The sequence below is a fragment of the Pleurodeles waltl genome, chromosome 9 (genome assembly GCF_031143425.1).
Source record: "Pleurodeles waltl isolate 20211129_DDA chromosome 9, aPleWal1.hap1.20221129, whole genome shotgun sequence".
Lineage (NCBI taxonomy): Eukaryota > Metazoa > Chordata > Amphibia > Caudata > Salamandridae > Pleurodeles > Pleurodeles waltl.
In genome coordinates, this window is record NC_090448.1 from 876937051 (window position 1) to 877009139 (window position 72089).

The following is a 72089-nucleotide window of genomic DNA, read 5'->3' on the forward strand; positions in this document are numbered from 1 at the left end:
CCTGCACCTCCCCTGGGAGGTGTCCAGAGCTCCTCCAGTGTGCTCCAGACCTCATGCCATCTTGGAAACAGAGGTGCTGCTGGCACACTGGACTGCTCTGAGTGGCCAGTGCCACCAGGTGACGTCAGAGACTCCTTCTGATAGGCTCCTTCAGGTGTTGCTAGCCTATCCTCTCTCCTAGGTAGCCAAACCCTCTTTTCTGGCTATTTAAGGTCTCTGTCTCTGGGGAAACTTTAGATAATGAATGCAAGAGCTCATCCGAGTTCCTCTGCATCTCTCCCTTCACCTTCTGCCAAGGAATCGACTGCTGACCGCGCTGGAAGCCTGCAAAACTGCAACAAAGTAGCTAAGACGACTACTGCAACTCTGTAACGTTGATCCTGCCGCCTTCTCGACGGTTTTCCTGGTGGTGCATGCTGTGGGGGTAGTCTGCCTCCTCTCTGCACTAGAAGCTCCGAAGAAATCTCCCGTGGGTCGACGGAATCTTCCCCCTGCAACCGCAGGCACCAAAGAACTGCATTACCGGTCCCTTGGGTCTCCTCTCAGCACGACGAGCGAGGTCCCTCAAATCCAGCAACTGTGTCCAAGTGACCCCCACAGTCCAGTGACTCTTCAGTCCAAGTTTGGTGGAGGTAAGTCCTTGCCTCCCCACGCCAGACTGCATTGCTGGGAACCGCGACTTTTGCAGCTACTCCGGCCTCTGTGCACTTCCGGCGGAAATCCTTTGTGCACAGCCAAGCCTGGGTCCACGGCACTCTAACCTGCATTGCACAACTTTCTAAGTTGGTCTCCGGCGACGTGGGACTCCTTTGTGCAACTTCGGGTGAGCACTGTTTCACGCATCCTCGTAGTGCCTGTTTCTGGCACTTCTCCGGGTGCTGCCTGCTGCTGAGAGGGCTCCTTGTCTTGCTCGACGTCCCCTCTGTCCCCTGATGCAATTGGCGACATCCTGGTCCCTCCTGGGCCACAGCAGCATCCAAAAACACTAACCGCACGATTTGCAGCTAGCAAGGCTTGTTGGCGGTCTTTCGGCGGGAAAACACTTCTGCACGACTCTCCACGGCGTGAGGGATCCGTCCTCCAAAGGGGAAGTCTCTAGCCCTTGTCGTTCCTGCAGAAACCTAAGCTTCTACTGCCAGTAGCAGCTTCTTTGCACCCACAGCTGGCATTTCCTGGGCATCTGCCCATCTCAGACTTGCTTGTGACTTTTGGACTTGGTCCCCTTGTTCCACAGGTACCTTCGACTGGAAATCCATCGTTGTTGCATTGCTGGTTTGTGTCTTTCCTGCAGAATTCCCCTATCACGACTTCTATGTCCTTTGGGGAACTTTAGTGCACTTTGCACTCACTTTTCAGGGTCTTGGGGTGGGCTATTTTTCTAACCCTCACTATTTTCTAATAGTCCCAGCGACCCTCTACAAGGTCACATAGGTTTGGGGTCCATTCGTGGTTCGCATTCCACTTTTGGAGTATATGGTTTGTGTTGCCCCTATCCCTGTGTCCCCATTGCATCCTATTGTAACTATACATTGTTTGCACTGTTTTCTAAGACTATACTGCATATTTTTGGTATTGTGTACATATATCTTGTGTATATTTCCTATCCTCTCACTGAGGGTACACTCTGAGATACTTTGGCATATTGTCATAAAAATAAAGTACCTTTATTTTTAGTATATCTGTGTATTGTGTTTTCTTATGATATTGTGCAAGTGACACTAGTGGTACTGTAGGAGCTTCACTCGTCTCCTAGTTCAGCCTAAGCTACTCTGCCTAGCTACCATTATCTATCAGCCTATGCTGCTAGACACCCTATACACTAATAAGGGATAACTGGGCCTGGTGCAAGGTGCAAGTACCCCTTGGTACTCACTACAAGCCAGTCCAGCCTCCTACACCTGTGAACTTAACAATTACTTACCTCCCCCAGGAACTGTTGATTTTTGCAGTCTCCACTTTTAAAATAGCTTATTGCCATTTTTGTCAAAACTTTACATGCTATTGAGTTTATTCAAAGTTCCTAGAATACCTGAGTGAAATACCTTTCATTTGTAAATCTTGAACCTGTGGCTCTTAAAATAAACTAAGAAAATATATTTTTCTATATAAAAACCTATTGGCCTGGAGTAAGTCTTTGAGTGTGTGGTCCTCATTTATTGCCTGTGTGTGTACAACAAATGCTTAACACTACCCTCTGATAAGCCTACTGCTCGACCACACTACCACAAAATAGAGCATTAGAATTATCTCTTTTTGCCACTATCTTACCTCTAAGGGGAACCCTTGGACTCTGTGCACACTATTTCTTACTTTGAAATAGTATATACAGAGCCAACTTCCTACAATTATGTTTTCCTTTACTCAGGGTATTCTGGATTAGGCAGTGGGTACCATCATTTCAAACAGGCAGCCATCAGAAAGCACGAAGCAGACTTCACTGTATTGTATTTGCTGTGTCACAATATCTTCCACATTCTTCGAGAACATTATGCAGAATTCATGTAAAAGGTAGATCATCTGTGAAAAAACATAAATGACCACTGCCCAAGAGTCGTGGGGTTCAATTTCTGCATGCAAGGTCTTGGGGGTTCAACCACCGCAAGCAGAACACCTGTTGCTTATCTATCCAAGTGTGTACAACCATATTCGACAAATTCGTTTAAGCAGCAGATTATTTTTTTAACTGTGCTACTAAACATTCTTCTGAACCTGACAGGTTGACATTTCATGTTGAAAAGCTTTCCTATATTTGAGCTTCAAGGTATAGTCTACAGCCATTACCCAAACCCTCATGTTCGTCTTCAGCAACCAACCTGCAAACAGAAAAAAACCTATCCCAGGATGTCAAAGATACCCGTGGCAATGTGGAGTGATGATGATCATCATCAAGCAGGGATGTCAAAAACAAATACTCACTCACAACTAAAATAGTTTTAACTAACAAGATTAGATTTTCAGACCAACCAGAAAGTATGTAAATGTGAATCTCCAGAAGTTTATTCTACAAAAATAAATGAGTCATCCAAGACCAGTCAGGCTTATTGGTGTAAAATCTACTAATTTGGAACTATCTTTTTATAACTGTCTTATCACACTATACAAAGGAAATTAAAGTGTCATCAGTTAAATGTACAGTTGGAACGCATGCTGGTTTAAGAGTAGGTAATAAGTATTGTCCAGAGCAAACTGTATTAAGTATTGCTCGTATTTATTATAAGCAGTGTCTATAATATGAAATTCAAAATTAAGGGTGTCAAATATGAAACAATGCTTTGTTCGGGGCAATGAGCTTTTTCAGTAGAACGATTGCTGAATGCTAGGCCCAAGCAAGTTCTTCGAAGAAATAAGTATACAAATGTTGTTTGAGTCCCAAGACCAAAAACATTTATTTTTCACTTCGAGCAAAACAGACAAACTCTCCACAAAACTGAACGAGCGGATTTAAAGATAGAGTCCCTCCGGTGTGCCTTCTTGCTTCTTATAAAGAACATTTTCTTTTGATTTTTTGAAGTCTTCATTTGTCACTTTCATTCGTCGTTCCCTTAAAGCCATCAATCCCGCTTCTGTGCAAATTGCCTAAAAAGATGAACAAAGATAGTCATTCGTATGCAGTCTCATCGTTTTATAGACGCAGCAGAAATTATTAAATTTTGCAAGTAAATTGGAACTAGCAATAAAGTGGGCTGGCAACACAAAGACCCTACCCTCAGAGTCTTTTAACCATATATACTTCAACGTACATCGTTCCATAATGTTTACAATTACCCATCACTTGCCCCTGGAAGCGCAAAATGTGACACTTGTGGAACGTAAAATTATATGTCTCGCGTTCTTTGTAGGTGCTAACAAATAAAAGCCAAGCAGCAGGAATTTACTGTGATAATTTACAAGCCACGGTTGAGAACTTTACATATTTCCACAATGGTCGACAGTGCCCGCAATTCACGACTGTGTCATATTATTCATTTTCAGCATCACAATACAGGAGCAAGACTTACCTTAATATCTGCGCCAGACAGATCATCTTTGGCCATTATAAGTTCATCTAATGTAACATCCAAGGCCAAAGTCATTCGGCTTGTGTGGATCTGGAATATTCGCTTCTTGGTTTTTTCATCTGGCAAGGGGAACTCAATCTTTCGGTCAATACGACCTAAAGTAAAAAACAAACAAACCAATGTTTACAATAGAAAGGATTTTTTAAATAACTAGTAATGAACAAACTCATGCAATTTCAACATGTAAGTAACAGAAATGAGGCACTAAAAAAGCCCAAGGCCTTCACTTCTAAGAAATATCTCTAAAATTGCATGATGCCAGGGCTCCGGTATATTTATAAGAATTAAGTATCTCCCACAGGCAAAGAAATGTGCTTATTCCAGCAAATACAAATCCTCCCCTTATACCTGATAATTCAAACATTACAGAAAACAACTTGACTTTAAGGCGCTCGTCCGTATACTTGCATACTTATGTAGAAATAAAGATGAGCTTGCGGCTTACTAAAGGAAACTATCACGGGTGTGAAGTGGTGTTCTGACAACACCGACTCATCGAAAAACAAACGAGAGGCTGGAAGTAAAAAAAAAAAAAACCCTCTCTTCAAATGAAGGAGTCTGCATACTCTGGATTCAATACAATCGCTGGGAAATTCTGAAAATATTTTGGTATCCTATAAATGTGGCAAACTCTACAGTTAAATGCAAAAATGATTTAAGAACACTATTAATAAATTGTGGGTATATGAGTTGCACACAGTCGCAGAACAGAGTTCCGTATCCAGTTTTAAGAAGTACATAAAGTACACAGGTTTCATTCAGAAACTCCACCAATTAGTGCATGAGCTGAAGAGAACACAGCTTACAAACTAAGTGGTGGTTACCACGATCTGTCTGTACAGCGTCTATGTTTAGAATGGGAATTGCGCCGAGTGAAAACGATTTCACAAAATGGGCCAATTATTTATCAGTTATTTTTGCTTATATATTTATTTTGGTAAATGTACAACATGTTGCTAGATTATGAGGGTTACAAATATATTCATTTGGAGGGGGACATTCTAATACACTCCTGCTGAAAACTAATGTTTTGTGGAACAATGTATGGTGCAACAGCGACATCTAGTGTGCTTTTCGAGTGTGGTCAAGAAGGAACAATACAGTTCGAGCCCAATCAATGACACCTTATATGCTATTTTGTAGAGTGACGATCTGGGAATGTCACACACATGGCTCTTCACAGGATTGTTACTTGCTGTGTGTAATGTCACGAAAATGATATAAAGACTGTTTCCGCAAGTCAACATTAAAACCTGGGTCAATTTGTTTACTGACTGGTGGATCAGAAGGATCTACTTACGCCTTTACAATATGTTTAGAAGAAATGTCGGAGGCATCCCTAGAATGCGTTTTAAAAGGAGGAAAAGAATACTGCACAAATTGTTTTATGCCTCGAGAAAGAATTGTGCAGGTCGACAAAGCGTGGGAGTCTTGCTATATTTATTGTGTACCATTAAAGATGAATAATGGACAGAAACCCATGAAGCTCACCTGTCTTAGTTACCAAGTAATTTTTAACATTTGCATTACAAAAACAAACAACGGGCGTGACTTCCGGGGGTTTCACTTCCCTATGTTTGTTGAAACTGTTTTTTTTTTTTTTTTGTTAGCTGATGAAAAGTTTCAATGTTGGTTTCCAGCCATTTTGAATTTGGAAACTTGGGATTAATCTGCCAATTCAGCTTTATGGAAAAAAAATGTAGGGGAATGTGGCCTGGAGGGCATGATGAGCATTAATAGATAACTATGGGAGAGAAGACAGGATGCAAAGTCATGTTTTGCCCAGGGAAACTTTATTTTTGCTTTAATGTGCTGTTTACGTTGGAACTGTGTTTTATGAAACGCTTTTAAAATGTTAAGTCTTTTGACTGAAATCTGCCATAATTTAGCATGTCTAGCTTAATCCTGGTACTTCGAATTTCAGAGCAACACTCTCAGGACAAAGAGACTGATTGATTCGGCTGGACAAAATATTTGGATCAGCCAAGTAGCCGGACTCCGATCGGGGTACTGGGGTAGGATGCGAAGCAGATGAAGGACTATACCCTTTAGCCATGCAACAATACTGCCCAAGGACCGGTCGAGAAAGAATACGCTGCATTGCTCTCTCTGCAGAAATATCAAACCGCTCCATGTCTTTTTTGGAGTAGTAGATATTGATCATCTTGCAAAATCCCTTGGGCGTACTGGTTAACAAGGGAAAAGAAGGAACAGTACTACCCATTCTTAAAGCCATTAAAATCAGAGGTCTGGATAATCACCAGAAGTCACTAGATCCTTTTCCCCCTATAGGTGCAAAGGCTATGTGTGGGTTTGGCTGCAGAGAAATTTTTACCACATCGAGGCACTTCTTGAAACCTAGTATGAAAATGTGTGTGAAGGGGAGGCAGATTTCTTCAATCGATTCGGGAAAGTATAAAAAAAAAAAAACTCCCATTCAAGGGACTGAAGAGAAATGCTAAAACCAAAATAGGGACAAGCGTCGGGAAAAGCCAATCCGTGTCCTGCCTGATAGGCTGTAAAAATTCAGAACATTGCGTGATACATGGTGATGTGCTTAAATAGGGTATGAATGATTTCTGATGTTTAGAAGCATCACCCGGGTCTGCGTACTGTGCAGTGTCAAATAATCCAGAAAAGTTTCTATAAAAACTCATTACTGATTTACATTCCTCTCAAAGTCCGTAACCAGACTGGTGCAAATCGGGTTTCACAGAATAAGTACGTAACCATTTTTACCAACAAGGACAAAAAAAAAAAAAAAAAAAAAAAAAAAAAAAAAGACTATAACCAGGGCCACCAGCATTATGCGATTGGCGTTTTATGCATAATTATGGATTTGCTGATTTTGTCACATAATCATTCATCTAATGCATAATCTGCAGATTTTGCACTTTTCAGTTGCGTATTGCTGTATATGGGTGTTACCCTGGTGCTAATACGGTTTAGCCTTTCCATAGACTGTGTAAATGTGTAATAATTACAGAATTAATGACATCAAACTATCACAAAATGTCAGCATTACGCCATTTACTTTGCCTTTTCTTGCGTATAAGACAGTCAACCCTGGTGCCTAATTCCAGTGGCCCAGACTATAACTAACAGCTTGATTTAGAACTTGGCAGAGGTGAATACTCGGTCACAAATGTCCGATATCCCATCTGCTGTATTACAATCCCATTATATCCTATAGGGTGCGTAATAAGGCAGATAGAAAATCAGTCACGTTTGGACGTAGTATTCCATCCACCAAGCCTGGCACTGAGTAACTTGCCATTATAGACGTACCATTACATATCGTAAGTGTCTCACCTGGCCTGATTAATGCAGGGTCTAGTGTTTCTATCCGGTTTGTAGCCATGATAACCTTCACGTCTCCTCGGGAATCAAAGCCATCCAGCTGGTTTAGCAGCTCCAACATGGTACGCTGGATCTCTCGCTCCCCACCTGAATTAGAATCGTACCTGAAGTAATCATAAGAAGAAGTGATTAATCGAATCATGCAGTAGGAGTGGACCTAGAGGGCAGGGCAGGCACTTATTTCTGGGTAAAACACTAAACAAGGATATTCATGCTCGGTGTCGTCATATCTTACACACTAGGCACAATTTTAAATTAACTGAAAGGGGGGGGGGGGGTGGGGGAAACGTGGGGAGTCTCATCAAAAAACATTTACGATGAGAGTGTAATATTATTGCGTTGAGGTGCTGGCTACAACAAAGAATTAAAACAAAAAGAAATCAGACCATAACGCAAGCTTAGCTACATGGAAGATCTTTCAAAGTGATTCCAAATCTAATCAGTTTTGTGCAGTGCTTTAAATGGGCCGGTACTGACAGGTACTGAGTACCGGCACTTTTTATTTTTACCGCTGTGAGTACCGGCACTTCTCTGCCTGCAATGAGAGTACCAGTACTCATAAAAGGCTCGTTGTTGCTGGTGCTTCTGAGCTCGAGGCTGTGAAAGTGGAGCCTGCCTGGACGACACTGTGACAGCCAAACTGCCTTTGTAGTCCCAAGCAGAGCCACTGCTGAACTATTCAGCATAGTCTCATTTGCATAATGTCCAGTTGCCCAGGATCACACACTATGTTGGAGGACGGAGCATGGTCCATTAAGGCTCTGCACTGTCAATCTCGTTCACACTGTCTCGTGAATTTGTGAACACACTGAAATGAATCCAGTAAGCCCAATAACAGGCGCTATTAAGAAAGCCACAAGCCACGGAGGTAAGGAGTTTAAAATGGCTTTCATCCCGCCAGAGTCTCTTGTGTGAGTGTCTGTGTGTTGGCTTGCTTGTGTGTGCCTAGTTTGTGTAAGAGAAAAGCGACGGAAAGAGGGAGAGAATCGGGACACTCAGGATATATTTTAAAGAAAATATGTGGAATGCTGTGTGTGTTCATGTCTGCTTGTTTTTTTTTTTAGGTATTGTGGCAAATGCAAGCATAAAGTACGCAATTAACAAGCTGAAAATAACACAAAACAAGGAATACCATCATGTTTGGCCTACATTTTGTGTGACGAATTAACCTATTCTACTAATACATTTCTCACATGGTTTGGTGTGTGCTGCAACTAGTATAGAAGTAATTATTAAAGCTGCTATTCCTGTCAGTTTCCAGGGGCACACTGATTATTAACTTGCTGGAGCCAATAATGCTGCTGTTGATGGCTTGGATGCATTCCTAGTTTAGGGATTCTTCCATTTTGATTTAGCGCCTATTCCCAGCAGGTCTTCATGCCACTCACTATTAACAAACGTAAAGGTAAAAGGGCTTCCCCATATCACCTTTAAAAGAAAGGCTGGCCCCCGAAAGGCACTCCTATCACACCTTATTTGCAGTATGCATTCACACCCAGTCTGGGCATCTTGCAGTGGTGCAAAAAGTGGAGGGGGCCTCCCTGCAAAGAACATGGAGGGCCCCCCTCCAGGCTAACCCATCCCATGTGCTGTGCTGTGCTGAGGGGCCTCCTGGAGCTCAGCCCCCCACGTGCACTGTCAGGTGTGCGGGGGGCCTTTGTTGCGCCAGTGGCCTCTTGAGATGTTTTGGTCCACCCTTGCTGGGCATTTTCAAACTCAGCAACTAGAGAAGAGAACTAGGGGTACTTTCAGTTAATTTATTTTATAAATCAACTCAGTATTATATCAGTTGCACTGCAACTTCATGCCAATCACTAGTACAATCACTACATCTGGCTAACAGTGAACATATTTTCTGTGTTGTGTTGAGGATACACCTGCCTCTACATCAGGTACAGTCAAATCTACTTCTTATGGAAACTGGTAAACACTTAATAAGATGCATGGTCAATTCCCTGTACATAATGTTGGTGCATTAGTAGCACTTATCTCAATACACAGTGCTGGCCCAGTCCAGCTAAATAAAAAGCAGTATGCAAGATCACTCAACATTGTGGCATTAGCACAAACATTGGCCTTATTATGACAAAGCACCCACACACAATATGACGGCGCTTGTCCAATATATAGCAATGGCATGAATTTGCATACTGTCTTGTCAATGCCCAATATACCACAGTACTGGGATCACAGAATACTGGCCTAGAACACTGTCCATGTCTAATATCACACACAGTGATGTTGAGAGTGCACCGTTCAAGATCTGTTAAATTTGTTCCAAGGATCCTTTGCCATGGTCATTCAACCTAACCTTTCCCTTTAAATGCAATGGACTGTATACATATTTCTGAGGGCCCTGCTGTTAATTAATATTTATGTAGTGTGCCACATGTGCAGAGGGAATCTGCACATATGGTGTGTTTAGGACCACTGTCATGGGCAATGCAAGAGCAATATGAATACTGGATAGATGTATCATCATGTCTCACCCTTAGCCCCGCCCAACAGCCACACCCATAACTCATTTTAATGAGTACCTGCATTTATTTTTTCCCATTTAAAGCACTGGTTTTGTGGGTATGGAAAGAGTGGCAGGTAAGCCGGAGAAGAATTATAATTACGCAATCTAAATGGGGGGGAGGAGGGGCTGAAGATAATGGTTCTTTTGCAGTCACTAATCTAGCAGAGGGAATCCTGGGTCAATGGAGATAGCAGGATGTTCCTTGGCACATAAAGCACTAAGGCATCGCAGGCCACCAGAGGCAGACACACATTTAACAGCCAGAGAGTTTTAAAATCAACTGAGTATCGATACCTACATGGGGTGAATAAATGAATGATAAATAAGGATACTGATTTTTTACACACATAGACATAAAATAGTCTTTTCCTTTTCTGTATTGATTTTTCAATGACAAAATAGACATTTTTTCTTCTGAAAGACACTCCAAGCTTTCAATCCTGACTGGAAAGCACACTGCGTGTACTATTTCCAAATGAAAATTACATTGTTGCAGATATGCATGTGCTAGAGCTACAATGCCATTTTTAATGCATTATTTTTATTGTACATGGCTACTCTGCACACTAATAACCTACAGACATTGAAAAGGAGTGCTTTTGTCAGTTAAGGAAAAAGGAAGATATACTAGCTAAAACTTCATTTTTTTCACTTAACAACAAAATACATAGAAATAAATACTATGGGAAAAACTAAGTGTGAATAAACAAGGAAATATAAACCTTGTTTTTCTGCCTCTTTGAAAAGATCTGCAAAGAACTCAGGAAGGATGGTCTCTTAAAAACAACACCGACTCCAGAGGGACACTGTTAAAGGATCACATACAGCATTGATACTCAAAGTGCGGCCCCCTTGACCTTTACATGCGGCCCCCTGGACTACAGGAGTACAGGGTTGCTGTTCACTCGATCGTAAATAGAGAGACAATTGTTTATTTCAAGGTTAGCTGGTGTTAAGGAAAGGAAGTAACCAGGGAGTCCTGAGCTTCACTTTAGAAGCAAGTTCACTTTTAAAGACATCTTGCAGCAAAAGTGTAAAAATAGAAGTCACTTCAAAATGCAAAAAGTGTATTAATTTAACATGCAGTCCATTTCACCTAAGTATAATTTATTGCATCAGTACAATGAGAAGTATTCATTTAATGTGATAGTTTTCAAACAAGAATTTAGAAACAAATTTTCACCTCTACCCTGACATATACGCCAACAGTGAATTAAACAAGCGAGTAAGATGTCATATGCACTTTTTGAGTTATCTGGGTTACTATTATAGATGAACAGCATTATAGTTTATTAAATCAAACACAGGAGCAGATTTGTACGATGCAGACCCTGAACCTAATATTAAGCAATTGCCTAGGATCACACAATTTGCAAAAGTGGGGAAGCCAAGTTTAATCTCAGGTTTTCTAGTTCCATATTGCTCAATACAGCCACTAGATGTATATCATTTGCTTTGCTTACCAATACTTAACCGCCAGTCCTCCCAACCCTCTCGCCCGTCACCATTTCGCTGGCATTGATGCGGCCCTCGGGCACATCACAGACCAAACTTTTTGGCCCCTGGGAAAATGTTTATGAGTACCCATGACATACAGCTTTCTATATAAAAGAACCTGGCGCTTACAGGCTGAAGAACTCTACTATGAACAATCCAGTTTGGAAGGGTGCCACTTTAACACTGCTGGTGGCCACTGGTGAGTACGCACTGTAGGAAATGTAATATTCAAATCACACACTGGATGGCGTTTCCACCACATGGCTAACATGCAAAATTCAGCCTGAAAAAGTGGGGGAAAAAAAAAAAAAAAAAAAAAAAAAAAAAAACATCACTCAGAGGGGAAGTTAAATAACAAACATGGTCACTCGTTCAGACACTCCTTTCTAGTGCTTTCCTTTGGGACCAATGGCAAAACAGTCAAACAAGAGGCCTGCATTTCAGAAAGTTAATTCACAGGAACACGACTGTTAATCTAACAAATCTGATAAGCAGAGATGTAGGTAGTTTCCTTGGCACGTCATCTGCAGCTCACAAACTATGAAATGTTTATGGTGGTGTGGTTCACATGCTCTTAGGTGCGCCCTCCTCAATTTTTGGCGTACCAGACTCAAATGAAGACAGCTTTTCAGAATTCTTACAGATTCCTCCCAGAAAGGTAAGAGGAAGAGTTGTTCCTTACTTCTCCCATTAGTCATGCTTTGAAACACATTCCGTGCTGTAAAAACGTTCTGTTTCACTATCCCTTTGACAAAGCATTTGGCGCCGATTACATTGGTTTAGATTGTGCTCATGAAGTCTCAGAAGTAGAATGGTAATTGCCTGCAAAAGAATTTTTGTGGCTGACAGTGCTCTGTGTTTCTGGTACTTCTCCTTTCGAAAGTATGGCACATTTTAGAGCGCAAATCAGGACGTCCAATCCCTGTTCATAGTGCTGCACTTAACTGATGTATTTTCACAATTACAAATGTTTACTTGGGGCCCAAGTGTGGTATTAAAATATATTTCGCTGCCAAGTCTCTAAATCAATAAATATCGCTGCAGTGTGACAGCAAAGTTAAATGTTTGATCTCTGCAATTGGTGAAAGGCATCCTTGTATTATTAAAACAACCAGCGGTACTGAATACAAAAAGAATACCAAACACAAAAACTAGAAAATGCGCCAGAAACTGGCATTTTAGAGGGAATTCAAAAATATATATTTAATTATTAGAACTGCTTTGATGCATTAATATTGGATTTTGAAAACCTGCTGTGCCTGCTAGAGTCCTTATTTGTTTCACACTGTAGATGGGAGGCCCCTTGTAACAAGAGGTGGGTAGAGGTTGGACTTGGCAAAAAAATCTAACGTTAAAGAGCAGCAGGTCACTTTCACAACTCACTACCTTGTGGGGGCATTAGTTTGTCAAAGTATAAATAACATTTTTACCATTAAATTGACTACGTCAATCCAACCATTCATTATATATTTACAATATGTTTAAATTTATTTTGAATGTTACTGTATTTTATATTTTTTTAACTCTTTAAACAATGCTCAATTGCAACTTAACGCATGTTATCATACATGACATTATTTCTCACATTACATAAATTAGTTCCAGTGCAACCCTGTAAGACAACATCATAGAAAATAATCTGCTTCCTTATACATCTTATACTTCCCATAGACCCTCATACCATTAAGGACCACTTGCTGGTATCCCTCAGGGCATCTATATCTACAGTTCACAGTAGACATTCCACCCGCCCTTACCCCTAGGACTTTTTTCCCCCTTACGCAGACAATCCCTACTAAGGTATATGACACGTTCAGCCCATTGGCACCAGTCAAAGTTGGTTTCCCAGTCAATCATCCATGGTGAATGGGAGGAACCCCACTGTTTAGCAATATTACCCTTCGCCAGTATCGCGGCTAGTGTTAAACAAATGTTCTGATACTTAGGCCACAGCCCATCACCAGTCACATTTAGCATCTAGAGGAACAACTAGGCCTGTGACCCGATTCATTATACCAACTACCTAGCCCCATATTCTTGGATTTTGGGGCATCCCCATAATATGTGGATGAAAGTCCCTTCCTGCTGTGTTATGTATTTTAATATCTGCTTATGTTTTAAAGTAGGTACTTTTATTTAATGATAGTTTTTTCTTTTTATTATACTTACCTTAACTCTTAGTTGTAGAATGTTTTACTTTTATTTTCATTTGATATCAAAGTCGTACCTAACTTATGTTTCTTTTACCCTAGAGGTTTTTATAAATATTAATTTACCTAATCTTTTCTTTTTCTGCTGGATTTATTTGCCTAAAGTGCACAATTATTCAACGTATTTGTATAGTTACTTATATAACATAGCTGACCTGTATTTGAAGTATTTATACATTTACTTACATAACATAGTTTAACAAGTAAAGGAATATGCTGGGAAATGGGAATACACAACATTCTGCAAGCTAGCTAACAGGTAATGCAGAATGCACCACTTTACCTCTTGGTACCAATTGCATCAATTTCATCAATAAAGACTATCGATGGTGCGTGCTCCTCTGCCACCCGGAATAACTCGCGCACCAACTTTGGCCCGTCGCCCAGGTACTTCTGAATGAGCTCCGACCCAACCACACGGAGGAAGGTAGCTGATGTCTGGTTTGCCACAGCTTTGGCCAATAACGTTTTACCTGTTTTTGGCACAAGGAAGAAATGGAAGGAAAAAGCCATGTCACAAACAGGTGCTAAAAAATCCGCTTTAAGCACACTCAAAATAAGTTCACACTCATCACACTTATTTTATTTCTCATCACAATGTACACTAGAAGCTATTTTCATACTGTGCTTCAGACTTTGGAAATTAATGCACGTACAGACTCATAACTGTATCCCGAAGACACAATTAACCCCTAGTGAGAAAGCATGGTATTGAAAATATATTCCGTTTCTCAAAGAAGGTAAAAAATATTCAAGTACAGTCCTACTTAATTTCAAAATCACTTACCCACAATATCTCTGCTTGAATTTTGTCACTGCTTACACCACATTCAGACAGTATGGTGGTTAGCATTTCTTTACATTCATCTTAACGGTAATAGGTCAATCATGAGCCCCATAACCACAAGTCCCTTCACACGTCCTCGCCTACCAATTTAATTACCGCAGCCACTGGAACTAGACTGCAGTCTCCTTGAAGTAGACAAAACTGATCATCCTGTCTCACACATATCACTGAAACTGCCTCCATGCCTACAGAATCACCAAAGTCATGCTTCTGGTCTCTGAACATCCCCGGCGCACAGCTGCTCACTGCATTACGAGCCAATTGCAGCTAAACATATCAATCACATCAGTCATCATCAAAAGCTACCAACACTGAAAAGTTCAGCAAACCCCAAATAATTTGCACACCCTTTAAACAAGGTTTGTGTAAACAATTACATCTTTAATCCAAAACCACACCGTTTGTCTTCCGGCATCAGACACTGTTATGACTTCAGATCTCCAATCAACCCTCCATTTAACACCCATCTATAAGAAGCACTTACTAATGATAAATGGGTGCATTTTATCAGAATAAAATTCTTAGCTTACCCGTGGAAAACAAAGGAAATGTAAGCTGTTTGTAAATGCACTATAATAATGAGTCATTCCAGGAAGGTTTTTCGTCACCTGAAGCAGATTGTGTCACTTGCCTGTGCCTGGAGCACCATACAGAATAACTCCTTTCGGGGGTTTTATGCCCATCTCCTCGTAGTACTCTGGATGTGTAAGGGGAAGTTCTACCGATTCCTGCAGATGATAAACAGACCACATGATAAGCTAACGAGAGAATAGAAAGTTTAAAACAACACATACAAGTATTAATTGAGCTCTCCACCAAGTTACGGCCTACCAGCTCATTATTCACCGTTGGAAAATCAATTTAAATTGGTAACACCAATGAATTTATAGTCCTTCCTCCATCCCCGACCAACTGCTAGGAACAGGAGGCCCCAATTAAACAAAATCTAAACACAAAATAATAGTTTTTGTGTACAGAAAGCATATACATATTACACCTTAAACCGTGGATGAAAACTTATCTGTACATTCAGAAACAATAATCAAGGCACTGACTTCGTGGCTGTGTTGGGTTCAGCAGAGCAAGAAAGCACAGCCAGTACATGTCGTCTGAAGAGGCCCATTTGGCATGTGCTGCGAAGACGAACACAGAACAGAAGTATACAAACCTCTACAGGGCCTTACAATCCATGCACTTATCTAGGGCAGAATATCTCCAGCTCCCGCTTACATACATGTCCTTTATAAATGTTAGTCCTCTAGAAAGTCAGAAGCTTCGGAATCGGCACAAAACACCAGCCTATCGACACAACACATCTAGAGCACCCGCCCCTGCAAACTATTATATGGAACAGTGGGAAGAAAGTCCAGCAGAATACCACAGAGTGTAGTAACATGTTTATAGTTTTAACAAAGCTTTAATAATCATACCTTAATTTCTTGAATCTGATTGTCCAGCCCTCCAATGTCAGCATATGTTTCCTGAGGTGCTTTTTCCACCTTCATCACAGTAACAAGGGGATCGGTGTCATCCATCAGGACTCCTATGACGGCATGAACCTAATCAGTGTGATGAATAATACCAAACTTAAGTTTTGAGGTACATAAAGACCACGTTTTAAAAGATTAAACAAACCTTGGGGAGGGAACAGGTTGCACAGGAATACATCATGTAAGAGATGTTAAGTTTCATTGGACTAAAAATCTCTTGACACCACAGCATGGGAACACCTCTGGTAAATATGCTACTGCAGATCATCCCAGATTACCAGCGCTCTCTGGACTTGTTACAGTAATGTAGTAAGGCAAAGGGAAGAGAAGCATTCAGTGCAAGGGACAGAAGAGTAGGACTGATACTCAGCTTTAAAATAGAAATACCCTTTCAGGCTCCCCACACTGTTCTTTGGTCTCATTTGCATGCTCAACAAAGTCATACACAAGATACCATTCAGATATTTCACGGCTGACAAAACAGCATACCTAAGGAATCGCTCTGAAGGGAAGCAACACAGTATGCACAGAGACACACATACAGAAATTACTAGTTGTACTTACTTTATGGTTGAGTAGAACAGAGCATCCTGGTTCCAGCAAGTCTTTGTCAACAAATGACAAAATACTGACATAATGCTCTGATCCCACAGATGTGGAAACAATTGCATGGTTGTCGTCAATAATCTCCTCTAATGTACCAACGGACATCGGGGTGCCTCTGAGATCATCCACCTTCGATCGCTCTTCCTAGAAACAGGAGTGATACATTTGGTGTCAACCATTCGTCAACAATACTTCGGTTTGACAGTGGACATTTCTTTAATATTCAACAATCACAGATTAAATAAAATACAGGTAATTTGTACTATTCGCTCACAACAGGGAGCACTATCTTTTATTCAGTAAATGCACTGCAATTACTACTTTATAACTTCTTAGTATTTGTAGTGCATAATCAGTTGCAGTCCAACCTAATAATAGAACTGAATGAACATTTTTCTACTCAAGTGAGTGCTTGTATAAACTAACCAGGCAGCCTCTCACATGGGTTAAATTCCTGGCCCCTAAAGAGAAACAATGCACACATATGCCCAGTATCCGAATCCATATCTCACATTGTACTTTAATTCTAGACAAAACGATGTCCACAACACGATTATCAGCAGAACCAGGATTCCATAAGCAAACACTAAAACCATGAAGAGTGACTCAAAAACTAAACAATAATCAAGCACGCACAGGACGTCTGGGCAAACAAGGTCTCCCAAGTGCCTTTTTTCAAAGGATGTAATACCTTCTGGGACCACAGATAAGAGCATTTGACCTACCTCTTGTTTTTCCTCAAGGGGTTTCATTTGTTCTTGATTTCTGATAAATTCTTCCTCCATTAAGAGGTAATCTTTGATTCGTTCTAATTTCAGCAGTTTTAGTCTGCACTGGGTGTGAGGTGTCACTGGAGAAAAGGAGAAATACATTATGACAACCCTTTGCCTTTTCTGTGCACACTGTACTTTAAATGATCTTTTCCCTTTCTGAAAACCTTCACTGAGCTTTGATATGTAAATGTATTCATGTGGTCAAAACATTCATCCATGTCAGAAGTTCGCACATTAGGTATGGCACCAGAAAAAGCACTCTGCACCAGATAAAAGTAGAACAGAATCAGACCAGTAACTTTTCCCAAGCCAGAACCGTTCATGTAATAGGGCCTTAACTACCACCAACTTCAGTACCAATGATTTTTTTCACAGTGCAATTTTATCCCCAACGACAGCCAGCAGAAAATCCCAGAGGTTCAGGCCTTGTTGCTCTTTAACAGGGACGTAGAGCAGACTGTGAAGAAACACTTTTTTAAAGCATCCATGGTTGGCCTGCCCTATAGGGTAATCAGACAGTGGCCGATGGGCTGGTCTGACAGATTAGTGTGTGGGCTGATTTTATGACCAAGTGAGCTGGTTTTTACCATTGATTTCCCTGACAATACCACTTTTTCTTAGCTATATGCTTCGCTAATGGGGCCAATATTATTTTGATGCCTGGGCCTATTTTCTGCACGATTACGACTGTTTGCTTCAGATATGAGATAGGGTTAGCAAGTAGATGAGCCTGAAACACTGATATTAGCAAGAATTCGTGTTTTTTTGGAAGCTAGAAAGATCTAAACTAACAATAGAGGAACCACTGCACAGGGGTGATGTGCACATCTCAGAGCACATAACGTACAGGACAGAAAACAAAATTATGATGAAAATATTGTGGAATGTTTTAAAAATCAAATCATATTTTAGCACTACACTGGCTCACATGAAATGTTTTTTAATTCGAGCGTCACCCTGATGCAACTTTTCAATTAAATGTACCACTACATATGGCAGTGGTTATAAAAAATATATTTAAAAAAAGCACTAGACAGTCACCTTACAACAAAGACTTTCCACACACCCCTCACCCCGTTAGTCAAAATACACATTTACTCTAACATAAGTTGAGAAAAAACACCAGTGGGTCAGAATTAGAAACGTTCTGCAAGGCTGCACTTGCATTACAACTTCTGCCAGTCATAGATTTCTTCCAGAGGAATCACACCACTATACTCATGCCTGACGTTCACGTCCATTAGAGCAAGGTGGGTTGCAAAACTATGTTGTCCTAAAATTGAGTCATGTTTCTAAAAAGTGTGGATAGCACTTCACTAGGCAATAGATGAACTGGGTATACTTGTAAGCGCATCAAAAGTGATTTTTAATGCCAGTCTTCACATACCATTGTGCTACTGATTGATTCTGTGGTCATGATTTACCCATTTCCATTATATAAACAATTGTACTATTGGTTTGTGCTATCTAACCTATTAAATGTTTAACTTACAAATGGAAGCAATAATTCTTAAAAAAAAAAAAAAAAAAAACCTGCCCACAACTTCTCCGGCAAATTCAACACAATGACATAGTTCTAGGAGAGGGTGTTTTTTACCCTATGTATATACACACACACACGCTGCACAATAATCAAATAAAGAGTGCACAGCCATGACCTTAGCAACATCGTAATGTGTTTTTAAATCCAAGTAATGTTTTATGTAAAATAGTAACCTGATAATGAGAACCTTAACACGCAATTTATTTTTTCCTGCCATATTTTAAGCAGGTTTCATAATGGATGTTAAATACACATCAAAATTGAATGAGTACGATGGGCAATATCTACCCATGTATTAAGACCTAAATATTAAACGTTGTTGGTCCCGAAATGTATTATTTTATTACAGTTGCTCCCCTAACCTGGTGTCAGTGGTTAACAATCTCATTATTAAAGTGCAAAACCGACATTTTGGCAAGTTCCTCCAAGATAGCTTGGAGAAAACTCAGAACAGCTATCCTTCAGAAAAAAATGCCTATTGTCTGTCTTTTGATGAAAACACACATTAGATTAACTAGAACAATTATCATTAACTTTTGTGTTTAATATTAAACTTCAAAAGCATCTACTTTGAGAGCCAAATATGCGAGGAGAAAGGGGTCCTTGCTGTATTCCTGTATAGAAATGGAAAAAGAGGAGTAACATTTACATTTCATATGTGCAAAGTACAGAAGAACCCACGCACTTTTTAGTACAGCAAATTGAGGAAAATTTCTCCCAACTTTTGTTACAAAGCAGGTAAATTGAGAACCTCTTGGCGACAATGTTGTGTCCTTCATGGATTCCAAATCTAAGGGACAGAAGAAATGCGAGGCTGTAGGGTTTATATCCCTCCTGTTGTTGGGGCTCTAAATTTCTTAACATCTAACATGTCATGGACACGCCTCAAAATATTAACAATTCAAGTGTCAATCCCTCTAGCTACTATGCTTTTTGCAATGAGAACTATTGCTAGAAATATGGCTGATTTTCTTTACCCATGGCCTCCCATTTTCTCATCGAATGGAACATATGGTTATCATTCTGCTGGAGCTGATCTGGAGACAGGCAACAAAAAGATGTGTAATCAAACTATTATTTGTTGAGTTGCCCGCAGCCTCAAGGTGTTCCTTTCATTGTCAAAGGTACATAAATGCCGGTCAAAGTTGGCAGGAAATGCCCCGAAAAGACTCCCTAAATTCTCCACTGGACCCAGATTTTGAAATGTTAGCACTTAGGGCAGACTGTTTATGAAATCATAGTTCTTACCAAGGGGTAGCTTGCTAGCCGCATCTGGACCCTTCGTTTTCTTCTTCTTTTTGCCTACTCTGGTTGGGACTGGAGGCTCATATTTTTTCTTTTTATCCTTGGAAATAAACGAAGCAGTACCACATGTTTCAGATTATTTTCACTGTTACCGCAACTTCTGGTAGAAGAAATCTTGTGCAATACAACCATTTCAAATACAATTACCACTCCTCCCCAAGTACACCACTCAGAAGCAAGATCTCCAAATCGCATCATTTAATTCAAAATATTCTGCTTACAAAACAATGATCTGTTAATGTTTGTTAGTCTGCAAGAAAAAAAAAATGTGGCTGTCTTGAGAATGGTATACAAACAAGGAGTTTAACTGAATAACCCACCGATATCAGTTTGTGTGTCAAAAACACTTTCTGAATGTACAGGGAGTGCAGAATTATTAGGCAAGTTGTATTTTTGAGGATTCATTTTATTATTGAACAACAACCATGTTCTCAATGAACCCAAAAAACTCATTAATATCAAAGCTGAATATTTTTGGAAGTAGTTTTTAGTTTGTTTTTAGTTTTAGCTATGTTAGGGGGATATCTGTGTGTGCAGGTGACTATTACTGTGCATAATTATTAGGCAACTTAACAAAAAACAAATATATACCCATTTCAATTATTTATTATTACCAGTGAAACCAATATAACATCTCAACATTCACAAATATACATGTCTGACATTCAAAAACAAAACAAAAACAAATCAGTGACCAATATAGCCACCTTTCTTTGCAAGGACACTCAAAAGCCTGCCATCCATGGATTCTGTCAGTGTTTTGATCTGTTCACCATCAACATTGCGTGCAGCAGCAACCACAGCCTCCCAGACACTGTTCAGAGAGGTGTACTGTTTTCCCTCCTTGTAAATCTCACATTTGATGATGGACCACAGGTTCTCAATGGGGTTCAGATCAGGTGAACAAGGAGGCCATGTCATTAGATTTCCTTCTTTTATACCCTTTCTTGCCAGCCACGCTGTGGAGTACTTGGACGCGTGTGATGGAGCATTGTCCTGCATGAAAATCATGTTTTTCTTGAAGGATGCAGACTTCTTCCTGTACCACTGCTTGAAGAAGGTGTCTACCAGGAACTGGCAGTAGGACTGGGAGTTGAGCTTCACTCCATCCTCAACCCGAAAAGGCCCCACAAGCTCATCTTTGATGATACCAGCCCAAACCAGTACTCCACCTCCACCTTGCTGGCGTCTGAGTCGGACTGGAGCTCTCTGCCCTTTACCAATCCAGCCACGGGCCCATCCATCTGGCCCATCAAGACTCACTCTCATTTCATCAGTCCATAAAACCTTAGAAAATCAGTCTTGAGATATTTCTTGGCCCAGTCTTGACGTTTCAGCTTGTGTGTCTTGTTCAGTGGTGGTCGTCTTTCAGCCTTTCTTACCTTGGCCATGTCTCTGAGTATTGCACACCTTGTGCTTTTGGGCACTCCAGTGATGTTGCAGCTCTGAAATATGGCCAAACTGGTGGCAAGTGGCATCGTGGCAGCTGCACGCTTGACTTTTCTCAGTTCATGGGCAGTTATTTTGCGCCTTGGTTTTTCCACACGCTTCTTGCGACCCTGTTGACTATTTTGAATGAAACGCTTGATTGTTCGATGATCACGCTTCAGAAGCTTTGCAATTTTAAGAGTGCTGCATCCCTCTGCAAGATATCTCACTATTTTTTACTTTTCTGAGCCTGTCAAGTCCTTCTTTTGACCCATTTTGCCAAAGGAAAGGAAGTTGCCTAATAATTATGCACACCTGATATAGGGTGGTGATGTCATTAGACCACACCCCTTCTCATTACAGAGATGCACATCACCTAATATGCTTAATTGGTAGTAGGCTTTCGAGCCTATACAGCTTGGAGTAAGACAACATGCATAAAGAGGATGATGTGGTCAAAATACTCATTTGCCTAATAATTCTGCACTCCCTGTACTAATATGCAATAGGTATTGGTATACTGCACTTGTATGTTTTTCATCCCGTTTACACATGCGTACGTTGAACTACTTGTATGTGATTCATTTTATCTTCTGTATTGCTGCAAAACTAGAGTATTTGACAACTATTCGAGTAGTAGTATTTTCTTATATCTACAAATTGTTTCCTGCCGCCCATAAATACCCAATGATCCTTCACTGTGTTTCTAAATGAACTAAAAAAATTATTCAAGGGAACTCGGATTTCGTTTTGTACTGGATCAACATCTTTACATCGAGTCCGACATTGCTCGTTGGCCATGTTTTAAGAAATGCCAGACACCGCTTGAGGCAGAAGCCTTTAGGGTCGAGCCTGTGTCACATGCGCTTGCGCATGCGTATCGCTAGCGAGGTGCTTTAGGTATTAGAAAAGGGCTCGGAGCCCCGTCGACGTCACATCAGTGTCTTTCATTGGCAAGTTGGCTTGCCTGTTAGAATCCGCTTCTTTTGATTAGTGGAAGGCATGCATAAGTCATGCCTTTTCCATGGTTAGCCCTCCTTGAGCGCAGAGATCAAGTACGATAAACATGCGAAGCTCGCTGGGGTTGTGGACTACTTTTTCTATGTTTTTGGAGCGCGATCTCGCTGAGCAGAAGTTGAGCGCTTCGTTAATTGTACTTTTGCCGGTTACGATCATAATTGCACTTCAGGTGAACTGTACAGCGCGATCGCGCTGTTTTTTTTTTTTTTTTTATTGCAGGGAAAATCCGGTTGGGAATTTACAACTGTGAACAGTTATAACTTTGACAAATGCGAGACCCTAGTGCATTGCAAATGCTTGTTAGCCTTGCAGTGACAGTTGCACTGCAAACTGTCTCCACTCTGCAGCAGTAAATCAACAGTGCATTAGGATCTTTGTTACCTGCGTGCGAGCTCCAGACTGACAATCCTCACTGGAGGTTTGACTTGCTTCACATTACAGCTGTGAGACTGAAGCTTGATGGCCTGCACGTCTCAATGGATAGTGATGGCAGCTCTGAAATTTTCCATTTGACCACTTGTATTAACTAACTTTAATCACACCATTTTTCGGCATTCAGAAAGGCTCCACGCCTTCATTATACGCATACGTTTGTTGTACCTACAGAAGGCGTTCATAGTTCGTTGCAGTCGCTCCAGAAGCCGGGTCTGCTTATGTCACAATACAATTTAAGTTTTCTGTCCTTTAAGAGCACTGTCTCTTTAATGGCCCTACTCATTATTTCATACTACTAACATCTATGAATTTATACTCATGTTACCAGTGGAGAAATTCATATTTGCTCACCTATTGTATTGTAATAGTATTTATATAGCGCGTACTACCCCTGACGAGGCGTCAAAGCGCTTTTCGGTGAGTAGCACGCTACTCCGGAACCCAAAAAGAATTAGTGGTGGATTAGTAGAGGGAAATATGAGTACAGTTTTAGTATTATTAGGAGTTAATTTGAGCTGCAGATATGAGAGTTTGTTAGTTAGATTGACTGGAGTAATGGAGGGGTGGAGGAGGGAAGAATCCAGAAGTGTTAATTGGGAGTTTATGGTAATAGGATTTAGGCTATGTAGAACTGACATTAATAGATCCTATTAATGTTTCAGGTTGCCCCACTCCTTGAGTGATTTTGTGAGTTATCCTTCAGACTACATAGACGTATGGCAACTGAGCACCATTTTAGACGTTGTGATGGTGTTCACTAATTAAGGTAAGATTCTTCGCCTAATATGTAAGTGTGTATATATAGATCATGATACTAAACCAACTTTTGTCATTTTAAGCACTAACTCTTGTGTATTTGGCTTTTTCCAGGTGTGTGATAACTTTATCAGTCCTGATAACCATAAAACTGTAGAAAAGGTCGAAACATCATTGATACCTCAACAGACGTAGCTATTTTTGAATTAAATGAAAAGACATAGTGAGAACAGATTTGAAATGATACCCAGCATATTGTCTCTTGGGACGTCTATCATATGCACACATTTTAGTCACATTTATTATCTGTTTTGTGTAAGCAGGCGGACGTCTAGCACCTGTCACTTTATCAGTATGATGTAAAAAAAATGGTTAAACGATTGATGCATGACTTAATTTCTTCTTCAAACACATGTGCTGCCAAATATAAGCAAACATTTGCAAATGCGGCTTATTATTTATTTATAATTTGTTACAGTGACAGACCTTTCAAAGTTCCACATTAGTGTCGACTATTTTCTCTTTATTTAAGAAAAAAGTGCGAGCATACGAATATCTAATAAGAAAATGTTGCATTTTCCCAGAAGATGACAGGCGCTCCAAAATCAAATATGTAGAATACAGAATGTAAACAAGCAGTAAACACCTGGCAGCATTAAAAATTAAATACAACTTATAGGTATTTTACAGATCACGTACCTTATCATCCTTCTTCCCACCTCCTGGACCATGTCCACCACTTTGACTTTGCCCCTGTAAAAAGAAAATAAAGGTGATCATGCAATCAACCAACCCTGTTGTTCGGACACAGCATGAATATTGACGTATTCCACTCAAGTGTGTTCTGAAAGCCTATGAAGAATACAGCTGTTGAAGTGTATCATGATAATTTCAAGTGCAAAATAATGAAACCTCTCTTGAATTTTCCTATTTCACTTCAACATGGCGTGACTGAATAGGTAAGGAATAATGCCCTGCGATAGCATTTGTGTGCAGGAAGAGGAATGATTGGTGGCGGAGCCCTGGTGAGAGGATGGAATAAGTGTGCATTACATACTCCAGGTCCCAAGAGGAGAGTAAGGTAGCAGTGTCAGTAGCATAAGTGAAGTGACAACGCTTGTGGATGTGCTAAACATCACGTAGTGCCTTTTGTCCTTGGACTACACTTTTGCTGTGAAAACTATTTATCCATTTCCTAATTTTAACATAAGAGCACTAACCTCTGTGTTATTATGTTTGAAAAAGGTGAGCTCATAGGAAATTCCCTCTTTTTTCGCTGAAAACTTCAGTGTAACAAAGCTGCACCAAATTTGTCAGTGACCTGACCCAACAACCTATAGTTTATCCTTCCTAATTTACGGCAGGTCTGTCAAGAGGCATTAAAAAAAAAACTGCATTATTTTTTGCTCATTGAATGAGCAAAGCAGAGTCTAGGCATACTGTATTACTTCTAGCGGGACAAAGGAGTAATTGTTAATCTGCTAGGTCACCTGTAAAAAGCCAGCATAGGTGGGGAAGGGTCAGGTAAAAAACAGATTTGCTTTTGAAAGGATGGCAGAACTAGGTCAGTCACATGTAAGTCAAAGATTAGAAGAGTTGAGTACAGTCAGTAACATTAAGATCATATTTGCAGACGGAGTTTTGAATCGGAAAGGGCAATAGTTTGGTCGGTCATTTCTGTCCCACAAACCCTTGTATACCAGCATGACTTTGCACTAGCACCACATGATGAAAATTAGGTAGGCACACACAAAAAAAAAACCATAAAATAAGCACATCTGTAGAGCTCCTATGTATTGGAGGACTCTATTTGCACTATTGATAGATTAACTATAACTATATATTACTCCCAAACAAGCTCGACTGGTGGCCTAGTTGGTATGGTCATTTTACTTTTTCACTCTCTGGAACTGCAGGGCCCTCGGAAAGGCCAGTATGGCTACAGTACACTGGCTTGCCACACATGGGATTGGCTGCCTATACTTCGTTTTTTTATATGGTTCAGCCTGCTTCTGCTTCAAGGAATGAAAGCCAGTGAAGGACCTCAGGGTACATTATATGCTACTCTTTTTTTTGTTTACTGTTATTTAGGTTTCATTTAGTACCAGTAGGGAGTATCTGTCTAATATGGACAAATCATGAAAAATATCGGTAATAACCATTCAACAAAAATACTCATCAATAGGCCACATGAAGCTGGTATGTATTTTTTCAAATCTTTTTACTGTGCAAGAAAGGAAAATAACCGTACAACGAGTTTGGGTATAAATGTTCAACATGTTAAATCTTACAGTTTTAGAGTCAAGGCAAAATACAAATATATAAGAGATTGTTTAATTATGTTATTAGTACATACGTTCATGTGCCCTATTCCCAACAGATTACTGAAACAGACGCAATACATGGCTTATACTTTATTTAGGGCTACATGTGAGAAAGACTTGTGTTTGAGAGGTGCCTGTCCTGGTTCTGCAGTGCTTTACATGGATGTGAGGGGGCAGTGGACTGTCGTGGTCTACTGTTCCTTTCCTGCGTATACAGAAGAAAGCTTCCAATAAAACGTATAGCGTGAGATGGGACCTGTTCTACTGCTACATGTACCATAGACATTTCGTGTGTGAGGGAAGCTTGCACACAAACTTCACATGCTGTGTTAATTCTCTGTGTGCTGGTAAAATATTGAGAAACGTTTTAAATACACAAAAAACTACTGGATGTCAATGTTTATTTAGCTACGGAGTCTGCTTCAAACAACACAAATGGGCTTGAAGAATGATATGTTCTTTCAGAGGAACTGATACAAATGACTGATAAAGAAGCTACATCCCTGTGCATACTGCTCTTAGACATCAACTAAATGTCATACCCTGTCATGATGTGGTAGGTAGTCCGCCAGAAGGAAGCACCGGGGCAAGGAATGGACAGTATCTGTCCCTTGGAATAAACTTGACAATAAGTAGACACCCCCTCGGATTCCCCAGGTTGAGAATAATTACCTCAATTCCTGAAGCAATGGTCTCCAGAAGACATATTTGTAAGATCTAACCAGGAAACCTTAAAGACACAGGGTCTGATTTAGAGTTTGGCGGATGGGGTTACTCCGTCACAAATGTGACAGACATTCTGGGCACCTTACGATTTCATTATTTACAATAGAAATCGTAATACGTCAGGCGGGATGTCCGTCACGTTTGTGACGGAATAACCCGTCCACAAAACTCTAAATCAGGCCCATAGTGTTTTGCCTGAATGAGTGGCTTCTATACACCAATAAATTAGCTTAATGTAGAGCTACACTTGAAAGTCTGAGTTTATAATATACAACTTCAAATCTCAATATATTATTGTTCTTATACATGTATATCCTCTCTACGTACTTATATATTTATTTATTACTTTACTCCTAGTTTAGAAGGAAAAAAAAAAACACTGACTCTCTCCAATGCACTAATCTATGTCTCACCCTTTACCTCTCTCAATATATCATCTGCTGCCACTCTGACTCATCCCAAATCTCATTTTACTACTATGATCTCCCCTTATGTATCCCGCCATCGACTCGTCCAAAACTTAATTTTACAACTTTGACCTTCCTAATCCATTTCTAGAGATTCCCCCTTCCTCCATCTCTCTTTTTATTAATCTTAAACCTAATCTTACTACTACAATCCCCAGAATAACAACGTCTAGACCCTTCTTTTATCCCTCCATTATCCTACTCCAAACATGCACGTCCACTGCATAAATGAACTCATATTTTTCCTATACTAATCCACCACTAACTAATCCTTTTTCATAAATACAATTCTAATTCTGTTTAGTAATTGGTTGCCCTGCACCTACCACAACACAACATGACAAACATTTATTAGCCAGAGACTTTGATGTCCTGACAAACGCTACTGAATTTTAGGCACTAGGGCGGCCAAAACAAGTTGGTGTGTGAGAAGATAAGAGGTCGATTGATAACCCTCCAATATCATCCATTTATCTGTTTTTAACCTTATCAGGAAATCTGCTAATAAAATAATATTTGGATAGCCCTATATAGTTTTAATAGTTCTATTACTCTGGCGACTGTTAATCCTTTAGAGGAACAATTTCACAAAAAAAACTCACACCCACACAGTGATAAAGCCCACCTTGGGCTTAACCTGGCCCAACGGGTGGGAAGCCTAATGATGAAGCATGACACATTTAATGTGGGTGGGCCTTATATTTCCCAGAGATCAACCTGTCCGAGTGGCTACATCAATAATCACAAAAAAACTAGCTTTACAGTTGTGTGTTGTTTTGGTTGGGAGGCATTATTACTTTCTCCCCTCAAATGTGAATGAGTTGGACTGTTTACATAGACACCATCAAGTGAATCTTCTACATAGTATTTGCAAATAAACACTACATTTCTGTAATGAACAATTTAAAAAGACAAAGTATCTTTTTAGGTCTCATCTAACAGTAATCATTATGTGCAAGAAGTACGAAAGCATTTCTGCAGTTAGAAATAACCCAGTTTGCAAAATTGGGCCGTTATCACAGCAAAAAATGCATTTCCATATGTGCAGAGCACATAATGCAATACAGTTACTGAATCCCAATTTGGCTTTAGCAATTCAGTGTTTGGAATGGGCATCACTTGCAAATACTGAACTGCAGTGCCATGGATGAATGTTTTGTGATCGAATTACGGTCGAACAAAATTTTTTTTTACTGACACAGCATGGGTGGCGATAACTATTCACCCCTTGTGAATGCTGAAACAAATATTGCAGTGGGCTAAGCAGTGGTCCAAGAAACCAATGCATACCCTTAAAATAAAATGTAAATATTCAATTTTATTTTTTTAACTGCATTCAGTTTTACTTTAAGGAAAACTGGCTGCATAAAAAAAAGTTTGCTTTATTAAAAAGCAATCACAGACATGGTGGTCTGCTGACCCCAGCAGGCCACCATCCCTGTGATGGCTGCAATTCCTAATGTGTTGCAAATTGCAACCTAACTCAATAATATTCATGAGGTAGGACTATTTGCGACCCCATTAGGAATTGCTCAATGAAACTGAATAAGTTTCATACATTGGTAAAGCCAATTTCCCAATTGCGATTCGCAGAAAATCACAATTAGGCAATAATCATTTCTAAAAACTGTACCCTTAGCTCTCTGCAGGTGAAATTCTCTTGCAGACCATACCACATACTTAAGAGTGGGCTTAGATCCTGCCCACTGCTTAACATTGGTTGGCTTACCACTCATTTGCCCAGGTGCACAGCTTCTTTAAGTGTTTTCCATTTGTCCCCACTGTGTGCTTCTCCCCCCACACTTTCTTGCTCTCTCCCTTGCCTGCTGCTTTTCCACTTCTCTTTCATCACTTTTCTTCTCATCCAATTTATTTTTATTATTTTACCGCAACAACCCACACCCCATTGCTCCCCCCCCCCCCCCTCGCTCCACCGTTGCCCACTCACTCCTTGCAATCCTTTTCATACTTATAAGGTCAGAACTACTAGACAGTTGTTGTATTGTAATCGTATTTGTATAGCGCTTACAACCCCTGACGAGGCGTCAAAGTGCTTTTCGGTGACTAGCACGCTACTCCGGAACCCAAAAGGAATTAGAGGTGGATTAGTATAGGGAAATATGAGTACAGTTTTTGTATTATTATGAGTTAATTTGAGCAGCGGATATGTGAGTTTGTTAGTTGGATTGACTGGAGTAATGGAGGAGTGGAGGAGGGAAGAATCCAGAATTGTAGATTGGGAGTTTATGGTAACAGGATTTAGGCTTGGGATGAGTAAAGAGAGGATGGAGGAGGGAAGAGTCTGTGAAAAGGGTTAGGGAGATCATAGTAGCGTGGTGAGATAAAGGAGAGAATTTAGTAGGGTTGTTTGGGAGATCAAGGTAGTAATGTGAGGTTTGGGTGAGTTAGATGTGGAAGGGGAGGGAAGAGCTTAAGCAGGGGTTTTTAGGAGATGAAAGTAGTAGAATGGATTTGGGATGAGTAAGAGTGGGAATGGAGGATAGATTGATAGAGACATGACATATGGTGATGGGTAGACAAAGTGTGATATAAAATGAGAGGAGGGATTCATAAGTATCTAACATAACTTATCTAGGAGCTATGCAATGACCTATGAACATGTTAAGCATAGAATAACACATATATATATATATACACACACACACATATGTATATACATATTTATACACACACACATATGTATATACATATTTAAACCATGGGTATATATACATTAAACAGGTTTAAAGAGTATGTGTGTAGTTTATTGTTAGGACATAGTAGCAATACATATTTTCTAAAGAACTATATATAACTAAATGTAAATTAGCACTTGTATAGCGCACTACTCACCCGTTAGGGTCTCAAGGCGCTGTACTCATACCGCTATGGAACCCCTCCTGGCTTTTCCCTGTGAGGCGCCCACTCCTGAGCACCCCCAGGGTGAAGCCAGGCATCCAAGCGCTGTTGGGGCCGTTATGGAGATTAAGCAAGCTATTGCCCAGAGTTGCAGAGTGGGACCCATGAATTAGATTAGGCACTGAGGCGAGAATTATCTGGTCAAGGGGAATTGAGCCCAAGACCTGCCGAAGCGGGACTTGAACCCTGGTCTTGAGCCAGATCTCTGCTTCAGGGTCTGCCGCTCTAACCATTGAGCCACACTTACTAGAATATACACAGTCAGATAAAAAATATTTATCGACATAGGCATATGCAGTCCATAGCTGTTTGAATATGGTGGTTATGTAGAAAAGAGCCAACTCTTGAGTAGTTTTCTGAAGACAAGATAGTTATATGTGGCCCTTACAGTTGGGGCTAATGAATTCCATAGTTTGACTGCTCGAATGGAGAAGGATGTACCACCTATAGTATTTTTCTTGTACGGTAGTGTTCTAAGGCGGGGTGCCAATCTTGAGCGGAGGTTTCTTTGTTGAATGTATTTGGTTATTCAGTTTCTGATAAAAAGGGTCCTGTTCCAGGTATGGCTTTGTGGGCGATACAAAGCAGCTTGAAAGAGCATCTTCTGGCAACGGGTAACCAGGGTAGTGCTCTCAAGACAGGGGAGATGTGGGCTTGTGGCTTTACATGTAACAATAGCCTGGTTGCGGAGTTCTGAATACGTTGTAGTTTTCTCATAGTAATTGAGAGTGGGTAGCATGTTGCATCGTCATTGAGTGCTTGGAAGGGGGATAGTATTTGAAATGAGTTCTCTGTGGGAGGAGATTAGGTGTCAATGCTAGTGATTGGAATGGTTCTCTAATTCAGTCTTGGGTCACAAAGATAAGAGCCTTCTTGTGGGAAAACAAGTGAGGGATGGATTGTGTGCATCTTTCATTAGGCTGTTCCCAAGGATATGGAAATTTTCAACAATATCTACTTGTCCGTGGGACAGGTTGCTTCATAAATCTACTTGTCCTGTAACAAAAATCCACTTGCCCTTTGGTGCCATGTAGTGTGGTGACAAAGTATGGCAGCAATCTCATTATATAAGTGCTCTGATAATAGCCTCTCTGATTATGCCTGTTCTCACTCTATCATAGGATTTGGATACTAGCAATTCCCTTATTGTGGCACCTGTCAGCAGATCTACATCCTGAGGCTGGAGATAGGGGTAAGAAATAGTTCTACAGATGAAATGCCCTATTTAGTCTGTGCAAACCTACTAACTTGCGTGTTTTAGGGGTTTCACCAGCTCTTCTGTAATCTTCTGCCATACAGAGAATGGTTGGAAATTTACTCCTGACAAGCGCAGGAGTAAAACTAATTCCAGGGTTGGGAAAAAGTGGCTGGAGGGAAAAAGACCTTGTAAATGCTCACCGCATTTCCGCATGAGCAAATCTACACATGCATATTTGCTTGTGCTAAAATGCAGTTCACAAATATTTTTTAGAAGTACGGTTTCCTGGCCTACTTCTGTGAATTAATGAAAGTCATGAATCTGTGCTAATACAAATACACTTAAGCTATGTGTGCACTTTTGTGGTTTTAAGAACTGGGCCCCTAATTGGTAATTCAAGACTTTTTATTTTTAATAAAATTATTTCCCTCCATTTGTTGGCTGTCTTCACTGCGAGTGAGTGAGTGACAGAGTCAGCTCTTTCACAAGAAGCATATTGGCACAGAGTAGTTTTGTTCAGTGCCCTGAACTACTGTGGTAGGGTGTGCTTTTGAGACCAAACATATTTTTGCCAATGTTTGTTATGATGGTGATGGTCCAGCATTGTGAGGTGCGGGAAACAGCTGCTACTTCTGTTAAAGATACTCCTCCAGTGTAGTTCATTTGAACCGTGGCAAGCCTCTATGTATGACTGACAGAAGGGAGGGGAGATCTGGAAGGAGGCACCGAGTGGGAGGCAGGGGGGTTGTATAAGGACGGGGAGTAGTTGGCAAGCTTTGGTTCTGGTTATGGAAATTCATATTGTTCTTACTTGTTAAATCAAGTTATGCCATTATCTTCATTATGCCACAAAGGAGCTGTTGCATGCAGACTGTGTTGATCTAACAATCCAGCTTACTAGAAAGATGCTCGTGGATATGAGACAACCGTTCTCATTGCAATAGGTCTTTGCACTCTGTTCAGCTGAGAGACACTGTACTTAGCACAGAATCACATTCTACACATGCAAAACGTATGGGGTGGTAGTCCTGCATTAAGAGCTATGGAGTACAATTGTATGTATTTCTTGGAATGTCTTCAGTAGAATTGTCTTGTCTGATTGCTCCTTGCGCCTCGTCGTCTTCTTCTGTTGTGAGGCATAATATGGCTTATTATTAATATAGAGGAGCTTGAAGCCTGTCTGTTGCTTACCATTGGCTTGCGCTCCTTTTCACTCTCATTTGCCCACTTCGTACCCATGTCCCAGCTTGTCAATCTTATGTGTGTCCCTCCCATGGAGCACTGCCTTTTGACCACGTGTGAGTTTGCATGGTACCTGTGTTCAATGTCGGAATTAACTTTTCTTTTTGTGTAAGCACTCACAGAGTAAATGTGTTTTTCAGTCGCCTCCCTTGTGCACATCTCTCACCCTATGTGCTGCTGCCTGGCCCTTTGTGCTTCTCTCAGTCTCAGTCCCAGTCCCCGATGCTCTTGTTTGTGTTCTTCACTGTGCTGTATCCGTTCCTCTCTGTCTGTGTTGCTTCTTTGTCCCCCTCCTCCACCCAATGGTCCTCCCCTGTTTCTTCTGCATTTCCCACCCCCCACTTTGTGCTTTAGAGACCTCCCTCTTGTTGCTTGAATGTTCCCGATCCTTTGCCATATTGCTTTCACCCTGTTGATTCTACCTCACCTGCTTTAAAAAAAAAAATGAAATGCTTTTGCAAGTTGTTTTTATTTACTGACAACAACTACAAACAATAACACAAAAGCGGCAGTGTCATTATGTAGGTGCGCACACACCAAAAAAATCCCCCTTAAAAGTGTTTTTTTTTGTTTTTGTTCTACCTTAGCCACACTGCACAGCATCAAGGATGATTTGTAGTGTGGCTAAAAACACTGGCAACGCCATTACGTCACAAAGGTGAGATTTACTGGCTTTGTCAATGTATTTTTTTTTATAAAATGTCTGTACATTTCTTGGAGGGCCGGGCAGCTCCTATCTGCTCCTGGTCCACTCTGCTTACAGAAATTCACTTTAAAACAACTGAAAAAGTATTTTTTAATTGACTGCGCTAAGTTGTGTTTGCCAAGTTAGATCAATGAGTTAAAAAAAAATGTAATGCCTGCGTCATTTTGTAGATGTGTGAATGATGCAGGTGGCAGGGTATCATGACGCACTATGTGCGCGCAATGAAAAATAAACAAAAGGTTCCAAAAGCAAGACCTTCTGGCTTTGCCAAGGCTGAACTCAGTTACTGTTTTTGCTTGTCATGACTTACTGAAATAGCTGGCTCTAACACTACAATAGCTTCCCCAAGCTCGTGTTTTGTTCTAGACTAATGCCAAGTATACTGCATACTGATAGATCATCATCCACTGTGTTACGGTTATTTCTTTTACCGATTTTAATGCAGCCACAAGTTACACCTTTACTGCCATGAAAATATATTTAATGTGTTGTGGATGTAATTAATAATATACCATTGCTGGTGATCCCTCCCGGAGTTTTCTGTAATCGTTATTCCTCGTAGAGATATGGCTTTCACACCTGGCCATAACACTCTATATGAGGCCTCACACTGAAGCATGTACCAGTAAAATAACATTTCTCCAAGGGCATGACAACTTTGAAGAGTGAAAGGGACGCCGCAAATTGTAGAGGGTACAATATCTACCTCTGGAAGCAAACACTCGTGGTTCTACAAACTGGGTTCAAAAGCAGAAGTGTTATATTCTGCACTAGGGATCTGGGCATATCAACACTGTACTGTTGGCTGTATATCTAAATGTGAATCTAAACTACTTTCATGCAGCCATGTCACGGATCTGTGTCAAAATACCAAGTACTAAAATATCAACTTGCACAGTATCGTCTACATGAAGATGACCAGTTTCATCTAGGAAGTATTTGCCCCGCAGTTTTAAAAGACAGAAAGGAGCTCCTGGGGGTGGTTTTAATCAACATGGCATTCGCTCTTGCCAAAAAACAATCCTCGTATGTTTTAAACTAACTGACACGATCCTCAATTGTTGCTTTAGATTTTATTTAATTAAAGGTTCAGTACAAACTAAAGAGTTTTAAATTATTAGTCTTAGAAGGCACTTACGGATTGCATATGTCATTGTATTATGTTGCACTTTTTGTAATACTTGTATGCAAAGATGTTAATAACAAAATCGAATTTTAATTGACTTCTTGCAGGCGATATTACAGCAGGTCAATATTCAAAAGTAGTACAACGCATGTCACTATAGTTACTACAGTACTACACTTCAGTCACTGTGACAATGTCTGAAATTATGGCCCTACAATCTTCCCAGGTTAGTGACCTTCAAACCTCTCATCCTGTATTGAACGTTGGGGATTGTACACTCAACGAACAAGATGTTGCACAAGGGTGCACTGCACCCGAGCCTCCAAATCTTACACCATATTTTTCTTTTTTCAACATCACACTTTTCCCAGCCGTTCTGCGGCATCACCATCTTTCCAAATTGAAAACTAAATGGTTGTGGTTGACCATAAAGTTGTGAATGACCATAAAGCTCAATTCAATTTAAAAAAGATTGTATGTTTAAGTATACACACTGACTCGGTTTTGACTTCTCACTGAAAAAAGACCATCAGAACAGCAATGTTGAAACAAGTAGCATTTCCTTCTTCAAATCCAACTCTAATTCCCTGCAATCACATTTGTTTCTTATAAACTCGAGAACAGAAATAAAATAGCTTACAATACAGAAAGAAAACTGTGACTACCTGAAAACAAATTCTAATAAAAAATGACTACTTTTTAAGGCAGACTTGGAGAGAAGCAGATTTAGTTTCACTGGAATGGCCAGGAAAAAGTTTACAGTCACAGCATTTGACCCCCATACATGGACCAATATCCACTAATTTCTGACCCCCTTATCATGGAGTTAACACACATTAATTAGATAACAAAGAACCTTACATTTCTCATGCTTGGAAAGCTAAATCAGACCCCGTATTGAACAAGTGTGCAATTAAAAAAAAAATTTCATATCAAAATACTAAAGATAAAGAACCCTTTCCTGGTCACTTCTTATAGAAAGACATCAGTGACTATATTAAGTTCCTTGCATTTAAATTTAAAGTAAGCAACAGTTTTTTTTTTGGTCATACAAGACAGTGGTCTCTCCACAACGTCTACCAGCACTAAGTAATGAGGCCCTGTTACTCGCTTTCCCACCATTCCAGAGGCGCGTCCAATCACGGCATGTGTAAAGTTAATGGTCTTATTCACATAACATGGACCCAAATATTCCTCACATCTTTTCTACTGCAACTGCTATCTATTTAGCTAAGGCTCTCACATAGTAAAGTCCTAACCATCTAAACAAGCATTTACAATGCAACTGGTCTCGCGTTTGCTCATGTTAGAGCTGATCGCGTTGTAAACTCCTAACCCGACTTTTCACCTATCGGGCAAAAGTGCATTTATGTACTTAACCCAAAAAAGTGAAATTAAAAGCGCTCGACTTCTGCCAAGCGAGATCCCGCTCGTAAATTAGAGAAAAAGAAGTCCACGAGCCTGATGGAAAACAGCGAGCCTCGCCTGTTTTCTGTACTTTGTCGCTGCGCTCGAGGAGGGCTAGCCACCGGAAAAGGCATGACGTATTCGTGCCTTAGACTAATGAAAGCAAGCAGATTTTATTAGGCAAGCCCATGAACCAATAAAAAACACTGACGTGAAGTTGACAGGGCTCCGAGCCCTTTCTAAATACTAAAGTGTCTCGCTGCGATGCGCGAGCGCATGCAACGCAGGCTCAACCCTAACAAGATCAAATTTAAACACAAACACTACCTTCCTAAACTCAAAGTGGCCCATTGTATCAAAGTAACTGAGTGCATTACATGCACTCCCTGGCTCTAATATGCAATACAACAATAATGTTTTCCAAGTCTCATGCATGAGTGGCGTCACAGTAAAGGAAAGGATGTGACCTCGCCAGGTTAGAACCAAGGTGCACTGATGGAGCTGTGCCTCAAGGTCCTAGTACTGGAACAGCAGAGTGTATCAACTGTGAGAACTGAGGTGCTCTGGCAGACAGCGTGTGTGGGGTTCGGGCACAGCTGAGGGCCTTGGAGTGTGTGAACTGAGGTGCACTGATGGAGCTGCGCACGAGGTCCCAGTACTGGAACAGCAGAGTGTACGGACAGTAAGAACTGGGGTGCTCTGGCAGGCAGCATATGGGGTTCTGGCACAGCTGAGAGCTTGACATGTGTGAACTGAGGTGCAGTGATGGAGCTGCCAGTGAGAAGCAGAAGTGGGCACTGTCACTGACGATTGCGGAGCCCTGGTAGAGCTGGGTGAGCGGTCCAGTTACTGGAACAGCAGTGGGCACTGAGTGCTTTGAAGGAGGTGCTTTGATTGGGCTGCATGTGGGTAGCAGAGCTGAAAGAGCAGGGACACCATACAAAGGTTTCCTAGGTGACATCAGGTTACATCTGGGGGCAGGGTCTCTGGATCGAACAGGCAAGCAGACCAAATGTGGCCAGGTAACAGCAATTTATAGCCTGGAGCAGCAGAGAGTACTGACTGCAAGAACTGAGGGGCTATGGTAGACAGCGTGTGTGGGGTTACTAGCATGGCTGAGGGTTTGGAGTGTGTGAACTCTGGTTCACTGATGGAACAGTGCCCGAGGTCTCAGTACGGGAGCAGCAGTGTGTACTGACTGCAAGAACTGAGGTGCTCTGGCAGATAGCGTGTGTGGATCTCCTGGCACTGGCATGGCTGAGGGCTTGGAGTGTGTATACTGCAGTGCACTGATGGAGCTGGGCCAGAAGTCCCAGTACTGGAGCAGCAGAGTGTACTGACTGCAAGAACAGAGGTGTTCTGGCAGACTTCATGTGTAGGGTTTCAGGCACTAGCACTGCTGAGGGCTTGGAGTGTGTGAACTTTGGTGCCCTGATGGAGCTGTGCCCATGGTCCCAGTACTGTAGCAACAGAGTGTACTGACTGCAAGAAATGAGGTGCTCTGGTAGACAGCATGTATGGGGTTCCAGGCACTGGCAAGGCTGAGGGCTTGCAGTGTGTGTACTGAGGTGCACGGATGGAGCTGCGAGTTGGATCCCAGTACGGAGTGGAAGTAAGCACTGTCCCTAAGGATTGTGGAGCCCTGGTAGACCTGGGTGCCTAGGCTATAAGCAATTACAAGTGATCCTCTGCCCTTGTTCTCAGCACACAGGCAGGCAAACTTGGTAAAGAAAATCCAAGCCCTGGAGCCAGGCAGCTGAGAGACTGTGCAGAGAGCCACAAAGATAATAGCCTGATTTATAGCCTTGTTTACAGCTACGGAAGAATGCTCTGCAAATGAAAAGGGAAGCTTCCCTGGACAGGAGCAGGAAACAAAGTTTAAAAAAAAAAAAGTCCCCAATAGACCAGATACACAGGACAAAGAGTAATTATACAGTAGTTGGTCCCTGCTCCTACACAAAAGGAGGAGGGACAAAGAGGCATGACTGACCACTAGCAAGCAAGAATTTTTAAATCACACTGAAACTAACAAATGAAATAGCTGGAAGCCCACGGAAGAAGTATACAAGAGGTCTTACGCTTGACCTAAAAGTGAATGAGAAGATTAGGAGGAAGAATACACAGGTGACTTTTGATTCAGTTTAAAATGAAAAAATACCATACCAGAAGAATAAAACTATTGTAAAATAATTTTGTTAATCTTTACGATGCTGCTTTCCAATCTGGTAAAATAGTTAAATTGATTAACATAATCACTACTGAGATCTAGGTGTAGCATGCATGTCAGATTCTAACTCCATCTCACAACGTTGTATGTATGCACGACTACTGCAGACATCTGTATATATCCTGCCGGCACAAAATCTAATAGCAGAGAAGAAATTCAGAGGGGGGACTGCACCTACTACATGCGAAAACTTCCAATGCACTGTAATATCCGCCTACTAATAAATCAGTGACAGATCTACATAAGCATGATCCAACTATTCAAATAATGAAACTGAAAAGAATATTGATACACGTCTAAAACATATCCGTGTAGCACAGAAGACTACCTTAAACTGTGATCTCTCCCATAAAAAATGAGCCAGTTCCACACCACCCACATCTTTCTCGTCGGAAAAAGATTTATTTATGCACTTTAAATCTGTATGTTTTGTACACCATCTTGCGAGGTCCACAACAAGCTAAGCATAGCCATGCCTATAGAGATAATTATGAGAGTTGGACATAGAAAGGAGAAATGTGAAATATGGAAAGGGTGCAGAGAAAATTAAGGACAAACAGTGTGTACCGATTGATATTCGGAGTAAAGAGATACGCGTTTGAGTAAGAGAAAGGGGAAGACTGAGGCCTTCGTGGAGAGTCGTGGTAACTGGGAAGGGCTATACAGTCAAGGTCGTAACTGGAATTTAGCGAGACTCTGTGGAAGGGTTGAGGATGGACAAGCAGTGTAAGTTAGAGAGTGAGACTGGGGTGGAACTTATGGGATGCGAAGCCAGACAAAGGGTGAGCAGCTAGGGTGAAAGGGAGTCATAGTAGAGGCTGGGTGCAAAGAATAGAGGCTTGGGAAGATGGACTAGAGTTAGGGGAAGTATATCGGGTTGGTGAGGCATAAGAAAGTAGAGGCTGGTCCAGGAAGAGAATCAGTGGTGGACTGCCAACTGGAAGAGGCAGGGGTCAAGGAGAACCGGACTCAGACTGGTGTGTTATCAAATGCCAGAACACCCATAAATGTAGGACAGTTCTAGTGGAAAACATTACCACACAGTTGGCAGTGGATATTGGGCAAATACTCTGCATGCAAAAATTATCCATATGTTGTTCTCAAATATGAGCCATCAAAATGTTCTTCACCTAAAGAAAGTCTACAAGCAACAATTAGTTTTGAAGCACAGTTGCCCAATAAAGTTGTCACCTCAGTCAACGCTCACGCCATGAAACGCAAAATACAATTGACGTAACCTGCAGTAACTATCTAGATAATAATTATGTATCACTCCCCACCCCTTCCTAAACAGACTTAAAAGTATTTTTTTAGATCTAAATTCTTGCAGTTCATGTAATGTAATAGTCTAAAATAAGACAAGTCTACTATACAATTTTAGCCAATAGTAAAAATAAGTATGGAATGGAGTCACTCATCAAAGTGTGAGAGCTTTATTCCCCCATGACAAAGGCAAACTCAACAGGGAGGTTTGTTACTGTAAATTTGGACACCCCAACACATTTTACTGTTGACGTTGGGGTTTACACTTATGACACTGGTATGAGCCACACAATGAATGCAGAAGAGGAACTACCTATTGGGGACAGACAGAAGGACAAGCTATGTTAACGTGTTAGATGATCACGGGGTGAAAAGAAGGATATGACAATTCATTAACTGAAATGGAGGAGTCAATTATTTTCAAAGTGGTGGGCAGACAAGTCGCGGAGCACTAACCCCTAGGCCTAGCATGAGTTGACATATCTCTCAAAGTACGTCTTTTGGACCGGAGGCAGCAACGTAAAATCGGTCTCTTGCCGGCATGCCCTGGGTTACCCTTCCCGTGTCCTAGCCCGCACACTGCACCCTTCAGCCCGCAAGAAATCTACCAGTCACAACCCCCGAAACACCAAGCGCTCACTCACCATCCTTCTCCCTTCTATATGGCCGGTGACTCTGCGCGCCGGAAGCTCGTCACTCCAGGACGCCACAACAAAGAGGCGGTGACACTTCAGGAGAACGTACATAGACAGAAAAGAGGGGCGGCCTCGGTGAACGTACGTAACTAACGCGGCCATCTTAGAATGGTGACTGTGTGCTCAATCAACAGTTGTCAGAGCGAATAATGCAGCCTACATTTGTGCCGCTGTTTGTTTAACAGCTCAAAATATTTGATCAGGTCTCGCTATATTTTTTTTTTAGGTGCATTTTCGTTTGGTTGTGAATGAGTACATATCTTATTAGCATATCATTTTTACGAACATTGGGAACAACGCTAGTTAATTCGAATTGACCCAGTGGTACTTCTAAAACTAAGTGATTTCTACGCAATGCCTCTGAATTTCCGTTTACCTAAAATAACTAACACTTTAAAAGTTCCACAAGCTTAGCTGTGTGTAGCTCAGAATTCTAAGTCTGGACCGGAGGGGAGGGTTATGCATAACTTTCTTCACTTTATTCAAACAGCAGATTCAAAGAACGTAATAAAAGTAAAAATATATTCAAAACTACAAGTCCCATGAGTCTATAGTGTAGAGCCTGTAATAGTCCAATCACAGTATAGTACAGTGTTTAAATATGCATGAGTCCCTTCCTGTTCCTCTTTCTATTCTGCTCGTCAGTTAAGTACATTTTTACGCGTTTCCTTAACTATCTCGATTAATATATTGGGCTTTTATTATTATTGTCCCGAGCGCTAATTTTTTCTTATTTTTAGTCGCAGCTCGAGGGAAGCGTGCGCTCCAAGTCGAACTGTCAGGCGTCAGCTGTTCTCCTGAGGTGGCTGGCTTTGAATTCCTGTCACGCGTTTGTTTTCCCTGAACCAACCCTCGCTCTGACACAGTTTGTGAACGGATTTTTGAGCAAATTGCCCCATCTAGTGGCCAGTGTTATATATATTTATAATGTAGATTTTCCGGAGGCGAGTATTATGCAGTAGTCTTTTCTTTATTTTCATTAGCAGCTCCAGTCAAGAACAACTACAAATCCCATAAGGCAAACGACAAGTAGCCAATGGGAAAACAACTGTAGTTCAAAACAATGCACCAATCACCATCATATCTATGGAATAATACCGATCCTGACTGAAAACAGCCCTCTTTTCTTGTGCGATACTCAATGAGAAGTAAACAAAGGTATGATAAGACAACAAATGAAGAACGCCAAACAAATCGAGAAAACTTCTTGAAGATATAACAAAAGTCTCTGAAGGAAAACCGGCAGGTTCTGACGATCCGTCTCTTGATAACCCTTGAAAGGCGACAACGAAGTAGACACTGCCCCAAAAGAGTCTCCACTACGAGGTTTGTTGAGTCGAAGTAGAAGCTACAAAAAGGGAGGGTAACAAACACAAAAATTAGAAACTGTAGCGGTGGGATAATACTCGCCTCCGAGTCTTTAATAAAATTAAGACTTTCCTTCGTAACATACTAGGAAAATCTACATTTTATGGCAAGACCGGAGGCTCCTATTATGCAATTTTAAAGCGATTCAATCACATTTAAAGAAGCATGTTGAATAGGTTTACAATAAAATACCTTGAAAACATTATCGTTAGACCAGTCAGCCGACCTGAGAATATCCTCTAAACGAGAACCGGCCCAAAAAGCTTTGGATGCCATGGCTCCCCTAACCGAATGCGCTCCAAAAGCAGAGGTATCAATACCAGCTAATGACATAACCCAACGGACCCAACGGGCCAAAGTAGGGGATGACACAGGATTGTAAGGTTTCCTAAAAGAAATCAGTAACTGTGTAGAAGAGGAATTCCTCAGATCGGCTGTCCGTTGCTCATAAACTTTTAAACATTGACCCACACAGAGCTTAGGGTGATCAGGAAAGAAGGGATAAAAAACTGAAGAAAGGTTAGTTTTGGTACGTCTTACCACATTAAACAGAACCCCGGAAGGAATAAAATAGCGAGCAGTAACATCGAGAGCTCTAACATCCGATAACCGTTTAAAAGAAACCAAACATAAAAGCATAGTTAACTTAGCCGACAACTGTTTTAAAGATAACAAAGGATTGTCAGGCCAAGATTCGAACAATCTAAGTACTGTATTGACATCCCATAAAACACTGTATTTAGGTTTCGGAGGATTAGAAAACTTTACTCCCTTTAGCAGACGACAAACCAACGGGTGTTCACCAATAGGCTTTCCTTGAAAATAATCATGTGCCGAAGAAATCGCAGACCTATATAAATTAATAGTACGAAAGCACTTACCTTTACTGGCTTCCGACGCCAAAAAATTGACTAACAGAGATACATCCGCTGTAGTGGGATCAACTTGTCTTCCCAAACACCAGCAACACCAGAGAGACCAAGCTGATCTATAAGCCCTCTTTGTCCCAGGAGCTGTAGCCCGGTCAATGAAGGCTGCAGCTTCTGCCGAAATTGAAACGCTAGATCGGGATTCCCTGAAATTTTCCAAGCTGATAAGATCAGGGACTCTTGAAGCACTAGATTGTGACGGAAGCCCTGATGATTGGTCAGGAGGTCCGGGAAGGAGGGTATCAACAACGGAGACTCGATTGACAGTTCCAGGAGAGAGGGAAACCAAACCTGGGAGTGCCAATAGGGAACTATGAGGACTAACGAGGCTTGTTGACGTCTGACCTGAGCCAGAACTCTGGGAATCAAAATAAAAGGAGGAAAGGCGTAATTGAGGGAGGATGACCAATCCTGAGTAAACGCATCGAAAGCTAGAGCTAGGGGATCTGGAAGCCAACTAAAAAATCGAGGAAGTTGAGCGTTTAACCGTGAAGCAAAGAGATCTATGTGGAAGGGACCCCATTTGAGAACTAGGGCGTTGAACACTTGTAAATTGAGCATCCAATCGCTGGAATCCCGAAAGAAACGGGAATACCAGTCCGCCACTAGATTGAGATTGCCTGGCAGATATTCGGCCTGAACCGAGATTTTGTTTTGAAGACAGAACTCCCAAAACCCTTTCGCTAATTCCGCTAAAGGTTGGGATTTTGTGCCCCCTAGTCGATTGATGTAACGCACCGCCAAAATGTTGTCCATTCTGAGCAGAACTGAACAAGAAACCCTGTCTCTTGCGAGACTCCTGATTGCAAAGGAGCCTGCAAGCATCTCTAAACAGTTTATGTGCAATTTTGACTCCTCTAGAGACCATGAACCTCCAGTCGAGATTGCACCACATCGGGCTCCCCAACCCGACAGACTTGCATCTGATTCTAATACAAGATCTGGGGCTGATGCAAAGATAGTTCTGCCGTTCCAAGCATCTAAATGGTCTATCCACCACTGAAGTTCCTCCCGTGAATCTTGATCTAAAGCTATAACGTCTGAATAAGCTAGACCTTTTTGAATATGCCGAATCTTTAGTCTTTGTAAGGCCCGATAATGAAGAGGCCCTGGAAAAATCGCTTGAATCGAGGACGAGAGCCGACCTACAACTCTTGCCAAAGATCTGAGGGATATATAAGAACTGCGAAGAATCAGTAGAATCTCGGATTTTATGGATTTGATCTTTGATGACGGTAGAAGGAGCGTAGCCGCTACTGAATCTACCAAAAAACCTAGAAACTCTATTTGTTGAACTGGATCTAAAGAAGATTTCTCGTAATTTACGATAAAGCCCAGATCCTCTAACAGTGCGCAAGCAAGACGTACTTGCGACAGTAACAAGGTTTGACTCTGGCTCATGATTAGGATGTCGTCCAAGTAGATCACCAAACGAATGCCTCGAGCTCTGAGAAAAGCCGCCACTGGCCTCAATAATTTTGTGAAGCACCAAGGGGCGGAGGAAAGGCCAAAGGGAAGAGAAGTGAAACGATAATACTGACCTGCTCAGTAAAATTGGAGAAACTTCTGCGAAACAGGATGAATGGGAACTGATAGATAAGCATCCCGAAGATCCAACCTTACTAACCAGTCGCCTTGGAGAAGAGTATCTCTGAGATGAAGAATAGTCTCCATCTTGAAATGTCGATAAAGGACGAACTGATTGAACTGTTTCAGATTGATGACAGGACGCATTTTCTTGTTCTTTTTCTGAACTAAGAAAACGGAACTGAGGAAACCTGAAGAATCTAGAGAACAAGGAGTAATAGCCTGTTTTTGCAATAGAGCTTGAATTTCTAACGAGATTAAATCCGTCATTTGGCTTGAAAATTGAGGAGGGGAAGGAAAAACCTCCTGAAAAGGTTCTGAAAAGAGTTCTATAACATAACCTCGTACGGTGTTTAAAACCCAAGGATCTTTTGTAAGCTCCTCCCATTTTGACAGACATAGTGCAATACGACCTCCCACTACCGGAATAAAGGAACTTTGACTTACCGAGCTGTGCCGTGTTTCTGGAATTACGGCCTCCCTTAGCTCTGAAGCCCCTGCTCCTTTGGGGGTAGAATTGGGGCCTGTAATCTTGATAGGTGTTCTGGTAAGAACCACGGGAACCTTGGTTGGCGTAGGTTCGGCCGGCAAAGCGGTTCCTACCTCTGCCGGCCCTGGTGAAAACCCGAGAAGCAAACATCTTTTTCAAGGATTGCTCTGCCTTGTCAATCGAGGAAAACGTGGTCACATACTTGCTTAGCTCTTTGATAAACTAATCACCAAATAGTAAGCCTTCAGCTTTAACCCCCGGATCCGAACCAGCTATATTAACCAACTTTGGGTCCAACTTAAGAAGGAGACCCTTCCTCCGTTCATGGGTGATAGAGGAATTAGCATTGCCCAACAGGCATACAGCTCGTTGAGCCCATAAAGAAAGTTCTTCTGCATCAATAGTCACTTGATCCAGCCGAGCCGATTCCGCCATATCAAATATGCGAGTCAAGGGACCCACAATGTCCAACAGTTTATCTTGGCACGTGGACCAAGCCTTATCCACCCGTTTACGGGGATCTTTTCCGTATCTGGTGAAGAACGTCAACAAAGAAGAGACAATAACTGGAGTCGCTGTGATTTTGGAAGACAAAGCTGGGCGAGGACATTCCGATCTTAACTTCGCCCGGGCCTGTTTATCCAGAGGAGTACGAAGTCTGGCAGAGACGTAGTCCGCCATATGCTCCGCAGGAAGCCACTCCGTGGAATTTGGGTGTTGAATATCTCCCGGATCAAACATAGGTACCCCTTCTGCATCCAAAATAACAGTGGACCCTGAAGAATGTTTTACTTTTTTGGGCGGAGGAGGAAAAAACAACTCCTCAACGTCCTCCTCGGAACTATCCATAGCCGAACCAGGACTGTTCCCTTCATCATCCGTGTCCAAAATTTTTGATATTTTAATAGGTTCTGATAAGTGTTTTGATTTTGCCATGCACTTTTTCACAGATTTAGTTATCAATCCCTCCTTATTAGGAGGCCCATGAGGAACCACGTCCTCCGCCTTGTGTGAAACATTGTCACTTCCAGTTTGCGTCATTTTTACAACTTTAGATGAAATTTGACGCTTTCTGCCTTCCCCCGCAGAATGGGCCAGCATGGTCTTGGACACAATATTAACCACGGAATTTTCTAAGTTTTTTTAAAGCTTTTGCCAAGAGGCAATCATAGCCTGGTCCACCGAAGTTTGTATAAAATCATTTAAATGTTCTTTTAAAACTTCCTCCTCCTCCTCCTGAGGAATCTGTGCCTGAGCACTATCCATAATAATCAGCCCCTAACTGAGTGCCAGGCAAGGGCTAACTCCTCTCCACAAGAGGAGAATTAAAATACTCAGCTCCGCCCACAGGCGGGGTTATAATGAGGAAAATCGATCCAGGAGCTGACCGAGCCAGCCAGAGGAAAAACGATCCAAAAACAAAGCCAACACGACGCGCAGCCCCCCACCGAGGTAAGGGATCAGCTCCTTCAACGCGCGCAGGCTGAAATATGCCAGCGCGCGCTGAAGCGCTCCTAACGGTCTCAAAGACCGTTAGATACCGCACGACAAAGGAAAAACCCAAACGCTGACAGAATGCGTCTGACAAGCCGATCTAGAGTACAAATCAAATAAAGAATTGCATTAAACACACACGCATCGATAATGCGGCCGCACACTTAAAGGCAGACAAAACCGAATAATACTTATCTTGACTGAAGAGCAGCAAGAAAAGAGGGCTGTTTTCAGTCAGGATCGGTATTATTCCATAGATATGACGGTGATTGGTGCATTGTTTTGAACTACAGTTGTTTTCCCATTGGCTACTTGTCGTTTGCCTTATGGGATTTGTAGATGTTCTTGACTGGAGCTGCTAATGAAAATAAAGAAAAGACTACTGCATAATAGGAGCCTCCGGTCTTGCCATAAAATAATATATTATATTTAATTCTCAATAATTTGAGCACCAGCTAGGGGGCTGCCCTTTTTATTATTTGGGTGTATATATATATATATACATATAGATATATATATATATATATTTGAAACCAGCTTTTTTTTCTATTAACCTATATAAAAAAAGAAATAAAAAAAAGAGACATACATTTTGGTATTGTACTCTAATTGAGCTTTGGTGCTCTCACCCTTATAATGGACCAGTCTATTGGTCATGAAAGCGCTTCCTTTCAGGATGCACAACAGGAATGGCTTGCCCAACGTCTTCCCCCAGAGGTGAGTCAAGCGATTTCTTTCGCTATTTCCAATGCGCTTGCACCTCTTAGGGAACAGGTTTATAAGCTTGCAAAGAGCATACCGTTTTTTTTTTTACTGACACTGTTGAACCTAAACCGGACTTGTAAGGTTAGATCAGGGGGTAAAAAGGCCTCAAAGCGTGACACGGGGCACCTGGAAGGTTTTGATAAACTTACCAAAACCTTCCATAAGAGTGCACGCATGCTTAAGAATTTACCCTACCGGGAGGAAGCTAATTCCAGAAAAACAGGCGACTTTGTCGTGAAAAATCCAGACCCTTTATTTGGGTTTCCCCTTGGAGGGGAGGGTGATTCTGATGTTGATTTATCCTCAGATAAGGAACAAGAACTGAGTAGACCTTGGCGTCCTAACTCTGTTTCCCCAGATTCCCCTGATGAAGACTCAGATATGTTTAACCCTTTGGAAATGTATCATCCAAGGACTTCTGAATGGGTGCCTGAGCCTAAGGTAGCCGATTATGTGGCGGATAAAATATGCCACCCCCTAGGGAGGGAGGTTAGAGCTAAACGTAGGGCAGAATGTCCTAGACCCTCTTTACTGGGCAAAGTAGCTGGCACACCCATTATTAACCCAAAATTGTGCACTTTATTTGGTAAATACATGAAAGACTCTAAGAAGGGTATAAACAGATCTTGGAGAAATTGGCAAGACAAACTCCTGGATGTAGTGGGCCCGCTTACTCAAATTATTCAATTGGCGGAGCAAGCTAAACATTCCGGTACCCCACTCTCTGTGGAGGTTATTGCCGATTGGGCTCAAAGGGCTATTTGTCTCTTGGGTAAAGCCAACTGTGCTCTTGCGGCAGAACGCAGGAGATCCATGCTTATCAAAATTGATCCCAAACTTTGCGAGTTAGCCACGTCTGAAGCGGGACTATTGCCCAGGGAAACCTCTTTGGAGAACCCTTTGTCAAGGATTTAGGCAAATTTGTAGCAACCTTTTCCGCTCTTGACAAAGCCCAAAATTCTATTAAAAAGATTTCCCCTTCTACACAACCTCGGATTTGTGATCAACGAACCCAAACCAGAATTAATTCTGACCCAGAAAATAGTCTTTCTAGGTTTCCTCATAGATTCTGTCGTAGCGTCTCTCAGCCTTCCATTATCAAAGCTTTCCAAGATTCGGAAAGAACTCAACAAGGTTCTCAAAAGGGAGAGAATTTCACTTCGTCAAATGGCCAGAATTGTGGGACTTCTATCCTCTTCAATCCAAGCCATCTTCCCAGGTCCTCATCTCAGAAAGGGTCTAACTTGTTCGGAAATGATTTCCTTATCTCCAGAGGCCAAAACGGAGCTACAGTAGTGGATAGACCACATGGAAGCCTGGAATGGAACAGCGATTTTCGGTACAGCACCGTACATGACTATAGAATCAGACGCCAGTCATCTGGGATGGGGAACCCGATGTGGGGAAATCTCCATGGGAGGCTGATGGCCACAGGAACTCTCTCTACATTTCAATTGTCTAGAACTCCTGGCAGGATCTTTTGTAATCAAGTTCTTCACAAAGGATAAAGGGGGTCATTCCGGCCGGGGTCGGCGGGAGCACCGCCAACAGGCTGGCGGTGCCCCGCAGGGCATTCTGACCGCGGAGGTTTGGCCGCGGTCAGAAGAGGAAAACCGGCGGTCTCCCGCCGGTTTTCCGCTGCCCGACGGAATCCTCCATGCCATGGGGATTCCGACACCCCATACCGACATCCTGTTCCTGGCGGTTCGCCCGCCAGGAACAGGATGGCGGTATGGGGTGTTGTGGGGCCCCTGGGGGCCCCACAAAGAATTTCAGTGTCTGCTGTGCAGACACTGAAATTCGCGACGGGTGCAACTGCACCCGTCGCACCTTCCCACTCCGCCGGCTCCATTCGGAGCCGGCTTCCTCGTGGGAAGGGGTTTCCCGCTGGGCTGGCGGGCGGCCTTCTGGCGGTCGCCCGCCAGCCCAGCGGGAAAACCAGAATGGCCTCCGCGGTCTTTCGACCGCGGAGCGGCCATTTGGCGGTTCCCGCCAGGCGGGCGGCTACCGCTGACCGGCAGCCTCAGAATGAGGCCCAAAGTGTGTTGTTCCATTCTTCTGAGGATGGACAACATATCAGCTGTCCAGTATATGAATCGGTTGGGAGGCACTCGATCGAAGGCTCTCTCGGAACTAGTGAAAGATTTCTGGCATTATTGCCTTCAAAAACAGATCTCGGTTGTGGCGGAGTATCTTCCGGGGACCAAAAACATGGTAGCAGATTGGAACTCCAGGAACTTCACGGACAGCACCGATTGGAAATTAGATCCGTAAATCTTTCTAGCACTGATGGAAAGGTGGGGTCCTTGCAATCTAGACCTTTTCGCATCCTGTCTCAATCACTGTAGGAAACTACCATCTTGCCTGGCATGTTACCCACATTTTCACTGTATATATGTTTGTTTTTGCCCTTATGTCACTGGGATCCTGCTAGGCAGGACCCCAGTGCTCATAGTGTATGCCCTGTATGTGTTCCCTATGTGGTGCCTAACTGACTGTATCACTGAGGCTCTGCTAACCAGAACCTCAATCTTTATGCTCTCTCTGCTTTCTAAAATTGTCACTGCCGGCTAGTGACTAATTTTACCCATTCTCATTGGCACACTGGTACACCCATATAATTCCCTTATATATGGTACTTAGGTACCCAGGATATTGGGGTTCCAGGAGATCCCTATGGGCTGCAGCATTTCTTTTGCCACCCATAGGGAGCTCAGACAATTCTTACACAGGCCTGCCACTGCAGCCTGAGTGAAATAACATCCACGTTATTTCACAGCCATTTTTCACTGCACCTAAGTATCTTATAAGTCACCTATATGTCTAACCCTCACTTGGTGAAGGTTGGGTGCCAAGTTACTTAATGTGTGGGCACCCTGGCACTAGCCAAGGTGCCCCCACGTCGTTCAGGGCAAATTCCCCGACCTTTGTGAGTGCAGGGACACCGTTACACGCGTGCACTGCACATAGGTCACTACCTATGTGTAGCGTCACCATGGTAACTCCAAACATGGCCATGTAACATGTCTAAGATCATGGAATTGTCACCCCAATACCATTCTGGTATTGGGGTGACAATTCCATGATTCCCCAGGTCTCTAACACAGAACCCGGGTACTGCCAAACTGCCTTTCCGGGGTTTCCACTGCAGCTACTGCTGCTGACAACCCCTCAGACAGGATTCTGCCCTCCTGGGGTCCGGGCAGCCCCGGCCCAGGAAGGCAAAACAAAGGATTTCCTCTGAGAGAGGGTGTTACACCCTCTCCCTTTGGAAATAGGTGTGAAGGGCTGGGGAAGAGTAGCCTCCCCCAGCCTCTGAAAATGCTTTGATGGGCACAGATGGTGCCCATCTCTGCATAAGCCAGTCTACACCGGTTCAGGGATCCCCCAGCCCTGCTCTGGCACGAAACTGGACAAAGGAAAGGGGTGTGACTACCCCCCTGACCAATACCTCCCAGGGGAGGTGCCCAGAGCGCCTACAATGTGTCCCAGACCTCTGCCATCTTGGATTCAGAGGTGTTGGGGGCACACTGGACTGCTCTCAGTGGCCAGTGCCAGTTTGTGACGTCAGAGACCCCCTCTGATAGGTTCTTACCTCCCTTGGTAGCCAAACCTCCTTTCTTGGTAGCCAGACCTCCTTGGGTATTCTTCAGATAACGAATGCAAGAGCTCACCAGAGTTCCTCTGCACTTCCCCCTTCGACTTCTGCCAAGGATCGACCGCTGACTGCTCCAGGACGCCTGAAAAACTGCAACAAAGTAGCAAGAGGACTACCAGCAACATTGTAGCTCCTCATCCTACCAGCTTTCTCGACTGTTTTTCTGGTGGTGCATGCTCTGAGGGCTGTCTGCCTCCACCCTGCACTGGAAGCCAAGAAGAAATCTCCTGTGGGTTGACGGAATCTTCCCCTTGCTAACACAGGCACCAAAAGACTGCATCACCGGTCCTCTGGGTCTCCTCTCATCCTGACGAGCATGGTCCCTGGAACACAGGAACTGGGTCCAAGTGTCTCCCACAGTCCAGTGGCCCTTCTGTCCAAATTTGGTGGAGGTAAGTCCTTGCCTCCCCCGCCAGACAGCACACCTGTGACCTGCGTGATTTGCAGCTGCTCTAGCTTCTGTGCACTTCTCCAAGGATTCCTTTGTGCACAGCCTAGCCTGGGTCCCTAGCACTCTGTCCTGCAGTGCTCAACCCTCTGAGTTGGACTCTGACATTGTGGGACCCTCCTTTTGTGACTCCGGTTTCATAAATCTTCTAAGTGCCTGCTCCGGTACTACTTCTGGCGCTGCCTGCTTCTGCTGGGGCTCTCTGAGTGGCTGAGCGTCCCCTCTGTCTCCTCCTCCAAGGGGCGACATCCTGGTCCTTCCTGGTCCCCAGCAGCACCCAAAAACCTCTACCACAACCCTTGCAGCTAGCACGGCTTGTTTGCAGTATTTCTGCGTGGAGACACTTCTGCAACATCCAGCATGCCGTGGGACATCTTCCATCCAAAGGAGAAGTTCCTAGCCCTTTTTGTTGTTGCAGAATCTTTGGCTTCTTCCACCCAGAGGCAGCCCCTTTTCACCTTCATCCAGGGTTTTCTGTGCTCCTGCCCCCCCTGGACACTATAACGACTCTTGGACTTGTCCACTTGCCTTGCAGGTCCTCACGTCCAGGAATCCGTCTTCAGTGTTTTGCTGGTGCTTGTGGTTCTTGCAGAATCCCCCTATCACAACTATTGTGTCTTTCTGGGGTAGTAGGGTAACTTTACTCCTACTTCTCAGGGTCTTGGGGTGGGGTATCTTGGACACCCTGACTGTTTTCTTACAGTCCCAGCGACTCTCTACAAGCTCCCATAGGTCTAGGGTCCATTCGTGATTCGCATTCCACTTTTGGAGTATATGGTTTGTGTTGCCCCTAGACCTATGTTCACCTATTGCATCCTATTGTGATTCTACATTGTTTGCACTACTTTTCTTACTGTTACTTACCTGTTTTGGGTTTGTGTACATATAACTTGTGTATAATACTTACCTTCTAACTGAGGGTACTCACTGAGATACTTTTGGCATATTGTCATAAAAATTAAATACCTTTATTTTTAGTAACTCTGAGTATTGTGTTTTCTTAGGATATTGTGCTATATGATATAAGTGGTATAGTAGGAGCTTTGCACGTTTCCTAGTTTAGCCTAAGCTGCTTTTCCATAGCTACCTTCTATCAGCCTAAGCTGCTAGAAACACCTCTATTCCATTAATAAGGGATAACTGGACCTGGCACAGGGTGTAAGTACCACAAGGTACCCACTATAAGCCAGGCCAGCCTCCTACAATCACCAACTGCCGAGATATGTCAGCTGGAGACCGGATCCGGGAGCGATAACGATAGATGCTTTTCTCCAAGATTGGTCAAAAGACCTTCCGTATGCCTTTCCCCCCTTCATAATTATTCCCAGAGTAGCAGCTCAGGTAAGACGTCAAATGGCGTCCTTGGTTCTAGTGACTCCAATTTGGGAGTCTCAGGCTTGGTTCCCGACTCTCATGGAGTAGTCTTGGGATCTTCCAATCCGCTTACCATCATCCCCTTCGATACTTCTCAATCACCAAGGGTCTCCTCACCCGTTCGTTCTCCAAGGTCATCTTTTTCTCATGGCATGGAGGATTTTCGGCGACGTTGGAAAAACAGACTACTTTCTGAAGAAGCTAATAGCTTCATCCAACAGGCCTGGTCCACTAGTACCACCAAAACATATAGATTGGCTTGGAACAGATGGAATCGTTGGTGTGTGGCAAAACATATTGATCCCTTGGGGGCACAACTTACATATATCCTAAATTTCTTGCAGAACTTGCCCACTCTGGTCTGGCTTATCGTACCATTGACATCTTTTGGTTAGCCATATCTGCAGGACATGTTGCCATTAATAACAAACCAGTAGGTGAACATCCATGGGTTTGTAAACTAATGAAGGGCATTCCTCTTTCTAAACCCCCTAAACCCAGATATTCAGGTTTATGGGACGTGAACGTAATTTTTAATTTTCTCTCCCATTGGCATGATAATCACCTCTTATTTTGTAAACAAATTTTGGCTAAGTTAGCAATCTTACTCTGTCTCATTTCTTGTAAAAGGGTATCTGATGTTAGAGCCTTAGATCTCTCTGCAAGAGCCTTTACCCCAGAAGGTGTAACTTTCATTATCTCTAGAAGAACCAAAACAAATATCAGAGTGGTCTCTTATCTGACTTTTCCGGATCATCAAACATTGTGTGTAGTAAATTGTATCAAAGCATATGAGGATATTACGTTGGACGTCAGACCTGCAGGTGAGAATCAACTTCTTATTGCCTTAGAAAAACACTTTAAAGCAGTTTCATCTCCTACCATTGCCAGATGGGTTAGATGGAGCATGGCAGAGGCAGGTATTGACATACATAGATTTGGAGCTCATTCCACTAGAGGACCAATGGCTTCTAAAGCCATTCAGGTAGGTGGTAGACTTGAAGACATCATAAATGTAGTGGATTGGTCTTCGGAATCCACCTTCAAAATGTTCTACTTTAAACCTATTTTAAAACCTGCATCTCTGGTTGTAAGTAAGCTTTAAACCTGCATAATCCTTGCCTCCGGTCCTGACATAGAATAAAAAATTTCCTAGCAATCGAGAAGGAAAGTTTAAATTCTATTAAGGACACGGAGGCGAGGATTATCCCACCCAGGCATTTCATCTTCATAGCCTTTCCCTCCCGGTTACTGTTGCATCTCTTACTCCAAGTAAGTAACCTTTTATTACAATGCTACTCATGACTTCAATTCTTAATTGTTGCTCTCAATTGAATCTTACATGTTTTCTCTTTATGAATGATGTATCTTTCCTTCAGCATTGTGTTTTTGGTTATGAAACCTATTAATGTAGTACAAGGAATTGGATAACGTGGTTATAATTATTTTATTTACACTGGCAATATTCAAGGAATGGACTAATCTACTTTCATCTTTACCTTTCTCGAGTGAAGAAGAGGAACAGGAAGGGACGTCATGCATATTCATACACTGTACTCTACTGTGATTGAACTATTACAGACTTTACACTATAGACTAATGGGACTTGTAGTTTTGAATATATTTTTACTTTTATTACGTTCTTTCAATCTGCTGTTTGAATAAAGTGAAGCAAGTTATGCATAATCCTCGCTTTCCGTGTCCTTAATAGAATTTAAACTTTCCTTCTTGATTGCTAGGAAATTTTTCATTATGCTTCTCCTTCTTTGCTGTTTATTTTTTCACAAACCACAGCAGCCAGTAAAATTAACTTTTTTGAAAAACTACAATACCCATAAATATGACGTCAAAGCATCACTACCAATCATAGTCCATACTTTAACATATCCTGGAGAACCTCCTGTTCCTCTTTCTTTGCTGCTTCGGATGAGATAAGTATTATAATTTTTCTCTCTCTTCGGTTTTATTGTGTTGCTTGCATTGTCTGATACTGCTGCCACCGGAGTCATAAGTGCACAGTGTGGAACTGCTCAGAGCATCTCCGGCGGCGTGCAGGTAAGCATATTTATGGATTTAATGCACCCGGCGGGGTGCCAGGAGGCAAGGGGGAATGAGTGCCTGAAGTGCGAGGACTGCAGTCCTCTTTCTAGGTCGCGGCCTGCGCGCACGTTCTTCGCGCCGTGGGCTCCATTTCAGATTTGAATTCTGACAGCGAGCTCACACCACCAGACTCAGCAGGATTTGAGTTGGCTCCCGTATATCCCTAACGGTTGAGCAGAGCTTTCCCCTCACGCCCGTTCGCCAGGGCTGTAATCAGGCTATTACAGGTCATTCCTGGTGGCGTTTTATATATATATATATTCTTCGACACAAATTGCCCCCGTAATGCAGCCGCTCCAACGCAGCGGTCCTGGTCGGGCTCAGGGACGCCCATGTATATTTTTTCCAATACTCTTTCCTTGTTCAAAAGAGAACCAGGACACCTCCGTCTGCAATATTCCAGAGTTTATTCACAACAAAACGATCAAATCACTCAGCCTTGATCACGGATGGAGCATCATTTCCTCATCTCCTTTAAATATCCTAATCTAATAACACAAAAGAAGGACTAGTATGATCCATGCCAATAGTGGCCATCTTACTGTGCCTATATTTACCTGCATGGCAGCTTCATTTATACAATTTAACTTTATATTATAATCATTTTACAACAAATTTGTTATATTTGTCCTTCTTTTGTATTATTAGACTAGGATATTTAACGGAGATGAGGAAATGATGCTCCATCCGTGATCAAGGCTGAGTGCCGAAAAGCGTTGGATTTGATTGTTTTGTTGTGAATAAACTCTGGAATATTGCAGACGGAGGTGTCCTGGTTCTCTTTTGAACAAGGAAAGAGTATTGGAAAAAAATATACATGGGCGTCCCTGAGCCCGACCAGGACCGTTGCGTTGGAGCGGCTGCATTACGGGGGCAATTTGTGTAGAAGAATATTGATTTTAAATGTAGAAGCCACTGCAGAGAGGCATTCAAAGGTGAGGTGGGGGCTCCGTTCAGAGGCGATGTGGCTAATTGGCAAGTGCGGATTGCAGGAATGCGGCCGCGCGGTTATTAATTACAAAAAGCAAGACCGCGTCAAATTTGGAGGAGATCTGAGATGCGGACGCTGTTAGATTAAATACAGCGCAACGGTGGTTCCTTCGGATTTTGAACTATAATGGAGGTTTGCCTCAGAGTTAGAGGTAATTTACAATGGCAAGTAATGGATGCGTGTGTTGAATCATATCGCATTTTCAATGCGGAAGTCATTGCAGCGAGGTAGTCAATGGTGAGGAGGGGATCCCGTTTTGAAGTGACGTGGCTGTTTGGCATTGGGCGGATTGGAGGGACCGTTTCAAAGGCGGAGGTGGTCTGAGACGCGGCCGTAAGAAAAATCAAGTACAGCGCAACAGTGATTCCTCTGGCATTCTAATTATGAAAGAAGGACTGCCTCAGAGTTCGAGGCTACTACAGAGGCAGATAACAGGTGCGCGTGTTGTATAATGCAGCCCAGTGCACACAATTCATTTATTACAAACTAAGGATTGCTTCGAGGACTAAGGTAATTGACGTGCATTGAAGCTTGGCGAAACGGCAACCTCTCCCCACTGTGGATTTTGGTTGTATGTGGGAGCAACAGCAGCACGGTGTACTCAAGTATAAGCTAATAATATTTTGTGTCTTCTTGCCCTTGTGAACTTTGTGATTATGAATATGCCGTTGCCGAGGGTCTGACTCTACAAAAGGAGCATAACAGCAATAGTGAACTACTTAGCAATGTAGAAAAACCAGTTGTTCTGATTTATTATATTTATGGAATGAACTGCCCTCACCCCCCTTGGTAATAATTATTGCAGGAGCAGAGTGGATGATTCATGTGTGAAGTATTATTATATCATCCACATCCATACATTGCGTAATAAAGTAAGAGTTTATCCAAGTTATCACAGAAAACATGGCTTCCAATTGGGAAGTCCGACGGAAGGAGAAGTCAAGGAAGATGTTCTTTTCCCAAATGGAGGGACTACAGCCTACTCAATCCGGTCAAGGTAGCATTAGAACTGAAGTGAAACTACAAACGTTATATGATAAACTGGAAAGATTACACAAAAGAGAGCTTTCCAAATGGTGGGAGGTAGAGTCTTTGCAAAAGTATATCGAAGTTGAGCGAGTCCCAAGGGGTTTAAGAATCTATACCATACCGACATATGAAGATCCTGATCCGGAAATGTTAGAAGAATGGGCTGAAAATTCCAAACAGAGCTCATTAAACATGATGCAGATATTAATTAAATATGCAGTTAAAGACAGGAGTAAAATATTAGAAGAGATTGACAAGATTCGTTTGGAGCTACTAACGATCATTACACAAGAAGCATTGGATGACTTCATGAGAAATTTGGAGAAGAAATTAATCAAGCTAGAGGAAGACATAACGATTAAAAAACAAAGAAAGTTTAAAAGAGACTTTAAGGATTATCAAGCAGGTCGCATTCTAACTTTTCAATGGAAATACGACAATATGTATAAGAAAGAGATATCTGAATTAAGTTTGAAGAATCTAGAAATTACAGAAGCATCCACAGAAGAACTAGTGGAGAGCGATGTTTCAGACGGAAATTTGTCAGATTTATCGGATACAACACTGTTGAAGGGTGTGGTAGTGGACAAGGGAACGGAAAGATCTAATTTTTTAAAGCAATTTCGACTTTTGAATCAGGGACGGACGGATCAATACAAAGATTTTCAGTCTCAGAGAGGCAGAGGGGGTGGGCCCAGAGGAAAAAGAAGAGGAACAGGCAGGCAAAGAACAGAAGACGGAGAAGGAAATACAAGATTGGTGGGAGTGGTAACCCGTGCTTGAAAGTAAATGACATGGATGTTATTAATTTGTCAAGCAGGTCATTATCTAATTATGAAAAGAGCCTCTTGGCCCTGGGCCTTTCCTTTTGCCCAACAGGCTGTTTTAATTATGTACAAACCAGAATAGATACCTTCGAATTCATTTGAAAGTTAAAGTTAAAGAAATGGTATCAGACCAAAGTTAGAATATGGAGAAAAAAGATGTACGCTGTGAATATAGCAACTTGTGTATTTCTGATATTGAGATTTTACATACACTAGCAGACTTGCATGAGGGGATATCTGTGCACGAAGATGCAATCTTGAATTTGGAGGGATTGGGCATTTCTTTAGATGATCCTTGTCCCAGTAATTTGAAACCTAAATCTACATTCCTACCGGTCATTCAATGTGATGCTATCAATGTGTTTGAACGTAAGGTTATTAAACATCTTCAAAAATTGAGACACAAGGGGAGAGATGGTAAGATGAATTTATCTAAAACACAGTGGAAAGCCCTCCAATATCTAACAAATGATTGGACTATTGTTATTAGACAGTCCGACAAGGGTGGCAATGTAGTGGTTTAGGATGTCAGCAAATATGTGGCTGAAGGGCTGAGACAGTTGAGCACCAGGGAGTGTTACAAACAAATTTGTCATGAGGACATCAAATTGATTAATGATGAATATTATGACATGTTGGTTGACTGGAGGGAGAAAGGTTTGCTAGATTGGGATGAATTCTAGTTCCTCAAATGTTCCCATCCTAGGATGCCAATATTATATCTCTTACCTAAGGTCCATAAAAATAGGACAAATCCGCCAGGTAGACCGATAGTTTCAGCCATGGGCTCTCTTTTGGAAAATACATCAAATTACTTTTTACGTCCTTTTGTTGAGGCTTTCCCATCTTATTTGAAAGACACAACACACTTTATGAAGATTATTGAGGGCATCGAGTAGGAGGATGATTATCTCCTTCTAACTTTAGATGTTACCAGCTTATATACTTGTATTGATTATGTTCTAGGGGTGAATGCTACTAGACATTTTTTAAGGACAAGGTCATTGTCATTGTTTTTTCATTCAGAAATGCTGTGTGACATGATGAAGTTCTGTCTCAGGAACAACATATTTATTTTTGACAACAAACTGTATAAGCAGTTGCAGGGTACAGCCATGGGTACTTGTTTTGCCCCCAGCTATGCACATTTATTCATGGGCTGGTGGGAGGAACAAGTATCAGAAACAATGACGGAATTTGAGAAGAATGTAATTCTATGGTGTTGATTTATAGATGACATCTTTGTGATTCGGAAAGGTGATGAGGACTCAGCGGTGCATTTCGTGCAGAAACTGAATGAAAATGAGTACAATTTGAGATTTACTAAGCAATTACACCCTAGACAAGCAGAGTTTTTAGATGTGGAAATTACAGCAACCACAGATGGTTTGATTTCAAAATTACATAGGAAAGAAACAGCTGGCAACAGTTTGCTAGATGTACGTAGTGCACATCCGAGGAGTTTAATACAGAGTATCCCTTATGGGGAGTTACTAAGAGCTCGGAGAAATTGTGGTAATGAGTTGGATTTTCACCAAGAGTGTGACAAAATGTGTGAGAGATTCAAAGAGAGGGGCTATGAAGCTAAGACCATTGAACAAGCCAGATGCAAAGTGATGAAATTAGAGAGGGATAATCTACTTTATCATGTTGATAAGGATAAGAATAGAGGTGAGGACAAGGTTAGACTTGTTACAACATTCAGCAACCTAGCCTATGAGGTTCGGAAGATATATAATAAGAGTTGGCACATTTTGCAAACTGATCCACTACTGGATACATGTATAGAGGAAAGACCTCAAATAACATTTAGGAGAAGCAGGTCACTTAGGGATGACTTATGCAGAAGTGAAATATCAAGAGAAAAAGATACTAGGGATAACCTAGGAAATGGTTTTTTATGTTGTATGAAATGCAAAGCTTGTAAGACGAGTAACAACTGTAAATGGTTGAAAATACCGGGGAGAGAAAAGGTTTTTACTATCAAAGGAAGTTACAGTTGTAGGACGTCATATTATGTGTATTGCCTTATATGCCCTTGCAACAAATTATATGTAGAAAGCACGATACATACTGCTAAAAAACGAGTATTGGAACACAGGAGGGCAATTAAAAAATATGACAAGAGTTATCCCGTAGCAAAACACTTTTTGAGCTACCATGAAGGACATGAGAATCTCTTAAGGTTTGTGGTTATTGACCAGGCTAAACAAAGCAAACGGGGAGGCAATGGAAAACGTATGTTGAGGATTATGGAGTTACGCTGTATCATAGACTTTGAGACATGGGATCCTATGGGGCTGAATTCTAATGAAGAACTGAGTACACATTTGGGATGAACATTGTATGTTGTAGGTGTATTTAGTTTAATTCTAAAATTTTGATGAGTGTTGAGTTTTTCTTTCTTTCTTTTTATTTTTTTCAGTTTTTTGGTTTATATAAGATGGGACTATATTAGATCCAGAAACAAGAAGAAGGTTAATATGGTGTATAACAACTTAGTTACATAACAGCAGCATGGTAAAGTAATTCTGCCCACTGGGGCAGCATTATGTCGTTTGAGTGTATGTATATATAACAAATTTGTTGTAAAATTATTATAATATAAAGTTAAATTGTATAAATGAAGCTGCCATGCAGGTAAATATAGGCACAGTAAGATGGCCGCTATTGGCATGGATCATACTAGTCCTTCTTTTGTGTTATTAGACTAGGATATTTAAAGGAGATGAGGAAATGATGCTCCTTCCGTGAATAAGGCTGATTGCCGAAACGCGTTGGATTTGGTCGTTTTGTTGTGAATAAACTCTGGAATATTGCAGACGGAGGTGTCCTGGTTCTCTTTTGAACAAGGAAAAATTGGAGAAAAAATAATAATAATATATATATATATATATATATATATATATATATATATATATATATATATATATACCTCATAGAAAAGAGGACTTTGAAGCTTTAGCTTCTAGCCCGCTTTCTGCCTCCTGCACGGCCACAGGAGTGTGGGGCACCCTTCCCCCCCATATAGATTGGATAGAGAGTATTCCATCACTGCTCAGTTTATACTGTGCATCATGAGTGAACGGCAGAGCCAGGATGATGCTGCCTACCCTAATCAGCAAGAAGATTTGCTCCTTGCTGATGACATTGTACATGCCCTCGATGCCTCAGTGGTGCAATAAGTCAATAGAGCCCTGGCAGTCGCCCTACCACCTATCGCCAGACAACTTAAGTTGTATGCTTTGACAGTCCCTCCCTATGGCTAGTTCACCCCATGCCCCTTACTGCCACTGGTCAGGAGACATCTCCGCCAGGTCCAGAACAGCCTCATGCAACCGCTATGGCCCATCTGTCCCAATCTCAGGCATCTTCGACCACCAATATTCAGCGCAACCATCCACCAGCACCCAAGCTCTATCCTACCCCCCCCAGATGATGCCTCTGATGTCTCTCATTCCCCCAGTCTGCCTCAGATGACGACTCACCCTCAAAAATGTCGCAGACATTCCTCTGACGAACAACAGGCCCCACCCACCCTCCTATGAAGGCATAGCTCCTACGTCTTCCCTCAGTTTTAACCCAGACGAGATTGTATACCCCAGGCCCCCAGACTTGGCCTCCCCTCCCTGCAATGACAGACTATGCCCATGCACGACTAAAGAAACCTTTAGATTAAGATGTCCACTGTCACATCGGGTCCAAATATCATCGCCCTGACATAACTGACAAAGTAGCCTTAACCCCTGAACTAGATCCAAATCTAGCAACCTTCCTCAAATGCTCCACAAAAGACCCTAAGAAGGGCATAGACAGATGCTGGAAGTCCTGCCAGGACAAAGTCCTGGACCTTACTGGTCCTCTATGGCAAAGGAGTCTGGCTCTCAGATAGACTCTGACACACTAGCAGGATGGGCTCAGCGCGCACTATGCATATTGGGGAATGCTAATTGCACTATCTCCATAGAGAGGAGAAGATCTATTCTGCTACGAATAGATCCCAAGTTGGCAGCCCTCGCTAACGTAGAGCCAGGCCCCCTAGCCGACGGATTATTATTCAGCAGTACATTTGTGAAGGGCTTGGGCAAATTTGTCCATACATTTACAGCCCTGGACAAGGCCCAGCCATCCTTGAATAAGATATTGCAGAGCCAAATTTTTGTTAGGGGTGGCAGATATAGAGGGCGTCTGTCCGGCCGCTCCATCTCCTACTCCTCTTCAGGCAGAGGATTTTCATCTCTCCGAGACACCTTCTACCCTGCCAGAGCACGAGCAGGTTGTGCCCATTCCAACTGAGGTGGTTTCAGAAACAACTACACTCTGGCTCCAACCCTTAAGGTAAGCTTGATTTCTCCCTCCCTAGTGACACTAAGAGGAAGGACCAAACTCTTTCTGCACAGTTGGCTCTAACATCAAACCAGTGGGTTCTGAAGACAGTGGCAGGTTTCCATCTAGAATTTTATGGGAATCTTCAATAGACATCCTTACCGCCTCCTATTCAGTCTGCCCAACTAGATCTAGCTTTTATTCAGCAAGAAGTCCAGCAACTGTTGCTGAAAGATGCAATTACCCTGTGCCATCCACACCCTTCAGGTTTCTTCAGCAATACACAGTAAACAAGAGAGGTGGGGGGGTCACATCCAGTTATCAACCTGAGGGAGTTCAATACCTGGATAATGTACCAGCACTTCAAAATGGAAGGGATCCATCTTTTCAGGGACATTCTCCGGGAAGGCGACTGGATGGTATGATTAGACTTGAAAGATGCCTATCTCACGATTCTAATCTTTCCTCCTCACAGGAAATATCTCCAATTCAAGTGGGACAGTCAATGCTTGCACTTCAAAGTCCTCCCATTTGGTCTTTCATCCGCACCCTGGTGCTTCACCAAGGTTATGCGACCAGTGGTAGAGAATCTCCATGCCAGGGGAGTTTGAATGATTGTCTATTTAGACAACATGTTGCTTATGGCCCAAGAAGCCCAACTTCTCATGCAATGTGAAGACAATGAGGCAAGTACCCTCTAACCCTCTCGATCAGGGTAGTAAATTAAAGTAAAGTAGTGGTCAAAGCAAGGGGGAAGTATACCTAGACTTCCATGGTGATCTAATAGCTAAGTAATTGTACATATATAATTTATGTAGCATCAATAATGATTTATTGCTGTATTATGCTTTTTCTTTTACATTTTCTTGCAGGAAAAATGGCTATATTTTCTAAGGTAGGTGCTCCTAATTAAAAACAGTGAAAGTGAATATTATGCAGATAAGTAAAGGTGATATTTAGAATATATACCGAAAGTGGTTTTAAGAACAATATGGACATCTAACGGCTCTGTCAATCCAGGAAGCCCTGAAGTCACATAAAATTTCTTTACAGTTTATAATCCACATTCAAAGATATGTCGACGTTTCGACCCCAAATGTAGAGATAAATCAATGATGGGTCATCATCAGGAATGATAATAATGTCAGGTCGGTACCACCTAGGGATAGTATAAATATCCAAATTAATGTAGGCCTTATTAATCAGTATCAATGGATAAATATGTGGATGGGGCTACAGCACTCACCTAAGAAATCCAGAATAGGATTAGGATCTTGTGGTCTGAGGCATCTTCCTAATGGGAGAATGATATACAGTATAGTATTATGTTTGGCAATGTATTGTAGTAGGTATATTCATACGTAGTCAATGACTACTTACATGTTAGGTAGTGTAATAACGACCGAAGGCGTCATTGAATTACGGTCTAGGGATGTCAATCCGGTAAGAACAATGTTCTCTATGATGCATTCAAACACTGCGAGCCCATAAAGAGATGTGGGCTGGGGCCCACAATATCTAAAAAATATATAAAGGCAGACCTTAGTATAGGTGTGAGGAGTGTGGCAGCATAATAAGGCTCTTTATATCTGCACTTACTCGTGAGTAAAATCCAGGCAGTCTACTCGTGTAGCCAGGGATATTCTTCTGGCACCACATGTTGACTCATGTAGTCAGGAACTTTTCGTTTAATGCAAGCCGCACGCTCGTCCGACGTGTCGGCTTATGTGGAGAATATCAAAGGTGAATCAATTGGTCGGGAAAGGGAAGTGGACACCATCTTGTCAGTTGGAGTTTCTGAGATTCCAGATCAATTATTTTTCTTCTCTCCTATCCCTTCAAGCCCAGAAGTTACAAACAATACAGAAGGAGATCAAATCCACCCTCCAAAAAGAAAAAATATTCCTCAGGGTCCTGGCCAGGATAGTGGGATTACCAGTGTCATCCATACAGGCTATTTTTCCAGTGCCCTGGCATTAGGGAGTGCTACAGCGTCTAAAAATTCAGCATCTCCAGAAGGGTTTCTCTTACACAGAGCTCATAGCTCTCACCCAGCAGACGCGCTTCGAGCTCCAGTGGTGTCTCAACCACAAGGCAGCATGGAACGGCAGAGCCATTTACGGCTCTCAGCTGGATATTCTGGAATCAGATGCCAGCAAATGGGGTTGTTGAGCCAGATGCAACTCCATCTCCACAGGAGGCCGATGGTCACACGAAGAATCTCATCTTCACATAAACTGGTTGGAGCTGTTAGAAGGCTCTTTCGCCATAAAAACTCTGGCCCCTTGTTCCAACTGTTGCGTTCTCTTGCGCTTGGACAGGGTATCAGCGGTCCAGTACATCAACAAGGTAGGTGGGACAAGATCTTGTGTTCTAGCAGAGATAGCGAAGGCGTTTTGGCACTATTGCCTTCAGAATCAGATTACAGTGACAGCGGAATACCCTCCAGGTCAACTCAATACAATAGCGGATTGGAACTCCAGATACCTCAGAGTCCCCAGCGAGAGGAAACTCCATCCTTCGGTGTTCCAAGCCCTTTAAAGGAGATGGGGACAATGTCACATAGACCTGTTTGCGTCTCATCTCTCCCATCAGCTGCATCGGTTCTACTCTTGGAGACCGGATCCCCTGACCATAGCCACGGATGCCTTTCTTCAAGAGTGGATAGGCCCTCTCGTATATGCTTTTCCCCCCCTTCATTATGATACCCAGAGTAGCAACTCAGTCCCTCAATCAGAAGGCAGAACTGATTCTGATCACTCCTCTTTGGAGAGCTCAGCCTTGGTTTCTAGCCCTCCTGGAAATGTCCAGGGATTTTCTGGTTCGGATTCCTTCAATTCCAGAGCTCTTGTTGGACCCAGCAGGTCAGTTACATCCACTTCGGACCCATGACAAACTGCATCTCATGGCTTGGCGCATTTCCGGCAATGCTGACATCTGCCGGACCTTTGGACCTTTCAAAACAGTCTGTTTACTTCATTTCAGCATCTTGATCAGACTCCACCCATAAACGCTACACCTCAGCCTGGCGTAGATGGGTGGGTTGGTGCATCCCTTGGAATTTGGATCCTTTGGGAGCCCCCATTGCTTCTGTAGCCAATTACTTGTCAGAGATAGCTTCTGAAGGGCTAAGCTTCTGCTCAGTCAATAATTACAGATCAGCTATATCAGAAGGTCACGTGTTCTTAGACAAAAAAACAATAGGGGAACATCCTCTTGTGCCTAGGGTGATGAGGGGTTTTGTTTGGCTAACCCACCTCAGCCGAGGTATGCCCATCTATGGGATGTGAATATCATCCTAAAATCTTTACGATATAGGCCTTATAATACCGACCTATCTAAAAAGCAACTGTCTGCTAAACTGCCTATATTATTGTGTCTAATATCATGTAGAAGGGTGTAAGACATGAGAGCTCTAGATATTTCTGGTTGCATCTTCTCCCCAGACTGAATTACATTTTCAGTATCCAGAAGAACAAAAACTTTTTCAAGGCAAGTAACTTACCCTGGTTTTCCAGAAGATGCTAAACTGTGTGTGGTACAATGTTTAAGGGAGTATGAGTACCATACCAGGGAATTCAGTCAATCTCCTGGTGGTCAATTGCTAATTGCACTTCAAAAGTCTTCCCATGCAGTACCTTCAGGTACCTTAGCTCGTTGCATGAGATGGATTCTGACTGAAGCAGGAATAGATACTTCAGTTTTTGGGGCCCACTCGGTACAGGGTGCTGTGGCATCAAAATCTTTTTCTCTTGGTTCTCAGTTACAGGACATAACGAGGGCAACAGACTGGTCTTCCGACTCTATATTTAAAACATTTTATGACAAACCAATTTTGGATGTAGCCTCGGTTGTTTTAGAACAGCTTTAAACAAGCATAATCCGAAGCCTCTGGTCCTGATATAGAATTAAAAAAATTCTAGCGTACGCAACAAGAATTTTCAATTCTAGTAAGGACACAGTGGTGATGATTATCCTCCCCATTAGCTTCAGAATTCCCACCCAGAATTGTTTTCTCCCTAAGGCTTATGAGAAATCAAATGTTCAACTAAATGTTTGCAATTATGTTCATGTTTCTTTTATTTATTGCTAAATACATTGATATGCTTATTTCCATATATGAATGCATAGGTACAATGTGTAAATTTAAACAGTATACAACTGAATATTACATAGCTATTTTTCTTTATTCCTAGTTTCCGATCAGAAGACTGCGTGATTGACCCGAGGTGGACTACGTGTTTCTTCAGGTCTGTTGACCTGTTACCTTTTGGACTCTGCCGACTCTAAGCAGGATCCAGTTCTAGGGTTTATTTTTAATACTGTTTTATTCTTGAATTTAAGACTTTTTATCCTCACTGCAAAGAAAGAGGAATGGTTACGGAGGTTCTTAGGGATACGTACAAGTATGGACTATGATTGGTAGTGATGTTTTGACATCATGTTTATGGGTATTGTAGTTTTTCAAAAAAGTTAATTTTATTGGCTACGGTGGTTTGTGAAATAATAAATAGCAAAGAAGGAGAAGCATAATCATCACCTCCGTGCCCTTCATAGAGTTGAAAATTCTTGTTGCATAAGCTGGAAATTTGTTAAGGTTCTCAAGAACTAGACTTTATGCTTTCAGAGAGGTGCAAGCTAAGAGCGCGGTGCTGCTAATGACCAAGTGTTGGTATATTTTTCGTTTCCCCCAAACAATTTTTCTTGGTGAGCTGATTATAGGAGGTTGGCCTTTTGCAGACAAGAAATTGCATGTTAGCCATCAAGCGGCAATTGCGCTCGTTTCGCTGCATTATCATCGAAGCAATTCCAAAAAAAATGTAAAGATAAAACTTTTCGGCTGTCACTTAGGGGGTCATTCTGACCCCGGCCGGCGGCGGATGCCGCCGGCCTGGCTGGAACCGCCAGAATACCGCTGCGCGGTCAAAAGACCGCCGCAGGTATTCTGGGTTTCCCGCTGGGCTGGCGGGCGACCGCCAGAAGGCCGCCTGCCAGCCCAGCGGGAAACACCCTTCCATGAGGATGCCGGCTCCGAATGGAGCCGGCGGAGTGGAAGGGGTGCGACGGGTGCAGTTGCACCCGTCGCGATTTTCAGTGTCTGCATGGCAGACACTGAAAATCATGGTGGGGCCCTGTTACGGGGGCCCCTGCAGTGCCCATGCCATTGGCATGGGCACTGCAGGGGCCCCACAACACCCCATACCGCCATCCTGTTCCTGGCGGCCAAAACCGCCAGGAACAGGATGGCGGTATGGGGGTCGGAATCCCCATGGCGGCGCAGCAAGCTGCGCCGCCATGGAGGATTCCCCAGGGCAGCGTAAAACCGGCGGTACACCGCCGGTTTTCCGTTTCTGACCGCGGCTGTACCGCCGCGGTCAGAATGCCCAAGGGAGCACCGCCAGCCTGTTGGCGGTGCTCCCGCGGTCGTTGGCCCTGGCGGATTTTACCGCCAGGGTCAGAATGACCCCCTTAGTTCCATTAGAGAATAATGTAGGTTATCCAGTTCAGCCTGGATCGTGTTCATGTACTTAATGAGTAAAATAACTTTCAATGTGTTGTAGCGTTTTCGAAATATGCAAGATGTGCAAATATGATATGATAATTAATTTTGATACTTTGTGTTTTTAATGATGCACACGGTTGTAACAGATGAACTAATGATGTTGCACTTGGAACAAGATTCATGTGACACTTTGATGTGTAAAATAGTGATAGGATTATTTATACCACATGTTTGTGTAATATGCCATTATTTTTTAAAATATAGTTTCATGTGTTCTGCTCAACACGCTCCTGCTCATTTCCCCCTCCTAATAAGTGTCCATGGAAAGCATTTCTCTATTGTTTCCAAGGAGCATCAAGTAAATGACGTAAATGTCTTAGCAATGAACAACATTGTTAGAAAACGTGTATTGTAAATGAAGCTCCATACTGCACTCAAAGTATCATTTTCAAGGACTTCTGTTCGAAGTGATGGTGTAGATGTGCTAATTCTATGAGCCATTGTTTAAGAAATGTTTTATTTTGTGTTTTCCGTTGATGGAGTACTGTTGCTGGGGGAGCAGGTGGAGAATTTCTCATACCTTGAGAAATAGGTTAGTACTAAAGATTTAGAATATTACATTATTTTTTCTGATTTGCCAGTGCGACCTTAACCATGATCATACCATTCTGATTTTGCATAATCTATTAATAGTTTGTATGATTTGTCTATAAAGCATTTGGGTATCTGTCTTTTTGTGAGATTCTTTTACTTTTTTACTGCAGGTGATTTTCACTGTTTTCCTCGTAGGAGGGTTTCATGGTCCTCCTTTAGGGTGACTTTTCATTTTCCTCAAGGACTCTTTTCATTTATCCTTTAGTGTAGCTATAAAGATGCTTTCAGTCATCTTTATGAGTGTCACACTTAGATTTGTTGCTCAGATTATGTCTATCTTTATGAGTGTGACACTTAGATTTTTTGCTTAGATTCTGCCTAGCTAGGGATTATTAGGTTTTATGAATTTGCATTTATCTGTACTTTGGTATTTGGTCCCTCATGGCATTTCATGCATTTTTCTCTGTACCACTTTTGGACTATTCTGTAGAAAATTCACATTGTGCCGTAGTTCTGATTTATAATTTAGTCATTTATTCTTCCCATATTTTATTCTGCTTAACTCTGCCACCGTATCCCAGGTTACACATAGATTAATGTAGTGACTTTTTGTTGTTCACCCTGCAAGGGACACCCCAGTCAACATGCAACCCAGTTTCTCACACCTCAGTTTTAGGGAGAGAGCAACTGGTACTAGGACCTTGTTAGTAGGCTCCAGTGCACTTTCAGGGGCATAGATCAGCAGCTAGTAGTCCAAATGGGGGTAAATAGCATGTTTTTCTACAGGTATTATACATGTGTTTGGATTCCTGAATGGAATAAGTATACAGCACATGATTAGAAATTACAATTTCTTATGGAGTGCAACTTTAACTTTGAGAAATTAGACTTTTTGAGGCAGACCACGAACAATATGAGCCTAATGCATACAACTGCACAGTTCGAAGGACTCAATAAATGGGATTGCATGGCAACAGAGAAGGAGAGAAGGAAAAGAATAGATCTATTAAGAAGTCCTTCAGGGTCTGGTTAAAAGCCAGACTAGAACATGAAGAAAAGGCCAGAGAGATCAGACATGATAGAAAGTGGTAAACCAAACAGATACATCAAAAGAGAAGAAAGAGAATGGTGAATCAAATGATGATGATGATAAATTCTTTAGTACGTTACTGCTTTTAAGACCTGCTCCTTACACAGATAGACCAGCACCACCAGCTCAGATTGCTGCCAGGGTAGTGGAGGGGAGACACAGCAGTGGTGCAACCCAGAGTTGTACCAAGTGCCAGGTCAGAAGTTCTAACCATGATGGGTCTCATTACATTACGGGCCCATATTAAAAACGTAATTGACAGGATTTACATGCTTTTATGTATAATTTTCCAAAGGTGAGGCAGGGCCCTGCAAAGTGGTGTGATGAGGTCCATAAATTAACACATCTTTCTCCAATGCTAAGGACAGATTTGAATTTGTTGTTTGAAATCTTTGTTCCAGGAGATTTGTGGCTGGATTGTAAGGTGGCTGGCACAGACACTACCCAGACAGGGTCCTAACAATGCACCATACGCAGATGTGGCTGACAAATACAAGGCATTGATTGTGAATTTGAAGAAACAAAGTCCAGAAAGGGATATAAATTGGGAAAATATTATGAGGAAACACAAGAGTCTAAAGAGTCAGTGCATTCCTATTATGAGAGGTTGATGCAGAAATGTAAAAAAATAGCGGAGTCAGAAATACAGAGAAAGATGCTGTTGCAGGTTTGTTTCTACTTTTGTGAATGGACTGAGATCAGAGATCAGTAAACACATTCCACAAAGTAAATTGTGTTGGTTGACAAGGAGCATTGATGAGATTTTGAAATTGGCTAAAAACAGTAGTGATTATCTTGAAAAGAAACAGAAAAAGCTAAAGAAAATGAATATTGCTCATATAAAGATAGTCAAAAGTAAGATGGGTTCAAATACAAATTTTGTAAAAAATTGAATTAACAGAAAGAATGGAATTAATTAAATGGCACAAGGAAATGAGGCAAATGGTATGGTTAGGAGTGTTGAAATGTTGAAAAACACTACAGCTTGTCAGTTTTGTGGGTGGTTTGGGGCATTTGATGAGAGAATGTTGACAGAATCTAGACAAAATTCAGGACAATATACAACGAATTCAACAGGTGCAGAAATGTTATGTCAAATATGCAGAACACGGGGCAGAACCTGCAGAGTCAGAGAATGTTTTGAGTGCTGGTAACTTCAGCTCAGGTAATGCAGCAGAACATAAAAAACAAAATGCCATATTATTTGGGTTACCAACAAAATTACATCATCATCACTGATGAGATGGCAGGCACCAGTTTGCATTGATGGTGCCTTAGAGGGGAGAGGGATTGCTTACTTGGTGCAGTTCTAGAGGTAGATCAAAGTAGCCCATACATTGACGGAGAAGTCAATATCCACCCCATTTCATTCCTGATTGATATGTGGAGGAACCCTTTTCTACAGTCCATTCTGTGGAAGTCCCAAACCTAACTCTCTTGAGAACAGAAGTCCAAGTTGTAGGGATCATCAATAAACAAATTGTTAATCAAGTTTCAGCAGATGTACCAGTCAAAATAGGACAAATGTGGAATAAAAGTTTATTCTATGTGAATCAAGCCAAATGAACTGGCTTGGAAGGGATCTTCTTTGCAAGATTAATTGTGTTATTTATTGCACTCCGGATCCTGTTGCAGTGGAAACACAAGATAAAAATTAAATTTTTAAATTTAGTGCTGAGCACTCCAGATTTGAAATGTACCCAGTTGTGACAAAAGAGGGTCTCCCTCCAGATTTAAGACTTTCTGTCAGAGAGGAGGTATGGGATTTTTTGGGGAAGAAAACTGGACTGATGTAAACAGCATAACCAGTGAAAATAAAGGTGAAACCAGATGCAATATTCCCAAGAACTAGGCAGTACAGACTAAGTAAGGAGGCTGAAGTGGAATATAACAAGCGATTGAGAACATTATTGAGCAGGGAATCCTTTGGGAGGTCCTTGGCAGTCCATGCAGTTCTCCTGTGATGGGAATTAAGAAACCAAGTGGCCAGTAGAGAATTGTTCAGCACCTTTGAAAAACAAATAGAATTGTGGGGCCAGATGTAGCAACCAGTTTGCGACTCGCAAACGGCAAAAATCGCCGTTTGCGAGTCGCAAACCGGAGTTTGCTATGCAGAAATGCATTTTGCGAGTCGGGACCGACTCGCAAAATGCATTTCAGAGTCGCAAATAGGAAGGGGTGTTCCCTTCCTATTTGCGAGTCGCCGTGGTATGCAACTCCATTTGCGACCGCGTCGCAGTTACCATCCACTTGAAGTGGATGGTAACCCAATCGCAAACGGGAAGGGGTCCCCATGGGACCCCTTCCCCTTTGTGAATGGACCCCAAAATATTTTTTCAGGGCAGGTAGAGGTCCAAGGGACCACTACCTGCCCTGAAAAAATTCCGAAACAAAAGGTTTCAGAATTTTTTTTAAGTGCAGCTCGTTTTCCTTTAAGGAAAACGGGCTACACTTGAAAAACAAACTGCTTTATTTACAAGCAGTTACGGACATGGAGGTCTGCTGACTACAGCAGGCCTCCATATCAGTGAGTGCCCATAGTCGCAATGGGGCCGCAATTTGCGACCCACCTCATTAATATTAATGAGGTGGGTCTTTGCGACCCCATAGCGACTCGCAGAAGGTGTCTGAGACACCTTTCTGCATATGGTTTTGCGACTCGGAAATCAGAGTCGCAATTTCCGAGTCGCAAAACCAAGTTTTGCTACATCTGGCCCGTGAACCCTTGTCCTGTGGTACCAAATTCCAACAGAGGCAGAGTGGTACACACTTATCGACTTGTGCCAAGCATTCTTATTATTATCATTACATGAGGATTATCAGTTTCTCTTGGCATTCTAAATTTTGAATAAAGTTCTTGTGTAGTGCAGAATTCCACAAGGTATACAGAAAGCCCTTAAATTTCTCCCAAAATTGTTAAGAAGGATTTGCAGGATTTGAGATTGCCATGTGATTCGGTCCTAGTGCAGTATGTAGATGATTTTTTTGTTAGTATCTAAAATGAAAGAGGACTGCACATTTGATACAATTGCATTGTTGAAACATTTGGAGGAAAATTAGCATAAAGTCTCTCTAACAAAAATACAGTACTGCGAGCAGGAAGTTATATACAGCAGACACCAGATTGAAAGGGATGTACGAAAAACATCACATAAACGTGTTTCTGGAATTCTGAAGTTGAATCCCCTGACCATCTAGAGAAAGGGTCGGATGTTTCTGGGCATTGTTGGTTACTGTCGCCGGTCGATCCCAAATTTTTCCCATATTGCAAAGCTTTTAGAAAGGCTGACATGTAATGATGTTGAAGATCTGGTACCATTTGATGGCAAGTGCCTTGAATCATTTCAGAAACTGAAAGAGATTTTGT

General features: G+C 42.1%; 1 protein-coding gene across 1 annotated transcript; it reads right to left on the minus strand.

The window, feature by feature from the left end:
• Positions 1–2975: 2975 nt before the first annotated feature.
• On the minus strand, positions 2976–40177 carry PSMC1 (proteasome 26S subunit, ATPase 1). Its single transcript, XM_069208190.1, has 11 exons — positions 40099–40177; positions 24549–24602; positions 20154–20250; positions 17315–17439; positions 16548–16733; positions 15924–16052; positions 15125–15221; positions 13930–14119; positions 7371–7522; positions 3999–4153; positions 2976–3576 (listed from the first exon to the last, which is right to left on the minus strand). The coding sequence occupies exons 1-11, from the start codon at positions 40099–40101 to the stop codon at positions 3442–3444; spliced, it is 1323 nt and encodes a 440-aa protein (XP_069064291.1). The 5' UTR covers positions 40102–40177; the 3' UTR covers positions 2976–3441.
• Positions 40178–72089: the final 31912 nt, after the last annotated feature.

Excerpts from the sequence above, each read along its gene's own strand:
- PSMC1 (XM_069208190.1), bottom strand. Across the intron at positions 17,440-20,153 it reads GGCTAGCAAGCTACCCCTTG|TGACACCTCACACCCAGTGC; the intron begins GTAAGAACTATG and ends CCTTTTCTCCAG. Across the intron at positions 16,734-17,314 it reads CCCTTGAGGAAAAACAAGAG|GAAGAGCGATCGAAGGTGGA; the intron begins GTAGGTCAAATG and ends TCCTGTTTCTAG.